The sequence below is a fragment of the Talpa europaea genome, assembly GCF_964194135.1.
Source record: "Talpa europaea genome assembly, chromosome: 2".
Classification (NCBI taxonomy): Eukaryota; Metazoa; Chordata; class Mammalia; order Eulipotyphla; family Talpidae; genus Talpa; species Talpa europaea.
In genome coordinates, this window is record NC_140068.1 from 23857123 (window position 1) to 23929211 (window position 72089).

A 72089-nucleotide genomic window follows, 5' to 3' on the forward strand; every position below is an offset into this window, starting at 1 on the left:
ATTTTGCTTAAAACCACTTCAGGACACACAGGAAGGGCTCCATAGCCTTGTACTGAGTTATGGCCCCACGGTGCTTCTCGCCTCCCTTCTGTACTCCATTCCAGTCGGGTAAAGACTACAGAGAAAAGATTTATGACTTGAAGTAAGATTCAATTCTGGATTACCTACCATGAAGAGAGATTCCTAAAAACCCAAATAAGTTTTCCAAAAAATCTTGAGGCTTTGGTGAAAAGTGAAAGGAATGATTTAGGCTGAGAAATACCCGGATATCCACTCTTCTAGTTGGTGCAACTAATTTAGACCATATGTTCTGTGTGCACAGAAACTCCGTTCTATTCATTGCTGTTTCCTGGAAACTAACCCAGGTATGGCCCACAGAAAGGGCTCAAGTAAGTATTTATTAGATTAATAAAAAAAGTGTTTCTGGAACTCTCTCTCTGCTTCTGTGATAAAAGGAAAGTTCTTTCTTTAGTCTGGGTATAAGATATCTGATCTCTGGTATGAATCTGAGTTATCTAGGGAATGAGAGATAAATACAATTTGTGTGAAACCTATACACATTTGACTTAAATTTTTTTTGAGGAAAGTTGCTCAGTTGAGGATGTATGGCCATTTCCAATATTTGGTGATAAAGAAGGTTCATGTTTTAAATTTCCTAGAAGACCATTAAAAAGTTACGGTGCTAGACAAAATATTCAATTCTAATTTTTTATCCAATTTTCCCCTTAAAAAGAGTTTGATGTTTGCCATACCACAATATAGAATTCTGACCTTGGTTTAGTGATTGAATATATTTAAATTTGATTCTTTACAAAAAAAAAAAGAATTGAGGCAATTCTTTCATAATTCTCCTTAGAGAAATAAGTGGAAATCTGAACTGGAATTTGGGATTGTTTGTGCTTACTTAGTTAACATTAGAGTTTATTGGAATATTTTAGGGGATTATCTCAGGCTTAAGAATCAAATGATATTAAATCCCTCAAATGGAAGTGGAAGTCCAAAGTTAATAATAATAAGAAGATAAAAGATTTTTATAGAAAAATCACGCCATAGGTACAAGTAAAGAAATTCTTATAAACTGTAAACAGACTGAGATTCTTTTTTTTTTAATTTCTTTATTTATGCATACAAGAACTGGGGTACAGGCCAGAGATGCAAGGGATGAGAGGACCCACTAGAGACAGAGTGGGGAATAGAACAGGCAGACTGACTGAAATCCACTGCTGAGGGGAGCAGCAGGCGAGACAGGAGAGGTCTGCTTCGCCATATGGGTTTCTCTCTGGCCGGCTGGGGATCGAACGCGTGCTGCAGAGGCTGCAGACTGCTTCACGGCGCGGTGCTTAACTCCTTGCGCCACCAGGAAGGCCCCAGACTGAGATTCTTAACCCATTTGCAAGCTGACCTGTCAGTTTCACAAAAAGCAAAAAAAAAACTCCTTGGGCCGAGACATAGGGCAATTTCTCATAGTGATGACAACAGCTGGAATATCAATCTGGGTACCACGTCACAAATCCCAATGTTATGCACACAACAGGTTCTTTTAGAGGAGAGGGATCCCAAGTTTAGGGAACTCAAATACTTTATAATAGACAATAAACCAGTCTGCTGTATCTTCTGAAAAGAGAGGTTATCTTCAATTTACAGAAGAGTAAACGAACTTCATCTTTGAGAGGAAATACTGTCTCTGTCATCCAAGGTTATTTTTTGTACAAACATATTTAGAAAGACAGCCTGGGGGGCCTCCCTGGTGGCGCAGGGGGTTAAAATGCAACCTATGAAGCTCACCACAGCCACTACAGCACGATTTCTGTCCCCAGCCAGGGAGGTGACCCACATGGCGCAGCAGACCTCTCCTGACTCGCCTACTGCTCCCCTCAGCAGTGTACTTCTGTCAGTCTGCCTGTGCTGTTCCCCACTCTGTCTCTGGTGAATCCTTTCACCCCCCCAAAACTCTGGCCTGTACCCCAGTTCTTGCATGTATAAATAAATAAATCTTTAGAAAGAAAAAAAAGGAAAAAAAAAAGAAAGACAGCCTGGACAAGTGCAGGCAGCACCTTTGCTCAGGAGACCGGTGGAGAGTTATCTCTTAATTTACACATCCAAAGAAAGGTCTCATTTCTGTTTTAAACAAGAAATTAGACTTTTTAAAGTTCAAAGACTGTGCAGCCTGACTTTTTGTTTCGTTTGGCCTTACCCATTTAGCCTTTTGGAGGATCAGTAGGAAGTATAAGAATCATCTGCCACACATTTTAATTTAGATTTTATACCCAAATCACTCTAACTTCTAAAAATGTGGCTCAGCTCAAGACTGTGAAGATTCCAGTGATGTGGAACAGCAGGTTCTAATTTGGAAGTTTGCTTAACTGCTTCACTCCAAGTGTTACTGGGCTTAGAACAGAGAGGGTTATAGACCAGATGTACATCAAATGTTTCAAAAAAGATTTTCTTTGTTTCCTCCTGAGATGCCAGGACCCTAATACTCAGAACCATCACCATCAAAGGTTTTTTAAGTGCTAATCTTTTCTTCACCATTCTTATGGAATAATTGCATACCTTTAGAGAAGAGGAATATTGCATGAATTATTATTATATATAAGCATATCTAAACAGTGGCTTTAAGTGTGTATATGGTTAAGATTTTTTTCACATATTTTGTTCTTTTAAATATTGGGTTTCAATTATCAAATATTTACACAAGTACCTTTTTCTGATAATTTATTTTTGATTGTTGAAGTGGTGACTTATGTAGTACTTGGGTCTTAGCCCTTAAAATAAGACAAAGTGAACAAAAAAATAACATCTGAAAGGTTCTACACTAAATTCGCTTATAAGCAAGTTTATATTTAAGAAAGATAAGCCATAGCTAATTAAACCTCATTTTCCTTTTTAGAGGTAGACCATACAGCATGAGTACCAGCCAGAAGAAAAAATCTGACACTACAATTTGGAGCATCAGCACGACTTACCTAAGTAGCAGCAACTGGTCACTTAATAACCAGTGTCAAATTTTCCTTTCAGTCTAGTACTACACTTACAGTTGCCCTTGGGCATATGTAATGCCCTTGAATACTATGAATATTGGAGAGTAAAGACAAAGGAAACAGCCTAAGGTTTTAGCACTCCCTTAATAAACATAATTAGGGACTCCCTGGTGGCTCAGGGGTTAAGATCTCAGCACTATCAAGCTATTGCCAGCTACTGTGGTCTGAGTTCAATCCCAGGCCAAGGAGCTGACCCACATGGCCCTGCAGACCTCTCCTGTCTGGGCCACTGCTCAGCCTCAGCAGTGTATGCACCTCTGGCCTACATTCCAGTTCTTGTATGCTTGGATAAATAAAGATAAATCTTAAAAAAACTTAAATAAATAAACATAATCATTTATTTATTACTTTATTGTTTTCCAGATTACAATGTTAATAATTTTTCCAAGGAACATTTACAAAATTAAAAATTCTGATACTTTTCTATTAAAGTCTAAAACAAAAATCAAGAAAAAAGTACAACATAAAATATTGTATCTGAAGCATGGCATCATATTCAAGTTACAGTTTAAACCAGAAAATACTATTTTCTTGTAGTGCTTTCTTGTTTGTTTTGGATTTTGAACTCTGTTCAGGAGTCTGAAAATTGAGATATGCGCTCTCCAGAGTTTCACTTTCCAGGGTGCCCCTTCAATGAGACACCTGACGAAATCCAATTCTTGATTTTTAGAAAAAGTCCATTTTTCAAAATTCTCCTTCTCCACCTCCTTAGCAATAACTGTGGCCCCACTAAAATGAATGCATGCCGTTATCAGTGAGAAATCTTACGATGATACATACTCTAAAATAGAAAAACCTTAGGAATACCAGTCAAAAAGACAATTAGAAATATTGGTGTAGGTGTGGTATGGAAAAATGATTGTAGTGGTTGCATAATAATCCTTTCAAAAGACAAGATATTGCCAACAATTCCCTTTCAGCAAAAGTGGAGGATAATATAAGGAGTTACCAGCTGATAACAGCATTTCAAATAGCTTTTGTTAATTTAAAGGATTGAGTGACACTGCTATTATAAAATTTCTTCAATTCTCTCTCTACTTTCATTATCCTTAAAAACTATAAATTTCAGTCATTGAAAAAGTAGAATTGCCTGATGTAATCCTAGAAATAAGTACCATTCACCCACTGATAATAAAGAAAAAATTTCCCAGTCATTTCATTAAGCAAGGTATTACCAATCAATTTCACTTTTAACATTTATTTCTACAAACTTGATATGAGTCTATAGTTTTGATCATTTTCATACAAACTATCGTGTTAATAACAGAAAAAATATTTAGAGGCTATAAGAAGAAAGCTTAAATTTTAATTTGTCATTTTTTTCCCCAGAGAAGTGTGGTGGGGAATCAATAAATGTCTTTCAAGTTTAAAAATGCATTCCAGTAAGTTAAAATACTAAGTTTAAAGGAAAGAATGAATGAAAAAGAACACAATATTTATGTTAAAAACCTTATTCCTATATTTTTTAATGAATGATGGGTATCATATTCATATGTTGCTTAAATTCCATTGGGAAGACTTAAAAGAGTGATGTATTTAAATGTTAATAGTTTATAATACAATAGAAATTGCATTTATGCTATCATTTAAATTCATGGTGAAGAAATGTTAGATGTTGACTTACAGAGGAAAGAAAGGGTTTTTTTTCCTAATTATTTTAAAGACTGCACAGATAGAAAGTTTGAATATCAGTCACACTTCTATTCCCAAATGATACCTGCTCTTCACAAAAGGATTCTGGCATTTAACCAATTCTGGCATTTTTTTATTGAGGGGCATTCCATGTAGTCCCCTAAAATATATATATATATATATATATATATATTTTTAATCATTTCAGGTAGTTTTGCCTAGAAATAATTAAGGCACAAATATTGGGGAATATTGAGGTTTTTATTTTATTGCTTTTTAAGAAATCCAAGATTATATTTTTGAATAAAGTGTTTATTTTAGAAGAGACCAAGATGAGCAGAACTCCTAGAAACTAGAAGAAGTGAGTTGCCATAGATAAAAATAAAAACAAATTACAGCTACTACTTCAATCCTGATGTTTGAGATAGTAGCCTGTGGATCAGTAACTTTTTTGAAAAGAAGAATATTTTCACTTGGAGAACTTATGAGTCCAGAATTTAAACATCTGGTTGGAAGGCAATGCACATATTCTCTATCAAATCCACATTTTAGTATCTCTGAGTCCGAGAGCTAGGTATGCTGCATGTTGCTTGCCAAGGCAATAAAACCATAGGATTTGGCTTCATTCCTACAAAGCATAGGACACTGGTTCCTTGGCTAAACAAGTGCAGAGCTTCCTCCAAAGTTGCTAAGCTTTCTCTGTAAAAAGTTTCAAGACCTCCATGTGTCTTTCAAACATTGGGTTAACACGCCAAACAGATTTGGGAAGAGCGCAAGCCAAACAGAATGGGTGCTTGGAGAGCCACAGGGTTTAAATCTGAAATCACTGGGAAATTTAAAATGACAGCTTCAGTGGAAAAAGCTGCAGCAGTGGTAGAAATATTAAGGAGGGAGGAGATATAAGTGTGGCAGCTTATTTGTGCAGGGTTAAGTCATCTCCATCAATTGTCCCTATTAGCCCAAGTCCATGTCTTCCACTGCACAGAGACACTCCAACATATTTGCCCTGTGTGGCCTTTTTATGACACTGTGTGCTGCATAAACTGTTTGGCTATTTCACTTGGATCACACAGGTACAAAGGGGGAATCATGATTAATACCATTCAAAACAGGAATTCCAATATCTAGATATGATCTCTCAGCAAGTGCAAAATGTCTATAATCCTTGTAAAGAAGATGTAAAGACCTCTGCAGACTCTAATATTTATAGGGGTACAACTTGCTGCGGTAGTCCTGGAATGATGGGGTTAATGGTGGAATAACAGGGGTCAAGGTAGAATGTTTCAGAGCCTGCTAAGCCACAGCAGTCACACTTACTGTAGAAGAGCTCACTGTGACTCCGAATACTCTGTGGATGCCTCATGAGCAAATCGCACAAAAGCTCCCCTATGAGCCCATCATGGTAGGAGATGACAAGGATGCCCAGAAAAGTCTACCACTCCTTCACTGCAGCATGTGGCAGTAATTTTATTTTTGTTGGGGAGAAATTAAGTCATTTCATTGGAAAAAAATAGTGATTTTAAGAATACTTCGACCTGTTATTATCAACATTAACATATTAAATCCTCATGTGATGATCTATACCTCTGTGCTCTTGTGAACTGAAATAGACATTTTTCCATTCCTTCTGCTTTGTGCTTTTATAGCTCATTCCCATGGAATATGGTTGTCTATAAGATTCTGGTACCATTTTGCTCCTAAGTCTGTTATGGGGGGATACTTACCTTTTTATAAATTCCATCTTGCTGCAAGCACCACTATCAGACTTTTATTTATTTTTAAAGATTTATTTATTCATGCATACAAGAACCAGGGTACAGGCCAGAGGTGTGGGGGGTGAGAGGATTCACCAGAGACAGAGTGGGGAGCAGAACAGGCAGATCTACTGAACTACACTGCTGAGGGGAGCAGCGGGCGAGACAGGAGAGGTCTGCTGCTCCATGTGGGTAGCTCCACAGCTGGCTGGCATCGAACACACGCTGCAGACAGCTTCACAGCACTGCGCTTAACCGCCTGTACCACCAGGGAGGCCCCTCTCAAACTTTTATATCATTCTCTGAAAATCTGTGATTTTTATGGTTTTGAAATCATGGGTAATATAATATTCTCCTTATTTTTGATTTGAGGTTCCATTTGGGAAGTTGAACCACCTTTGTCAAAACACTTGGCAATCACTGCAACATTTAATTTGTCATAAGTAGCCAAACCAAGGCATCAATTCTTGCAGTCTTTCCATTAGATCAAAAAAGATGTGGAACCTTTCAGCAATGTTACATTGGTTTTTGAAATGTCAAGTGCAGGGATCGTCTGACAACAAGTTCCCAGCAGGAATTGGGAAAGTAAAGTCTCTTTTTCAGTATTCGGTTTATTGCTCACTAACTGGTTAAACTGCCCCCAAAGACTTGACTCCTCTGCTGTACTGAATGCACACCTAGGACAGGCTGCAGTATAGATCTTGGGTTCTTTTAGGCAAACTTGGCAATTCAGACTGAGCATTTATAACTAGAGCTTTGAGCAACTTTCCTGTCTTTTTGTTGGCGAGATCCGTGACTTTTTTTTTTTTCATGTTTTATTTATTTATTTGTTTGTTTGTTTTGTTTATACAAGCACTGGATACAGTCAGAAACGCGGGAGGGTGAGAGAATTCACCGGAGCCAGGGCGGGGAGCAGAGCAGGCAGAAGGACCGAAGTACACTGCTGAGGGGAGCACCGGGCGGCAGGAGAGGTCTGCGCGCCATGCGGGACCCTCCTCCGGTGGCCGGGGAGCAGCCAGGGATCAAACCGGCACTGCAGAGGCTGCGGGCAGCTTCGCAACCCAGAGCTCAACCGCTGCGCCACTGGGGAGGTCCGAGATCCGTAACTTTTTATAGCAGTAGGATCAGCTCATTCTCATCTGAGGCCAACATGATAATCCAACCCTCACCAAATAATTCAAGAGGCCATTATGATGAAAGGTGGAAAGGGGAGGAAGAAGGTTTCAGAGGTGATGAGGTAGGGATGCAAGTAGATAGAGAAAACCTGTGCTAACTCCTCTATTAAAAGTAAATGATAGAGTGTTCCTTCCCCAACCTACTCCTCAGGAGGGGGCACAGGAAGATAGGTATGTGGCATGGATTGTTTAGTTTCCAAAAATTGTATTTTTATTATTTTATCTTGTATTTGTCCAAAGATAGGTTTTTACAAAGGCTCCTTCAGGCAGGATTATGTAGTGGTCTTTCTACTTGTAGCCAGATCTCCAGATTGCAAAGCTCAAAACAAGGTTCCCTGAGCATTGTACTTATAACATTAAGTGAAAAATAATTTCACCTATGATATAATCTGCAAGAACCTAGTGAAAGTCTTTTGGAGCAGGAAGTGGAGAGGGCAATGGAATTTTGTTTTTAAATTCCCTGTTAGGTTGAACAATAAGAAGCACATTCCTTTTGTTACAATTGTCTTCCATGATCTAATGGTAACCCTTTATATAGATTCACTTGGAGAAGATAATCAAGAAAAAGTTTTTCCATCTCCCTGGATACTATAACTCAATTTATTTTATTTTAAAAAAAACAGCAAATTTACTCTGTGCCCTCTGTAGAGCATGATCTTATTCTGAGTGGCGAATTGTAAAATTAGAGCAGAGTGGATAATCCCATTCTGTCCAAGTGGGGTGTCTCCTAGTTTCTTCCTTCTTTTCGCACCATCTCCTCTGGGCTAGGATGGTGCAGCTGATCTGGGTATAAAAGCTCACTTTCCAACACAGGAATCCTTAGCCAGCAGTGAGCCAAGACTGAAGCAACTTAAGTTTTTGCATGGAATCAAAGGTGCTTATATTCCACATTTATTTATTGATTAACAAACATTTATTGAACCATTGTAAAGAGAGCACCATGTTTAAAAACCACGAGTTACAAAGTCTCAGTGCCACATTGGCCGTGAGCTCTGTGACCTCATAAATTATTAAGTCCTTTAAGCCTCAGTTCCTTGTGTGAGAAATTAGGCAAATTCTCTTCTGAGAATTCTAACAAATATGCTGTTTCTAAGCTCTTCTCTTTTGGAGAAGATAATTCTTATCTTGTAGGGATTTTGCAAGGATCCAATGAGATCATGTTTGTGAAGTGCTCGTCCCAGTGATGAACTCATAGCTACTTCATTAGACAAACTGGGCTTGATAGGCTGTGAGCAGAAGACAAGTTAATTTGTTCCTCTATTGCCCTTGCTAATCCCATCAGACAGGTTCCATAATGGTCCCTGTCACTCTCAGATAATAAAAAGTGCTCTGATCAGTTTTAGTGCCAAGAAGTCTCCACTCAGAAATTCAGATGTTTAGTCTGGTATAATCATCAAATCTTGGAACTCTGTTTCATTTAGAACTTCTCTCCACTCAGCTTGCCCAAGGCCAAAAAGGCTGAGTGGAAGAGGTGAGAGTAGCTGGCTTCCTTCCACCCACCCTTCTCGCTCCATTGCCTACTCCCTCATCAGCTGTGATGTTGGACTTCTACAAGGTCAGGGCCAATGCTGATTAGAGGAAAAGGCCCAGTTCTCTGGCAGGTAGAACTGGGCACTGGGGTGCCCATGCTTGGTGGATATCCAAAGCCTGCTCTCTCATTGCTGCCTGGTGTCACATACCAGGGTTTTATGTCCTTCCTCTAGTCCCCTCGGCCATGGTCAAACTCTCAGTGTTTCTCCTGATCAGGTGAGGGGAAAGCACATCCCTTTCCCCTCCTGCTGAGGAAGGACAACCGAGCCTGCCAACCACAAATCGTGCAGGATGAGGGGGGATGAGGTGAACGACGAGTGGGCTGGCCCTCAGTTTCAAGGATTTTTTTGTTTGTTTTATAATTTTGCTGTTTTCCACCACTGTTCCCTTTCTGCTAGTGCCCTGGTTGGTGCTCAGTGAGATTTTTCCGGGTGGAATCCGAGGGCGAGCCATGGCGTTGACTTCCAGCATGAACTGGGGCATCAACCTGCTCATCTCTCTGACGTTTTTGACTGTGACCGGTAAGCAATCTTTGCTGTCCTCTTATGCCTTTGGTGCTCTTAGGGCAGACGTTAGGGAAGTACTGGCGCCTAAAAAAACACTTTATTGTGGACATTTCAAACATTCTCAAAAAGTAAAGCGAACGTGTATGAACTCACTACCCAACTTAAATAGTTACTGTAGGGTAGGTAAAGTATCAGGCTTTTCTGCCCTCCCACCATTGGGCTTAATGGTGGATGCTTGCAGCCCTGAATGTGTGCCTGATGGCAGACACCTGTAGCAAGGTGTGGGCATGCGTAGGTGGGTACACCTGGGCTGAGAGACTGGGTTTATAAGGGTGGCGCAGCAGAGTGCAGTGTGGTGGTGCGGTGCCGAGGATGGAGGAGTGCAGTGGAGCGTGCGCAGGAGAGTGACAGAGCGCAACTGAGTACGGCGGCTACAGAAGGCCGAGAGCATGAAGACAACAGGCCTGCTAGTACTGTTAATGAACCTACCTGGTATGGGTTGGTTGCGTTACAGTTACTAATCTGAATTCATTTGTAATCGGACCTGCTCTCCCCACCCCTCCCTTATTTTGAATGATAACTCAGATAGAATGCCATGTAGTCTGTAAAATTTCAGCAAGATCCCCTGAAAACGAAAAACATTTTTAAAATAGGACCAAAACATCACTATCAGATTAGAGATACTGATAACAATCACCTGGTGTTAAATAGCCAGTGTTCTTCAAATTGTTTTATAATTATTTTTATACTTTGCTTGAATCACCATCTCAATGTATCTTTTACAATAGAGTGATATTTCTCATAATTTTTAGGTTTTGGCTCCATTTTTCCTCCCTCACCTCTAGATCTTATATTTTTAACAAAGAAAACCACATCATTTGTTTCACAGAATTTTCCCTAGGTTGGTTTTGCTAATTTGGTAATGCTGCATGACCTTTGGTCTTTTGTGTTTTCTGTAAATTGCTATTTAGATGTGGAGGCTGGAGAAGTAGATGGGTTTCCTGGATCCAGTTGCAACATGGGCGTGTATGGAAACTTCCGCACACCAACAAGCACTTCTCAGACACTAGGGGGATGTCGGAGAAGGCCACTCAGTTTTGATTCTGTCTACCTGGAGAGAGTCAGGTCCCACAGTTGAAGGGCTCAGTTGCCCCAGGCCATCTTCCACCTCAGACACCAGTGACAAGCCCAGTCTGCTACCTGAGTATCTGGTCAATTGGCTACAGTCCGGAGGTTTTCATGACCCTCCCACCTCCTCAGACATCAGGTGCCAGCTTCAAGTTGGATTATTACCTGTACTTCTCACCTACTGGATATAAATCAGAGGCTCCCACAGGCTCCTACTGAGGTTTGACTAATTTGCTAGTGTGGCTCATAGAACTCAGGAAACACATTTACTCACTCGATCACCAACTTATTACAAAGGACACAAATCGGTAGCCAGATGAAGAGACACAGTGCCAGGTCCCAAACAAAGGCACTTCTGTCCTGTGGAGCTTGGGGTCCAGCACAGGGATACAAAGTGTTCTGGTTCCTGGATCTGGAAACTCTCTGAACCACTCTCCTTACATGGGCATGGTTGATGAATTCATTGGCCTTTGGCAGTTGAACTCTAGCTCCAGCCACTCTTGCTTCCCAGCGGTTTTCCAGTATGACTGGAATTTCCAACCTTTTGTCACAAGGGTGTTTCTCCTAGAAAAGTTTCCATCCTTACCTGCTTCTCCAAAACTCACATCTTTAACAAGGGAAGTCTTTATTATTCTCAACACTTAGGAAATTCCCAGGCTTTTAAGAGCTGTGAGCCAGGAACTATGATGAAGACCAAATATGTATGATAAATACCCTTTGGTCATTTGAATAACCAACTACTTATATTTTATAAATGATAGTATCATAGTAAGTAACCCCTTTATAGCGCAGCCGGCTGGCTCAAGTGCAACAAGTCTTTGTAAAGTGGTGAGCTCCTCATTACTGAAAGTAATCAAACAGCACAGGTTATGGGTTTGATGAGATGAACTTTGTATTTTTTTTTCACATTCTAAATTTGTATTTTATGCCCCAGAGAGAAAGAAGGACCAATTCTACAAGCACTTTATTAAACACTTTAACAAAACCCTGTGCAAGCAAAGCACAGAGAGATCAGACTTTAATTAAAATTGCCAAAACTGCAGAGCTGTTCCTGCCTCCTACTTCTCCCCTCCTCAGCACAATTGATGGACAAATCCTTAATTTGCTTAACTCTTTCCACATTGCGTTGACAAAACTGCCTCAGTATATGACTGCTTGGTCAGTTTCATGATTTGTGTCTAGCTAATGGTGATTTGTGACTTGGGCTGTTACGGGTTATCTGTACTGTTTCAGTCTGTGGCTGGTCTGAGCCTATTTTCTGAGTCAGCTTCCTTCTTGCTACTCCCCACCACAATGAACTTTCTTCTGCTGAGCCAGGAGCAGCAGCACCAGATAAGTGGTTGTTGGCTCCATTGCATTGGGGGACCTTTTGTTGTTCTGTTTATGCATGGGTTAATGGACCTTGAACTTGGTGAGGAACTACAGAGGGACTGTTCCTTTGACAGGAAGTGGTCAGTGGAAAAGCTAGGTTGGCAGGTGAACTCCATAAAAACCCTGAGGATCCTTGTAGATGCATCTTAGCAAGTTCATGCCTTTCATTAGAATCATTACTCCCCCCCTTTTTTTTTCTGAACCCAGAAAGAGGCATTACAAATACACTGCCAGCTACTGGAATGAAAAAATATTGCCAACATGAAACATTTCATTCATGCCGAGTAAAGAAGGGGAACTCATTCCAAATTAAGTCCATCTGTATAAATTGTCTTTAAAAATGTCCACCACCTAAAAATCAAACTGCTATAGTGATTCCCAAGAGAGAAATTGTGGAGAGGAGTCTTTACATTCTGCTTTTATGCTCTGATGTGATTTGAGGTTTTCTTTTTGCAGTGAGTTCATCCATTGCCACTTTGAAATAGAAAGACTTGCTCACCAAGAAGATGGTGTCAAGTTTATAATGTGATCGCTACAAGACTGTGGTCTGCTTCACCAAAAACAGTTGAGGCTGTTTGCAAAAGGGAGTTTTCAGAGACTGGTTAAATTTCTAATTTGTGCTTACTATTTTTCTGGACACTGCCAGTATTTTTGAAAAAATATTTTTTTATATGTTCCGAGCAGCAACTATCCACATGTAGGATCAAAGCAACACAAAATACAATTCTAACCAATGTCTTTTGTCCTTCATAGATCTCATTGGCCTGCCGTGGGTGTGTTTCATCTACACAATCATGAGTCTGGCATCTCTGGCTTTTGTTGTTCTGTTTATACCTGAGACAAAGGGATGCTCCTTAGAACAAATATCCATGGAACTTGCAAATCAGTGAGTATCCCATGCTTTGCTCTCGAAACAGCACTCTGGCCACATATGCTGCTTGTATCAATATATAGAACTAAAGAATAATAATATATAAAATGATTTCAGGACATTCCCTTTGGTGTGAAACCATATCTCAAAGCATAAACCAGTTTCTTTGCATGTGTTTTACTGGGGTGACTCAGTCAAGGAGTAGAATAACCAGTGCTTTATAACAAGTGAGGCTTTTGAAGGTCTTTTCAATAATTATTGAAGACTCTTCCATTTCTCTTGCTCCCCCACACAGAAGGTTGTCTTATGGTGGCTGTTTGGGGTATATCCTGGAATATCACACCCTGTGGACTTCAGCCCTTCCATCTCCATCTTACTTGTAGGTCTCTTTCGACCCTAACCACCTGGGGAGGCTAAAATCCTCAGGGAAACTCTTGGACCTCAATATCTGCTATTATTCTAAATATGGCACAAAGTCATTTTAAGAAAGATCATTCCTTATATCAATAAGCATTTAGAAAACTGGTTAAATAAATTTCCCTTGGAGAGGTAGTCAAAACAATTTAACTTAGAAGTAGACTGTAGAAAATGCCTCCCTTTTAATTTTTTAAAAGGATTTATTTATTTATGCATACAAGAACTGGAGCACAGGCCAGAGGTGCGGGGGGTGAGAGGAGTCACCAGAGACAGAGTGGGGAGCAGAACAGGCAGATCTACTGAACTACGCTGCTGAGGGGAGCAGCGGGCAAGACAGGAGAGATCTGCTGCGCCAAGTGGGTTGCTTCCTGGCCAGCCCGGGATTGAACTCGTGCTGCAGAGGCTGCAGAGAGCTTCAAAGTGCTGCACCTTAACCCCTTGTGCCACCAGGGAGGCCCCTATTTTATACACATTTAAATGGCTTACATCTTTAAAGCATTTCACTTTAGTAAACAGAAAAATGTTCTTTTAATTCAAGTTATAAATACTAAATTGCAGCACCAATTTTTGATGGAGATGGGACCCTGTTTTAAAAAATAAAGTAAACATTCATTTACAAAGAGAAATATGTCAGGAAGGCTGGTTGTACCCATAGTTGCACTAGCACATTGCCTGGCTTGAGTCTTGCGAGGGGAAGCCAAGCGATTGGGTTTCTTGGCAAGCACAGACTCAGAACAAGACTATTAATTACAAATACACAATTCAGATAATTCATAGCCCTAGACCTTGATAAATGAGTGTACCCATCTGTACACTGGAAACATTTCTGACAGATTCCACTTCCAATCTACTGGTGTTCCTTCACTGCTCATGCGTCCCTGGAGCTTGTATCACAACAGTGGAACAAGTCATCCTCAAACACAGTGGTTTAAAATAGCAATTTGCTATCTTCTGTGATTCTTTGATTGGCTTGTTGGGGTGGGGGGCTCTGCTGGCATCACCTGGATCACTCATGTGGCTACATCAGCAGGCATATCACTTAGGCAGGAAGGCCTAAAAGCGTCCTTATGAGGTTTACATTCTAGAAGTCACACTATACCACATGTGCCATTTTCTATCTCCAGTACAAATATATCCCAGGTTTCAAGAGGTAGAGAAATTGACTTACTCTCTTGACAGTATGTAGGACAAAGAATTTTAAAAGGATGTTTAATCTACCCCATTTAATCTTTCTAAAATTATTTTAACCATTTTATTGATTTTTTATTGAAATGACATTAGTTTACAACACACTGTATGTTGTAGGAGTACAGGTTCACATCCTCAAATGCTTGCTACCGCATCATGTGCTAATATAATTCCATCACCAATGTGCTAATAACCCCCGCTCCCCACAGTCCATCAGATCCCCTCCATCCTTTGTTTTTGCCCTTACTCCCACTCTGGTAACCTCAGCTCTGTAGTCAGAACCAAAGAGTTTGTTTTTGGTTTTATTTTGTCTGTTTCTTTATATTTCATAGGAGTGAAATCATCCAGTATTTTTCTTCTTCTGACTTATTTCACTAAGCATAGTCCCCTCAGGTTCCATCTGTGTTGTCACAAATGGCAAGATTTCATCTTTCATTATAGCTTTAAAGTATTCCATTGTGTTTATATACCACATCTTTTTTTTTTATCAAGTCATCCATCCATGGGCACTTAAAATTCATTTTCGCTCCTATGAAACAATCTTCTTCTGTGGATTCCCTCCTACCTCACTGACCCCTGCCTCCTTATTTCTCCTTCTAGTTCTACTTTATAGTTATCTATAGACTTATATCCCATGCCTTAGGGTCAATCAAACCCTCTTCCTTGAAGTCCTGAGTAATTCTAGCCCTAGAGAGCATTCTTTTCTCATTTTTCTCAGTATTTTCTAACTCCATTTTCTTCAATATTGCCTTAGCTAATATACTTGTGGTTTTACTGCCTTAACTAGGTTATAAAGACTTGGTTTCCAGCAATGGTCTTCGCCCACTATCTTTTCTTATGTAGCCTCTGAAGTGCCTAAATTAATACTGATTCCTATTAGATGATTTTAAAAATCTACAGTTCAATTTGATAATAATGCTGATTTATTGTACATAGGGATTACACACAAAGATGGAAAATCCACACCCCACATCAGGGATCACAGAATAAACTGTACAGATTTGGATCTGTGAGTCATGGGATATGATTTAATCTATAGTCTAACACAATCTAAGCAACGGAGGAGGAAGGGGTAAGTGAGACATTCAAGCAATATGAGACCACTCCCTTCACCACCACTTCAGGCATTATCTGTCCAACTCTTGGTCAGCCATTCACTATGGACCAAGTACTGTCCTAGGAAAGTACTGAAGATCCAGGGGACAAAGAATTCATAGCTTCTTTGTTGTAGGAGGCAGACAAGAAAACACACTACAGCAATACACTTTGTTACACAGCACAAAGAAAAATCATGTTGATGGGAAGATTTCATTTATAAGCTCCCTGAAAGAGAGAAAAACCAGACTGAATCTTGAAGGAGTGATCTGGGCAAACAGGACTGTGTGGGAGTCAGCAAAGGCAGACCAAGCAGACTCCAGAATACTCACTGGTGTGCTATGAGGAGGACAGGTTTTGAGTTGGGGATAGAGAGATGAGCCCAGAACAAAGGGCAGAGGGCAGTGAAGAAGGATCTTTTCTGCCTCATAAAGAATTCACATTTTACCCTGAAGGTAGTGGGGTGTGTTAGAAAAACAACAGGGCAAGAAGGAAAGTAACCCAATTTTTATTTATTTTTTTAAGATTTTTTTATTTATACAAGCACTGGGTACAGTCAGAAGCAAGGGAGGGTGAGAGAATTCACCAGAGCCAGAGAGGAGAGCAGAACAGGCAGACTGACGAAACACACTGAGGAGAGCAGAGGGCAGCAGGAGAGGTCTGCGCGCCATGTGGGACCCTCGCCCGTGGCCGGGGATCGAACCCGTGCTGCAGAGGCTGCGGGCAGCTTCACAACCCAGTGCTCAACCGCTGTGCCACTGGGGAAGCCCTAACCCAATTTTTAAAGAAACACTCACACAAGATATGGACGATGGAATGGGGAGATGTTGAATGAGGGAGATCTAGGAGGAGTCTATTTCAGGAATCAGGAAACCGAGGCCAGATGGGGTGCAGGGATAGAACCTGTACAACTTGGGAAAAGAGGGAATTGGAATCTCTCTCCAACTTAAGAGGATAACTCAGTATATACTGGGGACATTCATTGATGTAAGCCTGGAGGAGGAGAAAGAGTAGGTGTGTTACCTTACATTAGTATGTAAGTAGGTGTAGAGCCACATTTTGTGAAGTCTAAGCTTTTGAGGACCTGGTTTAAGAAAAAATAATACAAGTTATGAATGGAAAATCAGACATGACTACATAGGTCTTGGAGGGGGCTATGCAAGTGAGGGGCCCTGGTGTTTGAGTCATTGGCTTTCCATAGGGACTGGAATTTCTACCAACAGTATATGAGTGTTCCATTTTTTCCATATCCTTGCCAACAGATTGTTTTGTATTTTTTTTTTGTATACACACACATACTTTGTGTGTGTGTGCATATATATGTGTGTATATATATATACACACACATACTCACATACATATATATATATGCCATTCTTGCAGGAGTGAGGTGTTATCTCTAGAAATCTGACTACAGAATTGAGGCTACTAGAGGGGGAAGTTGGAGGTGGGATAAAAGGAAGAGGGGCCCAATCATTTTTGGTAAAGGACTCTGGATGCTTTGGTGGTAGGTGGAGTATGGATACACACATCATAGGAGGTATGAACCTACTCCCCAAAACCATATACAATATTATAAACAAGTGTTACCTCAATAAAATAACAATGTTAATAATCACTGGCTTTATCAAAATCTACCTTATTTAGATGTACTTTTGAACTACCCATCTACTAGCTTGGGAACAAAATTCCTGAAAAGTAAGTTTGTTAAATTTCTTGTGAGCAATACTAACTAAAAAATTGAGGTAGGGCCTCCCGGATTGCGCAGCGGATTGAGTGCTGCGCTGTGAAGCTGCCCGCAGCCTTTGCAGTGCGGGTTCAGTTCCGGCTGGCCAGGGAGGAACCCACATGGCGTGGCAGACCTCTCCTGCCTGGCCCACTGCTCCCCTCAGCAGTAACTTTGTCAGCCTGCCTGTTCTGCTCCCCGCTCTTTTTGGTAAATTCTCTCACCCTCCGGCAACTCTGACCTGTACCCCTGTTCTTGTATAAATAAATAAATAAATAAAAATTGAGGTAGAGAGAAAGTAATTAATTGAAGAAAACTAAGGGCCTACTCTATTATCACTCCTTTTTGTACCTTTTTTATTTTCATGTCTAACTTGAAACTGGAATGTTCTGTATGAGTTAAGGTAATAAGTCTTTTTCATAGGAGGCTGTCAAATAGAATCAAACTGCAAACCAAATGAAAATTTGAATTGAAGAAACAAGATTTAAAAAAAATTGGACTTTCTTTCCATCAAGCAGACCTCCAGAATAAGACATTTCCTAAGAATATAAAAATATGAGTAACTAAAATTCAACTGAATCTATTTATTCAGGATATGGGGTGGGGAAGGAATCTGTCTAAATTAGTAAAACTCTAAATCATGAAATGTGTTTGAAAGAATCACGTTTCTGTTACTTTTGAATCATACAATTACTCAAACTTTAACCTAAACCCCTCCACGATAGTTAAAAATTACAGTAAGAGAGAAGCAAAGTTCTGTTCACCCCTGAACAGACTACATGAGTTCTAAGTGGTGTGCAAGAACAAAAATTGATAAAGCCACTGGGGAAGAGAATTATGAACGATGATATGGCTAAGTAATTGTGCATTTTAATCTCATTTATGGAGTTGCAACAATATGGAGGAGGGATGTGTCCCTGTGGGAAGCCCACTTCTGAGGGTGGAAAGGAAACAAAGTTGCTTTCAGAAAACTTGGCTAACTCCTATTTGTGTAGTACCAGAGAGCCAGGGTCTGTCTTAGTTTGGAGCTGCAGGTTGGCAAAGGCTTTTAAATGAAAAGGTAAGCAGAATTGTGTGAGTTGATCCAAGTATGTATGAAATATATATGTGTTAAACAAGCTTCCCTGGAAGAAAAATATCTGAGACAAAAATATAAGTAAAATAATAGTATTGGAAACTCTGCAAGCTAGCTAAGCCAATGTGGGAGGCAGCTGAAAGGTCAGTGAAGTTGCTAGTACAAGAAGCTGTGAACTCTGAACTTTTAGACGTGAACTTGAAGGCTGAAAAGGACACTACTTGTGAGTCTGGTGGAATTAAAGAGCAGCTTAAGACTGGGCTGAGAGTCTTTTCAAATTTAGGAGTTAATGAAACAATGAATCCATTTTTGTCACCAGGGAAATAGTTCTAATGTGTAGTTCCCTAGGAGTTTTTCTAAGACCTGAAAAAGAAACTGTAACATCAAATTAACTTCAAATCCTATACAACACATTGCTCAGCGTAGTCCTCTCTCATATTTGGAGTTGCTTCATTTACAGTGGACCCCCTTAAGTGTCAACACCCTCAGTGGACAGCCTGTTGCGGAGGGTGGTGGCAAACTGTATATATGACACTATGATTTTTTCCTATCCATACACATCCATGATATAGTTTAATTATTATTTTGAATGGGATTTATTTTTCCCCCAGATTTTATTAACTTGTAAAAAATATCATTTGCCTAACTATATATAATTTGGGGAATGATGTCACACCTCCATATGTACGTATGCTTCGTTCATCCTCCACCAGACTCCCATGCTGATAACCAATTTTAATTTTTGTATGAGGCACATAGACATTCGCAATAACATAATAAAATAGAACAATTATAACAATACACTGTAATAACAGTTATGTGACTGTTATTGTACCAGTATCTTTGGACTGCAGTGGATGCAGTTAACTGAAAGCAAAAGTGTGGCTGAGTAATGGGGGACTTATATGGCTCAGAAAACACTATTCTTCTGAGGTTAAATTCTTCAGTGTTGCAGCTGAGAGGTCAAAAGATTTTCGCAATAAGTACTTTGCAAGAATTTTATTTTGAACTTCCGCTCTGACAGCCACAAACTCAAAACGGGATGCTTGGCATATTTGCTATTTCAGCTGTGACTGTGACTTATTCTTTCCCCCAGCTTAAGTGGAAACAGAGAAATCCAACAAGGTTTGTAAATATATTACTTCTGAGGCTTATTTTTCATTTTTGCAATTAATTGTATGTGGTATTCCCTTCATTCATTCACCCAGATTCATTTATTCAACAAATATCTATTAAGTGCCACCCCTTGTTCTGGGAGCTACATTAATCAGCGAGAAGAATTCCACAAGAAGGAAATCACACTCATAGGATAATTTTTTTGTGGGCTACTTTTGCCCACTGGTGACCTGAAAAGGTTATTCAGAGAGATGACAACCTCTAAGACAAGACCTAGGCAGTAATAAAGAGCCAAACCTGCAAAGCCAAGGGGGATACAGAATTCAGGCAGAGAGAAGAGCTAGTGCAAAGGTAAACCAGGAGCATGCTGGACCTGCTTCAGGAACCAAAAAAAGGCCAGGAAGTTGCAATCTTCAAGATTAAGTTAGAAAGTCAGTAAAGACTGGTATGTAGGACTTTGCAGAGTGAGTTTGGATTTTATTCTAAGTACAAGGGGAAGCACTGAAGTATTTTAAGCAGGGGAGTGACATAATCTGATATACATTTAAAGGCACGCCAAGTGAGTGTCTGCAGTCACAAAGCTGGACGCGGCAGTGAAAGCACACAAACCCCGCTCTGGGTCACGTTTTAAATCATGACCACTGACCTCAAGTGGCAATCACACGAGTCCCTGATCCATTACCTGCCTCTGTTCTAGACAACTGCTTATATCACCTTTTTTGCTTGAAAACCTTCCCACCTCCTCGCTCCTGCTGACGGTCTGGATTCTGACTTCTGTGAGAAGGGGCACTTCTGCAACCTTCCCCATAACCCAACACATCAGTATTTGTATTCAAATACACAGTCACCCTTCTGGGTCCTGTTAACTCCATCATTCCTTTGTGAGACCGACCACTTTGCATTCTCCTCTTCAGGACATTCTCCAGCTCTCCCCACTCACTCCTATATCATCCATATTTTACCTCTACTGGTTTTCTTTTTTTTTTTTTTTAAGGTAATTTCTAGGGTTTTTTTTTTAAAGATTTATTTATTTATACATATAAGAACTGGGATACAGGTCAGAGGGGCTGTGAGAGGATTCACCAGAGACAGAGTGGGGAACAGAGCAGGCAGACTGACTGAAATACACTGCTGAGGGGAGCAGCGGGTGAGACAGGAGAGGTCTGCTTCGCCATGTGGGTAGCTCCCTGGCTGGGGATTGAACTTGTGCTGCAGTGGCTGCGGATAGCTTCATAGGTTGCGTCTTAACCCCTTGTGCCACCAGGGAAGCCCTGTACTTGTTTTCTACTTCTCATCAGCATAGAAACCTTCTGTGTGATTTTTCCTCCCATCTTAACAAAAACCAAAGAGGTCTTTGAGCCCATTTTTCTTCTCTAGTTTTTGCTGTTACCAGGTACGGCAAAGTTCTCCTTAATAGTGGGCAGTATTCACTGTCCTCACTGCCTCTTCTCGTCCTCTCGTGGGCCTGTTCCAATGAGACTTTTGTGGCCACTACTCTGAAATTGTTCTCCTTAACATCCTTCCATGTTGCAAAACCCACTGTTCAGTTCCCATCTCTCATCTTAGTGGCTATTTTGGTGACTATCCCCGCACATAGCTGAGGTGAGCATGCGCCCTTCTTCCAGAAATAGTCACTCCACTGTCCTCCTGTACCCACCTCCTGGTTGTCTCTTACCCTACTGGCCACCCCTCCTCAGCCTGCCCCAGGGCATTCTCCGACCACTCCTCTATCACACGCGCTGGCTCCTTGAGTTCAAAGCTCTGGCGTTTATGACGTGTATGTTGCCAGTGAGTCTCCAATTTACATCTCCAGCTTTAATGTCTCCTAAGTATAAAGCTTGTCTACTTAAGCTTGCTTTACATCGTATTTCAAATGTCTAACAAGTGTCTCCGACTCACCGTGTTCTAAGTTGAACCCCAGTGACTGCCAAGCCTACTCCAGTCAGTCTTGGCCACCTCAGTTGATAGCACTTTATGCTCTTTGCTCTGGCCACAGCCTTTTCTGACTCTTTCTCACACCCCACATTCAGTCTATCAGGAAATTGTGTTGGTTCCTACTTTAAAATATATCTAGAGCCTGACCACGCCCCCACAGCCCCCGATCCGAGGTGCCATCATCTCCTGTATGACTGTGATAGTTTGCTCCGTTTCCACTCTCATTCCTCTCATCTGTTCCCAACACAGCAACCAGGATCCCTTCTGAGTAAAAGCCTTCCAGAGGTCTGCAAGGTCCTACATGCCTTACTCTTCTCCATCTTTTAGCAGTCACATTTGGCTTCTGTGTTGTATCTCAGACATACCAGAAACACTCAAGAAATCAGGGCCTTGGCACTTGTTTCCCTGCTCTAGAATTCTCTTTCTCTAGATATCCATCTGTCTCACCGCTTTACCTTTTTTGAATTTTTCCTGTCACCTATTTAGATTACAATTATGACAAACTTTTCATCCATCCTCCTACCTTAGTTTTCACTAAAGCTGACATTTGCTATATTTTGCCTGATTCTCGCTTCACCTACATTTAATAAGCTCATGGAGGGTAGGGAATTTTGTGTTTTGCTCACTGCTGTTTCTCAGCACCTGAAACAATGGCTTGGCACCTAACTGAAATTCATTGCGGAAAGAATGGACAGGAAAGTAAGACAACGAAGTCAGTCAGGATGACACGAACATTCAGTTCCAGAACTTAGATGGTGAGTAAAGGGCGCCTGAGACTAGGTCTCCTGGTGGGGAGGTAACAGTTTTAGGTTTATGAATTTTGAGATGCCCATTAGACATTAGGTAGATGGCTAAGTCTAAAATTTTGGAGACATGCAGGGTTAGGGTCAGATTTGGGGGGTTATCCACTTCCAAGTGGTATAAGTCCATGGAACCAGATAAAATCATCTGATCAGAATAGAGAGAAAGGAATGAGGCCCAAAACAAAGCACTTGCTTCAGGGTTAAGCAGAGGAGAGTATCAATAAGGGCTGAAAGAAGCCAACATGAGGAAAGCCAGGGGGATAAGGTATTGCTGAAGCCCATAGAATGCTCTAGGGAGGGAAGACTAGCTGGTGTTGAATGCTGCTGCAAGCCGGAGCATGAAGGAGAGGTGACCACTGGTTCACTGGAGTGAGAGGGCAAAGCTGACGCAAGAGTGGAAGGTCATGAGGACACGGGCTAGTCTACTCTTTTCAGGGGAGGAAACAGGATGCTCATATCTAGACTCTATTACCTACCAATTGCTGCTCCACTCACAGTTGCCTACTCACCCTTTGATCACTCTGAAACTACAGACCACTTCTTCATGTACCTGCATGTCAACAAATCTTAGGCCATTCCAGGACCTGGAATCTCATGAGTATCCATCAGCATGTCTTTTCTTATGTTGTTGAAATCACACTTTTACTGCTTAAAACTTATGCTTATCCTTGTTTCCTCTATTAAAATATAAGCTTCTGAAAGCAGGTGATTTTAATCTGCTCTCTCCTCAGCTCCTACCATAGAACCAGGCCTATTATGGCTACTGGAGTAACTGACTAAATTATAGGAAGATATATTTGAAAGAGGATGGAGGTTTAAAGGTGGTCTTTTTTTAAAAATGTAAAATACTTGAACATTATCCTTATGTTGATGGAAACGATCCTGTAGCAAATAATTTGTTAATGCAGAAGTGAGGGGATAATGCAAGACAGAATATATGCATAAAAATATAGGCATGTTGGTAGTTTGAGAACTGGAAAAAATATGAGAGGATCTGGGATGATACCTTCATTAGTCTATATAATAAATATCCTTGGAATCTTTCCCTGAAGTCAGAAGACAGCCACCTTACTCTTTGCATGAAACTGACAAAAGTTATGTGGTATTCTGAATTTCATCACACACTAAAGCTCTGCAATAAAAATTTCTTAGGTGCATAGCTAAAAACTTAGAGCCCCGGGGTGATTTTTAAAACATTAGCCTGCATATTTTAAGTACTGTAAACTAAGAATGACATTTTCATTAGTGCCTCCTTCTCTTTCAGGAACTATGTGAAAAACAACATTTGCTTTATGAGTCATCACCAAGAGGAATTAGTGCCAAAACAACTTCAAAAAAGAAATCCCCAAGAGCAGCTCTTGGAGTGTAAAAAGCTATGTGGTAGGGGACAGCCGAGGCCGCTTTCTCCAGAGACTTAATGGCATTGAAATCTTACAAATTTTGATTCATAAGAACCCTCAAAGTAGGGTGTCTTTGTACCAATACACACGTGCCACTCGCTTCCATGCCTTCTCTTCAGTGTCAGGGGCTAGTGTTGAAAGGACACCCTGAAATGGTAGACACCCTTTCATCTCCAACTATCCAAAAGGAACTTCAAAAAGTAAATGAGGTATAGGTTCCCAAGTGATCTTTTTCTGAGCACAGTATCAGGTTAAAAAAATACTGGCTGGTTCAGTACTTCCCACCCATGGCACAGAGCAGCAGCCTTTGAAAAACTCGGAGCTAGTGATACAATCAATTTCTGCCTTAATGTACATGTGACAGCCCACTGGGGTACTAGGTGCTTCGAGTCTTGTGTAACAAGGAAACAGGGCACAATGTGGACAACTGCACACATGTTCTAGGTTAGGATAGGGTCCTCGCTAGGATTCCAGTGATGATTCTGAATTACAATTCAACATGTACAAAGACAATACAGCTTATTTTATGGATGAGCTACAATACAAAATTTCCTACTTTTATGAATTTCATGTAGAAATATAGTATTAAAAGTTTTGTAATAGTTGAGAAAAGTAAGCATTTTCTATCCATTAAAAAGTGTGAATAGAAAGGCCAACTAAAAAATGCTGGGGCTGTATTTATTTAGCAGTCATTATAAAACACTTGGAAAGGAGTGAGGCCAGTAGATTATCCAAATTTCTAAGCAATCAAGTTGGACTTATTAAATCAAGCTTATGAAAATCCTCTCCTTACAAGGCAAGGCTTTCATAACTTAACAGCAATCCATAGTTTTCTGTAATTTTTCATACTCCTCAGGAATATCACTACCTCAGACTATGACACACAGGCTGTAACATGTTAACTGTCAGAAGACTATGTACAGGCTAACGACATCCAGCCATCAGAATTCCCTCACTGTGCTTTCCTCTATGATGAAAGAGATGGCCAACTGTACCAGAAACTTGGGTTTTCATCCACAACAACGGATTTCTCTTTTCTGTATTTCTCCAGGTAAATTTTAGGACTTGGTGAGGCATTTTACTAACAGAATTTGGATATACATAAAACTAAGAAAGCTTGAACAACCTACTTGAAAAAAGAACTTTAAAAGTATGATTTACCCTGAAGAAAAGAAAATTCTAAGTGGCCAAAACCTTTCTATTTGGCTTGGAATTTTCCTACTGGCCCCTAACAGACTGTTCCAATTTGATATGTAGGCATATGACTTACCACATTTCTCTTGTAACAAAGTGGATAGATTATAAATTTATGTAAGCACCAGAACAAGTGTATTATCAGAGACTCAGGAGAAATTACTGGTCCTGAAATTACTGTCCAAATTAAAATTGTTGAGGGTTGTTAGGAGATCTTAATTGTATAACAGTACATTTAATATGCAAGTTAGAGCATGCACTGTTTTTCAATCGCTTTTTGTTTTAGAAGAATGTGTTTTGTAGAGGATCAATTTATGAAATTTATTATGAATCTTCAGTGGAATAACATGCTAAGATTAAAAAAGAAAAATCAAGACATGTAATTGAAATTTTTTTCTTTGCCACAGATTAGCTTTATGTATCTTTTGAAATCCAAACACTATATTCTTTAAGCTTTATCATCCTCATTTAGCCAGTTACTGTTAAAGGGCAGGAAACCATTTATAAACCTAGTAGGTTTATCACTAGCAATTTCAACTTTAGTATCTCAAATACACTTTTATTTTTATTATTCAGAGTCTGTAAACAATTCTGTCTTTAATTTTTACCCAATATGCCCCCAGAGCTTTTTGCTTTTCAAAAATAAAAAAGGGGGAAACTTGTCACTTGTATGTATATGTTCACAATTTTTATTTATAAAAAAATTTACAGCACTTGTGAAAAGCCAGTAGAAGACACCAGACACACTCATATCTTACCAGTTTTGTTAAAAGTTTAGTGGGCGAGCCATGACACTATCCAGGTGATGCTCATGAAGCAGCCCTGAAACCAGACCTGGTCAGATTGTCTTATTCTTTCTCTTTTCTGAGAAAGCATTTGATAAGCTACTGTTCTAACCAGTTTCAAGTCACTCCAATACTGAAAATATTACAATATCTAGTTTTGCACATGCCATATAACCATGTTTTTCCCTTTTTTTGGGTGAACACTGCAAAACAGGAGGTCACTAATTAATTAATTAAAACTTAAGTGGAAAATCTCAAATGGCCCAGAGTCACTGAATTTTATTCTCTATATTTTATGAGGTTACCAATTCTACTGGGTTTTAAAATGAAGCAAATAAAATACAAATGTTAAAAAAAAAAGTCTGACTATCACAATTAAGTCTTTCACAAGAAAGAAAATATAAAAGTTAGTCTTTGCCCCCATTTGAGGGGATGAGAGGCAGGATAGGGGAAGGCATTACGATAAAAATAAACAAAATCATATGTATTGTTAAGTGCAGTGCTTAAACTAGGTTTTCAAGATTTTTATAATATGGGAAGGAAAATACTAGAATATGGAGGTTAAGATGTTGCAATTTTTCTCAAAGGCTTCAACACATTTTGAAAATTCAGGTTTTAGTGGAAGATCATGTTGGAACACTGTCTCTATTACGTTTCTGTCGAGGGGCTAATCCAACTCACCACATAACCATTATTTCGCAGCAAAAATCGTGGGTTATACCAAACCCTTAAATACAAGTGGCAGAGCACAGCTGCAGCTTAACCCTGCATCACCACTCTAGGGCTGGTAGGTGAGCTGGTCATTGTTCCACAAATGCGTATTTATTATAAATTTCAGAGTAGCACTCCCAGATACTGAATGGTCACTCTTCAGCTACATTAAGACACAGCAAGGGGAAAAAATATCTTGCAAAATGGCTTTCAAGTTCAAGTTGAACTATATAATAATTATAACTGTGGCACAGAGGCAGCTTGTGGGCACTTCTTGTTAAAACAGCACAATGTATCAACTCTGACAAGACTCTTAGCTTAGCCTTGAGCACCAACCTAAGGTTATTACTCTCCTATGTCTAGAGTAGTCTTTCCAAGAATATCAGAGGTACATATGAGGTACAACTCATCACAGATTCTTTCTCATATCCACTTGTCCATAAGAGGTTTCTCTTTTTAAAACTACAGTTTTGTAACTTTTAAAAGATACTCAGCATGTTCTATCACATTAAATTAGCAACATAAAACATTATGCTTAATCTATAAAGTTCTACTCCGGTTTCCTATAATTTATATACATGTTTTTGTTTCTAATCTGCAAGGAAAAATCCTATTTAATATTTGGTAACACAGCGTTAAAAGATAGTATACACATGTGACATAATATATTTACAAAATACACTTCAAAAAAAGAACCCCACAAGATTCAGCAAAAGTCTAAGCTTGCATAGATTAAAAAAAAAAAAAAGAATGAATACAATTCTTGTTAATAGAAAATGAGGAAAATGGGGAATAAAAGTTATAGAATGGATATGAAGAGAGATCTTTTCCAAACTTTTATTTGTGCACATTCAATTGAAAAAGATAACTTTTACAGGTTCTTTGGTGCCCATATTTAGCATACAAAAATGTAAAAGACTATTCACAAATAAAACACATTAGCTCAAACTGGAAAAAAATAACAACAAAACAATTCAAGGTAGTGCACACTGACAGCTCTGCTTATCGGGACATGAGAATTACTGCGTAAATAAATAGAATGTCCTTTTGTAAAAGCAGCAATGTCATGTCTTGTAAACTTCCTTTTTATATTACAGCAAGGTTTGAAATAAAATCCAAAGGGACTGGAGCTTACACTGTAGCCGTGAATGAATAAAAGAGTCTATTTCCTCAATTACTGTTGGTCCAGTTTTCCTTTTGAGTCCAATGTGCAGCAGGTTTTAAAAGGTGCTCAGTTAAGATTTCTGACCAAATAAGATATGAATTATAAAATTTCCTTCCTGCTTTCAAACACAAATGGGTAAATCTGTTCCACAGCAGTAGCAACAGCCTTTACATTGGGACCTGCGACAAACACAACAGAGGATGAGGTGAGAAGAGGTAAAGAGAACACCAGGAAAAGGCAATTTCCCAGGATTAAACGTATTCAAGTCATTTAGAATATCAGGTATTTTTTTTTTAAACTTATTTGAGTATTTTGCTCATGTAAAACTCTTATGAGAGTAATAAAAAAAAAGTTTCCCTCAAGTATTTTAAATTCAAGATACCGTGAATAAAAAAATGATACTATGACAATATATAGGACACTCTTACAGCTCCAAACTGGAAACTATCCAAAGGCCTATGGACAGTGTGTTCACATGCTGGATACTAAACCACAAGAATGAATAGCCTACAACTACATGGAACAGCAGGAATGAATGTCACTAAGATAATGATGAGTAAAAGAAGACAGATACAAAATAGTACATATAAGATGTAAAAACAATATAAAATCAGGTAAACTAATCTACAGTGTTAACTCAGGAGAATGGCTCCCCTGGAAGGGGAGAAGTGACTGAAAGGGGTAAATCAAACATTATTTCTATTTGGAATGGTGACCTCTCATCTCATTATATCAATAAATGAGTTGTTTTCAATATCACAAAATACCTGTTACTGTGATACTTCCTGTTGAAAAAATCTGTAACGTGGCTCTTAGAGATTTTATTCGATAGCACACAGCAGGATGAAGTTCAGGTTCATAACTACATACAAAAAATTCACAATTAATATAAATACATTGTCAGACAAATAACGTGAAATTTGATGTTCTCTTGATTCCTCAAAGACCCACCTGGCATGAGGTCTATTATTCTTTGTGAATTCTGGCAAACGGATTTCAAATGGCATGTTACACACTGCCAAAACATTAACCACCTTAAAATCTGTAAATATTACCTTCGGGAGAGAAGTAAAACTCAATGAATTATTTTGAAACAAAAAAGTCTGCTCATTAGACAACATGTAATAATTTTTAATCTTTAAACAGAAACATCTTAAGCATGGATGACTTTATATTTTAAGTTATGAGTCACTCTTTAATCCTATAAATAAAGGGGAGAAAAGCTCAAGACAGGATTTTAAAAAAACTTGAGGTATGTACATAATTAAAATAATACATATGAAGTCTTTTGAATCCCATGTTTAGTTTTTCAATACTTTAAATGGAATAATTAATCTACTGGGATAGATGAGAGAGCACAGGGGAAGAAAATTAAAGCATAGTCCTCTTTCACAAAAGTCAAAATGGAAAAGTTGTTACTTAAAAGTTAATAAATTGGGCCTTCTCTGGTGGCGTGGCAGTTCAGGTCTGGTGGCCCGCAGACCTCTCCTGCCGCCCGCTGCTCCCCTCAGCAGTGTACTTCGTCACTCTGTTCTGCTCTCCTCTCTGGCTCTGGTGAATCCTCTCACCCTCCCGCACTTCTGACTGTACCCAGTGCGTGTATAAATAAATAAATAAATCTTAAAAAAAAAAAAGAAAAGCTAATGTTTTTTAAAAAAAAAAAAGTTCATAAATTAGTGAGCATGTACTGCGCTCCAAAAGTCAGGCTGGTTTTTTTTTTTTTTTTTTTTTTGTCGTTGTTGTTGTTGTTTTTAAATTAAAGATTTATTTTTTTAATTTATACAAGAGCTGGAGTACAGGCCAGAGTCGTGGGAGGGTGAGAGGATTCACCAGAGACAGAGTGGGGAGCACGATAGGCAGACGGACTGAAGGCCCTGCTGAGGGGAGCAGCGGGGAAGACAGGAGAGGTCGGCCTCACTATGTGGGATTCTCCCTGGCCAGCCAGGAATCAAAATGGTGCTGCGGAGGCTGTGGACAGCTTCACAGCATGGAGCTCAACCCGCTGCACCACTGGGGAGGCCCAGTAAGGCTGTTTTTTATATGCAACAGGGTAAATGACAGTTCTGTGAGTTAAGTTAAATGCTTTCTTTTGGGAATAGAGTGATAAAGTTGTGCTTTGACTACCTGGGATTTTCCTCAACATTTCTAATGTTATGGTAAGAAAAAGAGGCTCCAAGGCTACAAATAATGTTCTTTCACTAATGTCAACTTCTGCTGTCAATATCTTGAATGATTTTAGTTCAAATAAAGACATCTTTAAGTCTTTTGAAAAGCCCTTAGTAAAGCCACAATTCTGGATGAATGAACTATTCTCCAACTCAGTATTTGCTTAAGGCAGCAGTTGCAGAAAGTCTAAAATTGGGTAAAGTGGCAGCACCATCCATTATGGCTCCCAATACAGTCACTCTGCCCAAGCAGGAACACCCCAGTCTCCCCTGTAGTACTTCAGTGCCTTCCTATCACTTACACCACAGAGGAGACTGAATCTTCAGATAGAAACTCAATTTCTCACCACTTCTCACCCAAATCCCAAATAAGATAGGTCTGTCTCTTCAGGGACCATAGTTCATCTTTATTTTTCTTTCATTTACTCATTATTTACAAGTGACTGTAAGTCCAGACTACCTATTAATTTTATTCAACTCCACAAAATTAGGTTTACCTGCCAGCAATGGTCACCTTACAAGAGCCAGAAAGTAAGTTAAGAGGGTACTGCAGCTCTCTACATACCACCCTGAAGGTTACTCTTGAAGTGAGAAAAACACAATCTGTGCGTGAGAAGTAATGAAATTAAAGGAATTGGAAAGGAAGTTTTAATTTGTAAGGGAACAAGTCTATCTCTCTATGGGAAGGAATTTGGAGAAAAAAAAAATAAAGCCCAGACACTTGACAAAGACCCTGTGGGCAAGTTTTACCACCAAATTAGGTACTGAAGGACAATACAAAAAAAAAACAAGAAAAAGTCAATCATGCGGAGTTTCTGTGATGATTTCATTAGTTTGCTAGAGTAAAAACTTTAACTTTACAAAATAAATCCTTGAATATTTGCACATTGGATTTTTTTTTTTTTTTTTTTTTGAAAACATTACCTGAAAACCTAGTTTCTGTAGACTTCGGGCTAAACGTCTGGCACCAAATTTAGCTTCTTCTTCACTATGATTTTCGGGAAAGAAAAAAATTGTCAGGAAATAGATTTTTGTACTGAGGAACAAGACAAACTGTATATTTGGTTTTGTTTTTAAGTCTAGGAAAATGTTTCCACTAGAGGAAAATTAAATAAAAATTAAAAACCCAAGTAACATTTACCTTGTTGCTCCAGTGCAAATAATTTTTCCTGAGGACCAAATTGTAGCTGTAATTCTAGGTTTTCTAAGCTTCATTAATACTTTCTACAAAACAAAAACCAGAAAAAGGCTGATTATATAAGTGTTTCCAGATATGGTTCTGCTCTACATAAGTCATTTTATACTTAAATACTATTCCATGCTTACTCAAAATTGAAATAAACTGTTCTCCAAATCACACATTCTGAAATCAAGGACCATACTTACCACAAAGAACATATTAATACAAAAAGATTTTTAATTGAAACTAGAAGGTCTATATAAATCTGTCACTATTTTTGTGAATTCAATGTACTACAAGTATGTAAACTTTTAAAACTCTTACTCTGCTGTGGTCCCCCAACTGGACTTTGTCATTTGCAAAGATCCTCAAATAGCCTCAACTGTTCACACCTCAAGAGCTTCACAGTGGCTGTTACTTTCATCTGAAATATCTTTCCCACAGTTTTTTTATTCATTCCAGCCTCTCACCACATGTCACCTCCACACAGGTCTTTTCTGATCATTCCACCAAAACCCTCTTCCCTCTTCTCTCAGCTCTCCTTTATTGTGCTTTACAATTTCATCACTACTTTATACTGCAACCTATAGTTGAGATGCCTATTACATATTCAAGTTCAATATGCAAATCTTGAATGCAAAGTTAATGGAGCTGGAGGTACAATTGCTTAGACATGAAAATGAATTTAAAGCTAAGGGTTTTTGCATGAAATTACTTACAGGGTAAGTATAAACAGGTCAAGGGCCAAGATTTAAGTTACTGTGAATTTAAATTTTCATCGCAACTTTTTTTTTCAAAAAAGATTTATTTATTTATTTATTGAATAGCTGGGGTACAGGTCCAGGCGCGGGAGGGTGAGACAATTCACCAGAGACAGAGTGGGGTGCAGAACGGGCAGAGAGACCAAAAGCACTGCTGAGGGGTGCAGTGGGAGCAGCAGGAGAGGTCTGCTGCGCCATGTGGGACTCTCCCTGGCTGGCTGGGAATTGAACATGCGCTGCAGAGGCTGCGGACAGCTTCACAGCGCTGTGCTCAACGTGCTGCGCCACCAGGGAGGCCCTGCAACTTTTCATTTATGGAAATTTTCATTAGATACCTATTTATATATAAGAAAGATAAATGTTTGCTGAGTAATATAAAACAAATGAATCATACATTTCTCCTTAAAACTTTTGTTACATTTTTTAACTACTCCCTTTCTATCATTTGCCATATTATCAAAGTAGAGAAAGCTAGTTTGGGAAGACAAAATTTACCAAAGATCCAAAACAAAATTTCAGTTAAAATAAATACATGATAAAATGTGATGTACACATGGCTGAGAAACTACTGAACTGAGTTTATTCTATACTTGTTTTTTTATCAACAGCTTGACTATCCATTCAGCTTTTTCAGTTTTTCAACACAAACAAACTTCTCTGTCATATGGCAATGTTAAAGTTCCAAAGCAACATTAGGCATTTTCCCCTCTTAAAACTTTTTAGCAAACATATTTAAAGTAGTTGATCATTACTGATCATTATTGATAATTACTGATCAATTAAAAAATCCTTAATTTCAGGTCAATGAAATCTTTCATTGAATTTAATTCACCTTTACTTAGTTTTAGTAGTAAAACTTAATAATTTACTTAGGAATACTGGCATCTGATTTTTAGAGCTTAAAAGAGACTTCCTATGTTCTTAATTTTCATGATAAATGTATATACCTAATCATTCTTTGGTTTACAAAAACCAAATGAACACCTATTGTCATTTATAATGTTAATCTCAAATACTAAGCAAGTTATCAGCTTTTATTGTATTACAGGTTTAACAAAAACTAAAATTTAAAATGTCCAGGTTAGCGGATGGTCTCACTCATAGCAGGAATTTAGAAAACCCAAATAAGAGACCAGGAAAAAGACTAATTGCAATAAAGTAAAAATCAAAATCAATAAGCAACTATAGCAGAGACACACTACAGTGGGAGTTGGGGGGAGGAGAAGAGGGATTAGAGTCAGAAAAAGGGGTGGGAATTTTATCGGGAATATAACCAAAATGAAAATGCATACATTATGCAAAATGAAAATGATGTAAGAATTATATAAAATAATTTATTAAAAAAGAAATAAAAAAATGTCCAGGTTAGGATATGAGTCATGTTATTTTCAGCAATTTGTTAGTGAAGAAAACCAACTATCTCAGCTAATTCAAGAGAAGCATGGCAAGACACTACAAAATTTCCTATGTAACTATAACTACATTGAAATATACTGAATAACTAAACATGGAAGTATAAAAGTCCCCCTCACCAGTTCAAAGAAATTGAGAGAACAATGAAGTGTCTAGCAGTCAGTGAATTCTTTGGTAAGACTTGGAGATAGGTATCTCCAAAAGCTGCTGCTTCATAGGAGGGGTCACTACTTCTAAAGACTCACTGTTGAGTTCAGTACAACTAGCATATGGTAAGGTATGCATAATCTGCAGAATGAATACATTTTAGTATAACACTCACAGGACTACAAAATTAGGCTATGTAAGCACACATATTAAAATTCAGATACTCACTCCAACATCACGCTTATAAATTACATTTGCTCCCTCCAAAGCAATCTTCCTTAAGTTCAAATGGCATCTTGTTCTAAAAACACAGACTACATTTGTAATTAGAATGTCCAATGCAACATCACTGTCTGCATCCATTGGGGTAGTTTAAAAACTTAGCTTCCCACCACGAAGATCACATCCTGAGAAATAAAACAGAACAGAGTAATTAAACTTAAATGTTTTGTTACTTTATTTTCACAAATAAGCTTGAAAGGTAATATGTAAGAAATGAATCTACATTGTTTTCAAACATTACTCAAATCAAATCATGTCTCTCTGTTCCCCACTAAAAATGTCATTTTAAAAAGAATACTGTCTTACAAAATCTTTCCAAATCTGGACCTAACTTTCATTCCTTAAAATTAGTAAGTAGGGCCCTCCTGATGGTGCAAGGGGTTAAGTCGCAGCACCATGAAGCTATCAGCAGCCACTGAAGCATGGCATGATTTCGATCTCCAGCTGGCCACATTGCTAACCCAGAGGGCGCAGCAGACCTCTCCTGTTTTGGCCACTGCTCCCCTCAGCAGTGTATTTCCGTCACTCTGCCTGTGCTGCTCCTCACTCTATCTCTGGTGAATCCTCTCACCCCCCCAACACTTCTGGCCTGTACCCCAGTTCTTGTATGCATAAATAAATCTTTAAAAAAAATAAAATTAAATTAATAAGTAATGTTTACACACATCAGGAGCTTGCCAGACTTAATCTCTTGCTACTTGCCTTCACAACCACTATGTTTCAGGTTCATCAAAATTAGGGAAATTCTCCAAACACCCTATGTTCAATGGCTGGACTTTGTGGTCCCAATGTCCATCCACTAATGGTATTATATCCACTTTAGACAACTTGTTAGAGCTATGAAAAAAACTATGATAAGAGCACTTCTACAAACAAGCAAAAAAGAAGCCCAAGTTTTTAGTAAGCATGTGCCCCATATCCAGCTAAAATATCTCTTTGGATTTCCACATCTTGAAAAATAATGGTAATTCAGCTTATCTAACACAAAAAGAAAAAAAATCAGAAAACGGTAAACTACTGTACTGATAAGAGTCTTTAAAATCCAAAATAAAATTTCAGCTGAAATAAATACATTATAAAATTTCATGTACATGTGGCTGCTAAACACTGAACTTAGTTTATTCAACACGTAATTGTAGACTTAATCTTAAAACAGTGTAGACACTTAGTCTTTTTTTTAAAGATTTATTTATTTATGCATACAAGAACTGGGGTACAAGCCAGAGGTGCAGGGGGTGAGAAGATTCACCAGAGACAGAGTGGGGAGCAGAACAGGCAGACTGACTGAAATATACTGCAGAGTGGAGCAGCAGGCGAGACAGGAGAGGTCTGCTGTGCCCTCTGGATTAGCTCCCTGGCTGCAGAGGCTACAGATAGCTTCATAGTGCTTAACCCCTTGCACCACCAGGAGGCCCTAGACACTTAATCTTTAAGACTACTTGTAGCCATAATCTGAAAAATATTCTTTTTAAGGGTTCAAATTATTATATAATTAAAACAACAAAGATGCTGAGTCCAAACAAAATATGATAGAACACAATGACAAGTCAGGCCAAGACTTCTAGCCTCTTTACAGATCATACAACATTCAATTCTGTGCCTCAACTGTACTTCAACTTCATTAATTTTCTCCTCTTATATTTCCATAAACATGCTTATCTTTTTGTTTTTCTGGGTTTGTTTTTTTGTATATGTTTGAGCAGCCTCAAAGAATTTTAGTGTATAATGGATTGGGCAGGAGTGGCAGTGAGGACAACGGACATATATGTACAGAGATTAGTAAGGACTGGCAGTGATATTTAAGCAGCAAGCTCAATGTCTGATTAACCATGTAACTGTTAGGAGAACTCTGGCAAAGTTATGCAGTCTATCTACCCTTGGATATTTCATCTATACATGGGATAGATTGTATCTACCAGCATCGTAGATTTATATAAAATGTATAAAAAGTACTTAGTACATATATGTGGGAAATACCACAAAAATGACAGTGGTTATAGATACAGTAGGTTCAAATCAACAGGCAGAGCAGAGATTTCTTAGCATTACTTTCCATGATTATATTATAACCTAGATATTCAGCCATCTGGACACCAGGAGATTCGGCTATATTCTTATAAAAATTATGTGATAACTGTTGTAGACAGAGAATCCTAGTTTCTAAACCCACCTTTTCCTCACAATGAACAGAAACCAGATGTATAGTTGGGCACATTGTAGCAGAAATAACATACTCCCTCCTTATCTGAGGATGCCAGAAACCACTAGAGTACTGAACCCTGTATATGCATACTTGTAACAAAATCCAATTTATAAATTAGGCATAGTAAGAGATTAACAATAATAAAAATAGAACAATTATAATACACTGTAATAAAAGTTAAGTTAATGTGGTCTCTCAAAATATCTTGTTGTAAATAATATTCTCAGACCTTGGTAGACTTTGGGTAACTGAAACCACGGGAAGAGACTGTGGGGGGAGGGGTCCTACTGTACTGTATTTTTCATGCTTTTTGGCAACAGATAGTGAAGAAGCCACACGATTCTGTACTAGTCAATGAGATGTAAAATGAAATGGTTTTATGTCTTTTGGGAAGTCTGCTCTGAGGGACTAAAATAAGGCAGTAAAGACCCCTTGTACCTTCCTGCCCTTCTACATTCTTCTACCTGGAGATGGACTTGAGAGCTGGAGCTCAAGTAGCCATCTGGGATCATGCACGTATGAGGTAAAGATGGTAGAAGAAGAAGAAGACTGAAGAAGCCAGAGTCCCAGATAGTGAGAACTTCCTCACTGTCCTTATACGTCTTAGTTCCCGATTTTATGAATGTGAGAGAAAAATCAACTTCTATCTTAAGCCCATCATATACTGGAATTTTGTTTTAATTAATCAAACCTAGTGCTAACTAACACACATTCTCTGAGAATGTTCAATTTTAATGCCAGAATATCCAACGTTTCAATCCCAGTCTATATTAAATTTCTCATCTACTTAGAATTCCAAACAATTTCTTTTAGTACCAATCATGGAAAAAACTAAATTTATCAAGCCTGCAACTTTACTCCCAAAGCCACCAATTTTCTTTTCTTTTTTTTTTTTTTTAAAGATTTACCTGCAACTTTACTCCCAAAGCCACCTATTTTCTTTCTTTCTTTTTTTAAAGATTTATTTATTTATACAAGTACTGGGAACAGTCAGAAATGCGGGAGGGTGAGATAATTCGCCAGAGACAGAGTGGGGAGCAGAACAGGTAGACTTGATGAAATACACTTCTGAGGGGAGCAGCGGGTACAGCAGGAGAGGTCTGTTGCGCCATGTGGGACCCTCCCGGCAGCTGGGGATTGAACTGGCGCTACAGAGGCTGTGGCAGCTTCACACTGTGCTCAACCACTGCGCCACCAGGGGAGGCCCCAAAGCCACCTCTTTTCATTTGAATGCAAAAGTATTATTAACAAGAGCCTTTTTTCCCTCCCTACAAGCCCCTTACCATAATATTCATGAAGATGCATACACAGTATACTTTATTATGTTTTTTGTTAATATGGAATTATTTTACTGGTTGGCACAGTTGCTAAGGGGATGTATTTAAGCAACTTCACAAGAACACAAAAAACTTGAAAGTAACATTTAAACACAAATCTACTAACATTATAGTATAAAATATTTATGATATATGAAGGGGCTAGAAGAACCCCACCTAAGCACCACCCGCTTCAACTATAAACATCACAGTACAGTAGATACTGCTCCAGGTACTTCTCAAAAACCCTGTTCTCTCATCTTTCCCCTCCAAAGCCAGGGAAATCTCTCTGAATTGGTGTTTTATCAATCTCATAATTTCTGTGAAACTAATTACATATATATCATATTCCTAAACCCAACTACATCATGATTTTCAAAAAAAGGGGACAATATGGATTTGGTTTGTTAATATTTCATTTAGGATTAATTCATTTATGTTCATAGATAATCTATAATATTCCTTTCTTGGATGTCTTTATCTGACTTGAATGCCAAGATTCGTTAGACAAGTTAGTGCAGTTTCTGTCTTTTTTCTTTTAATTCTCTGGAAGACAGTTTATAGCAGACCTCATTTGAAAATTATCTGGACTTGTTTCTTGTTTGGTTGGAGAATTTTAAGACTAATTCAATTGAAGATTTTTGAGGCAACTGATGTCTTCTGTTTATTCCTGAATCAGTTTTCTTAAATTAAAATTCCTGGGGGAATTCTCCATTTTTCCCCTAAATTTTGAAATTTACTGGTATACAATTTATCATAGTTTTCTGATACACAAAAAATCTTTGCTACAGTACACTTATTTTTTTCATCACATTATCACTTATCCCTGTTTTTTCTCCTATACTTCATCAATCTTACTAGGAGGCTTATCTATTTTGTTAAGGTTCTTAAAAGAACAAACTCTTGGCAATTATTTGATCCTCTTTATTGTTTTTGGCCTAAATTCATCATTTTCCCTTCTATCGATCATTTTCTTATATTAGAAAGTTAGATGCTTAATACTTCAGGTTTGAACTTTTTTCACTTCTTACGTGAATATTCAAGATGACTATAACAGCATATTAAAGGTGTCTGAACCTGAATTATAAAATATTTTGATTACCCCTTGATTTTACAATATTTAAATTTTCATCATTTTTCTTATATTATTTATTTAAAAATTCTTTCAATACATGGTTTTTAAGTTCACTTAGTTAACTTGAAAGAATGATATACTATGTATACATATTATACTATGTTAAATACCAAACAATGCTGGTGCAGGTGTGAGTAAACTAGCATTCTCTTAAAATTTGGTACAAAAATTTTCTATAGGAGATAATTTGGCATTGTGTATTCAAATAATTAAAATAATCAACTATATACTGAATTGTAGTCAACTGCTAAGAAAGTATTTCAAGCAATAATTAAAACGAGCAAAGTATAGTTAGGATTATATATCACAACTCTGTACTAACAGAAGCTTAGATGTCTATCTAGAAGGTAATGTTAAGTAGAGTATAGCACAATATAACACCGTTATAACTGAATATTTTATAAATTACAAAATGACATGGATATAGACAGAGGTCCATAATGTGAAAAAAAAAGCTTGATAAGGGTTCATTTTGGTTTATATATCTACATATGTACTTATATATTTACAGTTGCCAAATAATAACATTCTATTTAGAGTTAACACCAGAGTGACTTTAATTTAAAAAATAGACATTTCTTCTATGGCTTTGTAGAGACTGGATTTTTCCTTTTCTAAAATGAATATATTAAATATAAGAAAAATAAAGCTAGTTATTGATTTACATATAATTTATCAACAATTTTCCCACTGCCAAAGGCTTAATATTAAGATAGGTATTTTGTCCTGTCTCTCAGGTGTTTTGTCCTGCTTCTCAAGTATATATTTAGTATGGGCTTGTCAACTATTTCCTCTAATAAAATGAAAAGTTTAAAATTGCCAGTGTCCTAACCTCAGGAAATGTCATGTTTCTATATTTCCACTAAAATGCATTATAGAAGTTGAAGCAGCTTCTCCCTCATTCAATGATTTTAACTTTTTTGACTTTCTAGTGGTATTCAAAAACATTACTTCAGCAGTCCTCACAAACCACAATTTTAAAGCAGTACCTGGAAAACACTGCCACCTCCTGGCTTTTGAGACAAATTGCATCCAATTTTAAATTTTCCGTTAAGTATAGGAAAGACATTTAAAGTGAAACGCCACAATAAAGTGTCATCAAAAAAAAAAAAGCAAAAATAACTCTAAAATCTAACTAAAAGCCAAAAGAACAAAATCAAAAAAACCAAGAACTACAGAAAAGTATATCCTTGCCATTAACATTGCATCTGAGGACACTGAGGGGGATGCTTCAAGGGGTTTAACCATAAAATTACCATCTGTGATTTGAGAAATGGCAGAAGGGAAATCTGGATATAGACCAATTTCCAAACACAACACGAGCCCACGTGGTCTCCTAGAGATAGCTGATTTCTAAAAGCAAGAGGAGCCATCAAAACTAATCTCATGTTCTTTATAAAGTTCCTTAAATAGCAGATTAGGAAATAAGACATTTTGTCTATGCCCACAGGTCACATGCCTGTGACCAATGAGAAAAGATAACATTTTGCCTTTTAGAAAGATGATGCTCATTTATATTTGTTTAATAGTATAGCATCCACATTAAGGAGACCCAGTGTGTTTACATTTTATTTAATATGTGATAACTGGGTAAGTTAGCTTTCTCTTTAAGTCTTAACTCTCTCTTTTGGAAAATGTGTGTTAAAAATCACTGCACTGCCCAGGGTAATTTAAAGATTAAATATGATTATCTATGCCAAGTACATAGTATATAGCAAATGGTTATTAAATGATGGATATTATTGTTTGATGGATTCACAGGTAGTTGGATATTGTAACCAAATAACACTATTTCATAAATTGTTGCAAAACTCGAGAAAAGTCACATTAACAGGTGGAGAAAAACAGTATCATAATAGGTTAGATAAGAATTAGTGGAGGGCCTCCACTGGAGGCGCAGTGGTTGAGCACTGGGCTGCGAAGCTGCCCACAGCCTCTGCAGTGCAGGCTCGATCCCTGGCCGCCAGCGAGGGTCCACATTGCGTGCAGACCTCTCCTGCTGTGCCCGCTGCTCCCCTCAGCAGTGTACTTCGTCAGTCTGCCTGTTCTGTTCCCCGCTCTGGTGAATTCTCTCACCCTCCCGCGCTTCTGACTGTACCCAGTGCTTGAATGAATAAATAAATAAATAAATAAATAAATAAATAAATATTAAAAAAAAAAACCAATTAGTGGAATAACACCAGTGGGTCACATTGTCTGTTCCATAAGCGTTTTATCAGACGATCACCATGTTTATGTGTTTACATAATGACTAGGTGGCACAACTCAGTAGCTGTGACAAAAACCAAGTTACATACAAGGCTAAATAGTTACTATCTGGTCTTTTAAGAAGGTTGCAGATTTCCAGGCTAGCCCAATGAGGCGCTATCAATAAAATAAAATTTAACGTTGGTAAATGTAAAGCTCACATTTTTATCAAAATGAACAAAATTTTTGTTCATTTTGTGTATCATGACCCTTAACTGCATCCTAGTTTGAATAAAATAAGAGAGATCTTAAGGAAAGCTGAGTGTGGAACTAAGTAATCTGTCATATTAGGGAATTAATATAAATTTTGTTAGTTAAAATAATAGGATGTTATGAAGACACATATGCTTATTTTTTTTGAGCAACAGAGTAGATATATTGAGAGGGGAATGTCATGTCTGTATTTTCTGATAAAATTCAGGTATCTTTCACTGTCTAAGCTCAGTGACAAATAGATTTAGATAAAGTTTCAGAAAATTCCCTCAGAATCTGGAATCTTGTCACAGGAATCAAACAAATCTGATGATCTCTTCAAGGTACAGAGTAAATGTGGGCAGTGAGTGTAATTGTATTTTTAGACCCCCCCCCAAAATGCCATATTTCTGCTTCAATTCTTAATAATTGTTAAATCTAAGCATCAAGATTCATAGGTATTCATTACAATACTCTCTTTACCTACATTATCTGTCTGAAATTTTTCACAAAATTTCTGAGAAATGTTTAAGACATTGTTTCACAATAGGTCACATTAAGACAACATGAGTTTTATATTACTTAAGAAAAAAAAAAACAGGGCCTCCCCAGTGGCGCAGCGGTTGAGCGCTGGGTTGCGAGGCTGCCCGTGGCCTCTGCAGCGCTGGTTCGATCCCCAGCTGTTCCCCGGCCACCGGAGGAGGGTCCCACATGGCGCGCAGACCTCTCCTGCCGCCCGCTGCTCCCCTCAGCAGTGTACTTCGGTCCTTCTGCCTGCTCTGCTTCCTGCTCTGGCTCTGGTGAATTCTCTCACCCTCCCGCGCTTCTGACTGTACCCAGTGCTTGTATAAATAAATAAATAAATAAATAAATAAATAAATAAATCTTTAAAAAAAAGAAAAAAAACCAAACAAACCTAGATTAGAGAGGAGTGTTCGGAACAAAGGAATAAACTCTTTGCATGGAGACATCCAGAATATCCTGACCTTATCATTTAAAGAGGGCACTGATATCTAGGGGAAAGTAGGAAGGCATGGGATATAAAAATAGTTTTGTGAGTAAAGTCTCAGGACATTAAGCACAAAAAAAGGAAAGAAGCAGTTCTCAAATATCTGGATAAAAAAGGAAACTGCTAGAGAAAATTAAAGTCACACAGAAGCAGATTTCATGAAATCATACCAAAACCCAAATATATGCAAAGTAGTGGGTGCCACAGATGATAAATAACAAGAAAATGGATGGCAGGTTTAGAGGATTAACCAGTGGCTGGGAATGTTACAAAAGTCTTCTGTAAGGTGGGAGATTACAATACATGGCTTCTAAGATCCCATCTAATTCTAAAATGCCAGGATTTGAATATCTTATGTGAACACATACTACAGACAAACCATGAATTATATACTAAATTTTTATTTTAGCTCTAAAGCTATTATATTAATTTAGCGAAATTAATGTCCCAATACTGAAATTGTTACTTGCCTTCAACAAGCATTTGTGTTCAAAGGGGCAAATTCTGTCTTTAGAATGTTAGATGTAATAAGGGGTAATAACATACGTCAATGAAAACTGCAAAACTTTTAACTTATTTGGCAGGTGACATGCTATCATGAGGACATTTTTGTACATGGCCCAAGAACTTACACTTTAAAAGCCAGTCCTGAGGGCTAGCTGGCATATTTGCAAATTTAGCAATTTTGATGAAAATTTTATTAACAGTCAGCCTGGCAATACCAATCCTTGCATTTTCCAAAGGAAAGCATTATATATTACCGATATCATATACAGCATTTAACAAGTGCCTTTTAAGTAAAAGCAAACATAACCATCACATTAAGTTAAAATCTTTGTTATGGGTCTTAACTTTCTAGCTCTGACCCTACTTAAACACCAATTCTGAAGACTAGTAAGCATATAATGTTCATGTGAATAACTTGTATTAAAAATGAATTACTCTAATTTTTTTTTTTTTTTTTGGTGGGACCCTCGCCAGTGGCCGGGGATCGAACTGGCGCTGCAGAGGCTGTAGGCAGCCTCGCAACCCAGCACTCAACTGCTGCACCATCAGGGGAGGCCCAAATTTTTAAAATTTAATTTTTAAGAATCTGTACCAAGATAACTACAAAGATAACTGGTTTTTTTATGGAAATTAACAACTCTGAGAGTTTCCAACAATTATCTACAGTAAAAAAATGGTAAGGAAAAATGCATTTTATGTTTCAATCAATAAAAAAAATTGGTATTAGCACCTAAAGGTAGTGGAAGATTTAATTTTTGATTTTCTCTAAAAGCACTTAAAGCAAGTCAATGGTTTACTCTCATGAGAAAGTTCCAGTTGAAAAATGAAGCATTTTGAATATTATATAATCTAATGCCCATCCCATAAGTAGGGTTTAAAATAGTAACCTATTTAAACATTTCATTATTTCCACATGCACTAACATATATCTATATAAAACTGAGAAAACAGTAAGACCTGGATCCTTTGTGACAATGGGCTAACTGAACTGTTCCTATCCTTATTTGTTAAATGCAAGTACCACATTTACTTTACCTGATAGTTTTGAAATATCAAAATAATATGCTATTGTATCTAGTCAACAAAGGATTTCTCAAAAAATCCTGACAATCTGATACATATGAAAAAATAGGAATATTGAACAGACTGATTTTCCCTATACTAAAGAGGGTAAACTTCAAATATTACTACTTGCATTTCTTCTCTGGTAACTTTTCATATCGATTGTTCACTTCCCATCTGAGATCTCTTAATTTCTTGTGGCTATGCAGTTTCTTGTTTAAAAAAAAAAATCTATCCCCACTTCTACACCTGGTTCACTCTCACTTCTTATTCTATAGCTCAGCATCACCTTCATTCAATCAATCCCATAACAATGAATTAGAGATTGAAATGTTAGGCCTCAGGCTGGGGGTGGAGATTCAACAGTGAACAAGACCTGGCAGGGGAATAGCAGGTCTCTCAGATAAGAGGCAAGAATATGAATTGCTTAGGACCCTCCTAAAGGAGGATCAGCATGGCTACAGTGGGAAGATTGAATGGGAAAGTGACTCAAGGCCAGGCTGAAGATGCAAGGAGAGGTCAAATCATCTTCTAAGCTGTATTTATGCCAAGAGTTAAAAGAGCAGCAAGAAATGACACACATTCACTTTTTTAAAAAAAAACTTACCACTGCTTTAACAAGAGAATAGAATGGAAGATAAGAATGGGTAGGAACTAGGGCTTAGGGCAGCAGGCCTGGAAAGAGTGACAGCAGTGGTGACCAGGGAAAATGAAGATAGAAAGAAGTAGACGGAAGAGACATTTTTAGGAGAGAGGGTGAAAAGAGCTTTGTGACTATATAGGGATTAGGGAAAGGGCAATGGAGGATGACGCCAAGTCTGTGGCCCAAGATACTATTTACTGAAACAGCAACACTGGAAGGAGCACAGGTTTGCAGGGAAGATGGGAAAAGAAAATTCTCCAGGTTAACAAGCTGTTTTGGGTATGTTGAAATGAAAGAACTTCTGTACCACTAAGGAGGAAATAATCAGAGCAGATAATCAGATAAGAGGCCATTTGCTCAGAAAAGGTCTAGGTCTAGACTGGAGGTGAATTTTGGAAACCCTAATACAGGAGACAATTGTAACCATGATGGGAAAAATAAGAAATCAAAGGGCGAAGACATCTGATTCCTCAAGATTGAACCAAAGTATCCTCACGCTGATTTCTATTACCGGGTTAGTCATGCCTCTATCACACTATTTCCCCACACTACACTGAAATTTCCTATTTATAGATATCCCCAGGGTAGACAATAAGCTCCTCAGACACATGATCAAATCTTATTATTGTACCTGAGTCTTGACACAGTTCCTGAGGCACCAGATACATTCAATAAAATGTCTGTTAAGAGTTCGTTAGCTTGAGATTATTAAAAAGCAGTATCTACAAATAAACACAAACACTGTCTCTAAAGAGCGCAGATTCTGGAAGAGATTACTTGGGTTAATCCAGACTCTACCACTTAAGTCGTGTTTATTAAATTAATGCCTTGATGCTTCACTGTCTTCATCTGGAAAAAAAGGGCAGATAACAGAACCTATCACAGAGTGTAACCAAAATTGAAATTTCATGCAAAGCACTCAGAATGGTAAGCATTCAAATTTAGCTATTCTCATGGTTACTATTATTATCTCCTCTCTTCATTTTCCATGGTTAGAGAAATGCTCAAAAATGGAAAGGATTTCCAGTTATTTTTTGTGGTCCTCAAGCTTTGGACACAAAAACAGATCATGTTCCTTCAAGTGTAAAAGGAAGGGGTAAAAATAAAGAGTGTAATTTTGATGTATTTGGTAAATTAAATTAGTATTCTTAAAAAACATTTTTTTTTAAAAAACAAAGTATGGGGGGCAAGGAGAAGAGAAACAGGAAGAAACAGGGAAAAAGATTCTAATCAAGTCTACTATATATTACTAAAAAAAATTCTGTTAACAGTGCTCTATAGGTACCATGAAAATTAGAAGTGAAATGCGTTTGGATATTAAATTGCAAAAACAAAAACAAAACCTGTTTTCCTGCTCATTTAACTTAAAAGAGTAAGACATCATTTTTCTTCAGCAGCTCTTACATGGGTCCTGATTATCCCATTTTAGGGGTTATCACTTAAAAAACTAGGACATTTAAAAATTTGTAGAAAATCTTGGTATTTGTCCTAAGTTACCCTGAATAAGTAACTATAATTTGTAAGGCTAGCCTTAGTCATTAAACTGATGCTAATAAAACAGCATAATTTTTACAATATTGTTTTCATTTGCAAGTATAAATGTTAATTCAGCAGGTAGCTAAGAAATGGAATGAACCCTCTTTCGATTTCTGGTTGGTGTCAAGGTTGGCATGCATAAAGTTCAAGCTTCTCTGCATTTTGATGTTTATTTCAAGGGTATGAATGTAAGGTTCAAATATTGTTGGTAAAGAATTTAATTGAAAGAAGACACTGCAAGGCAAAAACACAGGTGAAACGACCTGTTTTGATAGTTTCCTCAAGTAAATGTAGGCAAATTGTTTAAGATCTATGTCCTTTTAAGAAAAGGAAGGTAAGAGTATGACATTAACTTCAGGAAAACAGTGGATAGAGTTCAGACTTTTGTCATTAAAAAAGAGTAAAAATATAACAAACTTAGAAGCAAAAAACAGGATTACCAAATGAATACTCTTACCACATATAAGCATCATAAAGAACTTCTTATTTTACCGAGAACTGGTCAGGCCTGTAACTGAGGGTAGTATCACTCAAAAGAAGATAAGTATGAAGAATGTGGCTAGAGATAAGAAAGCCATAAGTTTTTTAAATTTGTAAACTAAGGTCTGTGAGACGGACTAACAGATTTCACCTAGCAAAATAATAAACTGAATAATTTGATAATAACATACAAGTAACAGAAAGGGTTCTTAGGTATAACACAAGACTGATTAGGACATTTTCTGATTGGAACACTGGTTCTTAACTATCACAGAACAGACTAAAACTACCAAGAGGTTCAGGGCCTCCCCTGGTGGCACAGGCGGTTGAGCGCTGCGAAGCTGTCCGCAGCCTCTGCAGCGCCGTTTAGATCCCGGCTGACTGGTTCTATCCCGGCTGACCAGTGAGGGTCCCACATGGTGCGGCAGACCTCTCCTGTCTCAACCACTGCTCCCCTCAGCAGTGTATTTTGTCAGTCTGCCTGGTCTGTTCCCCACTCTGTCTTTGGTGAATCTTCTTACCCTCCCGTGCATATGGCCTGTACCCTGGTTCTTGTATAAATAAATAAATCTTTTAAAAAAAAACTACCAACAGGTTTAACCCCGAGAGATATTGATTAACTAACCTTTTAAGGGCCCTAATTTTAAAACATTTCCAAGCTGTTTGTAATGGTCAGAGAGCTGAGAACCACTGGGCTGAAATGCTATAATAGGTCATCAAAATAATGGAATTTCCCTTTCAGCAGGTCCTTACAATGGGCTATATATTACATCAGGACTGTTTATCACAGAGAACATCAAGATTTCTGTACTCTGTTTACCATGCATTGTTTCCCTGACTTGGAGTCATGCACTAAATTGTCACTATCTGCCTTCTGCCTCTACACACTATGAAATGCTTCAAATAAATGGCTCACTGCTCACTGCTGAATCCACTATCACAGATGAACCTCTCTGGAGCATAAATACTAGGAACCTCTCCCTCACTCCTTTCTATCCTTAGAGCTCCTGAGACCCCTTTCAGTGGTTTTCCTCCCATGTCAACTACTGCTGCCTCCTCTAATGGAAGTCCATAACAATCCTTGACAAGCTCAATAGCAGGTTCCAGGAGCAAGGAATCCCCTGAATAGTCGACAGATAAATGTGAATCAATACTTGCAGCCAACTGTTTTCTTTCTTCATATTCTCAAATTCAAGATTCTTGAATGTTACAAAAACAATGCCTTAAATCCTTTTAAGCTTTCCAGGATTTAATTCATGACTTACGGCTCTTTAGTCAATCATGACCAATCAGAGATTCGAATCCATAATCCTATTAGGTGTATTTATTAAATTAAGCCAATACACTGAAAACTAGTAATCCCTTCAGAAATAAGACTTTAGCCTCTTTCAACCTCAGTTTCATCAGCTGTAAAATGGGAACATCAAAATAATAAAGTTGTTGTAAAATGTAAGTATGAAAGGTTAAAAGAAATAACTTGCTCTCTTTTGATTCTTTAGTCAATAGAAACACCATCTAACACTCTCTCACCTGAATCAGAAATTTCAGAATCATTCATTTCTTCTTTTTCTCCTATACCCAGTTAACTTTGCTTAGCTGCATCCAAAGCACCAGCATTTTAGGCTTGCAAATGTCATACAATACAGCCTTTACATGGAATTTTCTGCCTGCCATCTCTACAATCTATTCTATCTGAAAAATAAGCTACCATTATTATTTTCCTGTGCCATACCCCTGCTTAAAGAAACATCTCTTGGCTCTCTTACATGGAACAAAACAGAATCTTACTTGCTTGGCTTGGAAGACAGTGAACATCAATTCTTCGTATCTGCTCTTTGTAACCAAATCTTCCATCTCCAACACAACTTAAGTCTCTACATTTTACCATTCCTCTTGCAATAGCAGATCCTTTCCTGATTTTCTTTATTTGTCCAGAATGCCCTTTCATTCATCTAACAAATGATTACTCATAGTTGCATTCATTTAGTAAGCAACTGAAATGAATCAAGTGGCTACACACTGGGAATGTAGCTCAGATAAGGTCAGATAAGGGACCATCATGGTAGTTATGTTCCAGTAGAACAATAAACTGACAAGCAATTAAAATAATTAGAGAATGTGACCTTTGTTATATAAGGATGACACTAGAGAAATTTTAGGGGGAATGATCAGGAAGGCCTTCTAACTTGCTCAGAAATGAGAAAATATTCTTAAAATGAGATCCAGAAGGACACTAAGCAGTCACTAATGAAAGAGACCCCAAGCAGAGGTCACAGCAAATACAAAGTATATCTGAATTATAACTGTTCGCTAGACTGTAGGCACCAAGTTCCTTGAAGAAAACTGCTTACTTAAGATGCTTATTTAAAATTTGGCTCAATAGCTGGTACTTGGTAAACTCAATACATAGTTGCTAAATTAAATGAATACTTTAAGAACAACAGAAAGACTTGTGAGGGCTGAAGAATAAAAGGGAAGAGTAAACTTATTTCACAGTAACAATAAGAATCTTAGTAGCTTCAAACCACTCAACTGTTGACTCCCTACAATATCCTATTATTTCCTTACTTCATTTTCTGGTATGTTCTATACAGTGTGCTTTCAACTAACAAGTTGCTAACAGTTTTACTTCAAATCCCCAAATTCTGAAGGGTAATTGTGTTCCACGAGTTCTTAAAAAATAGAAAAATACAATTCCTTAGAATTCTGATGTAAGGAATTATTTTAATTAAAATACATACATAGATTAGAGAGTCACTTTTACATATTAACCATCCAATTTAACAGGGTTTAATGTTAAGGCCATTATTCCTCTTCTAACAAAAGTAAGAGTGAGGGTACAATATGAGGTAAAAATGAAGAATTTAATTTCAGACATTTGAAACTCTTCCAATTTAACAGGCCTTAAACAAAAAGTCAAGAAAGAGTAAATCAAAAGGTACAGGCTCTTAATGTACACATGAACAATTAACCAAGCAGTTTTATACTACGAGTTGAGATAGAATTTTCAAGATTACTGGTCAAAGATTTTCTCTGCTATACTAACCAAAAGATTTACACTAGCAATATGCTGCTGAGGTGATGATTAAAGTATTATTTATAAGGCATTTTGTCAGTTGTGAGATAATGAGCCATGTCACATTCCTTATCTCAGGTCCCTCCCACTACCACCGCCACCACCATCATCAAAAAAGACTGGAGAACTAAGTTGAGATTAGCCTATCCAGTCTGTGTTGAGGAAGGTCTAATGAGTAGTTGATTGTGTCTTAAACAGGGCTGGGTCTCTTGCAAATACCCTATTCTGAGACAGAGATTTTAGCATGTGGTCAATCTATCAGCAATTAAAGGATGCTCATTAAAACTTCACTAGGTTGTCCATGTGTACAAGTAACTACAGATACTCAAGAAGCTCACTTTAGCATAAGCAGGAGAGAGAAAAAGGCTTTGGGGCTCAACAAATGTGTATGGCAAGTTATAAACCCTGGGGTGGTTTCTTATTCCACAAAAGTTTCAGGTTCACCAGGAATCTTATCTGAGGTTCACATAATAGACTTCATACATGTTGATCGCAATCATGAGACAAATACGCATCCTTATATTTGCACTTTTGGATTAAGCATTAGATTTATTATCTTCATATCTGAAGGACAGCAACATCTGTTCCTGAAGAAGTGTGCTGGAAAGAACATTAGGGAAACATTAACAATGTGTCAGAGAGACCTTTATTTCACAATAGACCTGTTTTATTATGGACGATAGTATTGACACCTTGGAGATCTATTTTCCTAAAACTCTCCCACATAATCTCCAGAATAGCAAAAAGGATATGTGTACATAGCCCTACACACACACTCACACACACCCCCCTAAGCTCATATATATAAAATGCCATGATCATATTCTCTTATCTCAAAATTTATCTCAGTATTTTTTAGATCCAGAATGCATGATAACTATGGAACAATGTTAACAGTAGTCTATCAATATTAAATCTGCTATGCCCAAAGTAGTTATTACTCAACTAAATAAACAGTATCAATTAGACTTCACTCTCTTCAAACGGGAAAACAAAAGCCACTCCTCTAAATAAAAGTGTATTTGCCAATTTCCTGTGTGTGTGTGTGTGTGTGTTTTAAAAACCAATTAAAACAAAAAAACAAAAACAGCACAATATGGAAAGAGGAATCATAAAATTTTACCCTGTATATCCAAAGCAAATCTTATTTTTCTTCCTTACAAAGTATATTAAAACATTTGGACTTGGCCATTTCAATGGCCATCTAAACAAAGCTCTAATTATCAAATTAGTTCCCTGATTAGGTAGGTACACTTAGCATTTGGTGTTAGCCTTGTACATAATCTTGCAATATTAGGCAGTCATTCTTGAGCCATTTGAGATATTGGAGCAAAGCAGCAGTTTTAGCTACTTCCTAAGTTACAGGTAAACTACTATATAGAACACAATAACAGTGACAAAGAAAACAAGTTAAATGTCTTCACAATGACCTCAACAAGCTTTAAGTTTACTGTCATTTAAGGCTATCAAAGTAAAAAAATAGTGTCTTATGAGCAAGACTAAGTCTGCTAAATTAAACTGTTGAAGTCTATTCCTTTTATTAAGAATTCCATACAGCTCAACAAGCAATTAAGTCCACAGGGAAACAGCATTTCAATAGCTGCAGCGCTGTGCCAGATCACGTTTGCGTGGCCTTCATTTTCCAAGAAACAGAGATGTCTCTTTTTACTTAGTCCATCTGCTATAAATGATAACTAGATACCAATGTGACAATCCAAAATTGAAACAAGAGTGCTTTCCCCTCCCACAACCTAACAGGAGATGAGTCCCACAGTCAGTGATCACAAAGAATTTCAAAGTTTGCATAGAAAGTCACCAAAGTAAAGAACGCATTCAAGTGGCCTAATGATTCACATTTAATGAACCACCCAGAACCAACAACACTGTTAAGAGCACCAGCCAGGTAGCATTATTCTAGGTACTTTACACACTTCTCACAGCAACCATGTGAGGTAGTACGAATACTAACCCCATATGGTAGGTGAAGAACTGGGATCAGGACAGTGAAGTAACTAGTGCAAGGCCTCCAATAAGCAGCACAGACACCCTGCCATACAGAGGTAGGCTGTAAACAAAGGCCACATACTCTTTAGCTGTCCCTGTCCCTAATCCCAAGAAAGTGTAACTGATTTTGATCAAAAGCATGTCTCACAATGAAAACACTTGTAATTTATCAGGAAGAGGAAGGTTAACACCTGAGTCTTTGGAACCATATAACTAGTGAAAACAGTTTTGCTTCTGTTAAGGTGTGGTAAGTTTTCATGAAGGGAGTTAAACAGAAACATATCATGAACCAAGGCCAATAGAAAGACGTCTATGGTGCTAACACAACCAAAGTACTAATGTCATCCACACATTAGTTCAGAGAAAACACATAACACAATCTGATTTTCAGCCGCAGAGTCAAAAATCATTAGTCAAACTTTTGTGCTGCATTTCCTGGTCAAATCTGAAAAGTTTCATTATTGACTTCCACATGAAGCTCAGGCAGATTTGACCTGCCTCAGAATTCACCTTGGTGTACATTTCAATATTTATTTATGAATGGGACACCTAACACCATGCTTCTCAGCACAAAACCAGAGGTTGAAACCAAAATATGAAATTTACCACCCTTTTAGTCACAAGATCAGATGATAATATCTTATGTGGCCTGATTCCTTTCCATTGATATCCTTCTATAATTTTGCATTTTCACATCTATACAAACACACTATCACTCTTCTAAATGAAAGGCTGATTTGTGCCACAATGCAAAAATCAAATGGCAGACCTCAGATATGCTGATATTCCTTCACCCTTTTAAAATTTCCAAAAGTGGCAATCATATGACAAGAGCAAATACTGTATCTATTCAAGCCAGTAAGCCATTATTTTTAGTGTTTGAATTGGTTAATGCAAAGCTCTAATCATGTATGACAAATTTTTGCTACTTATAACTTGCATCCCTCAGCCAGTATAAAAAGTTGAAATTTTAGACACCTTGAATTAGATCCCTAATTTGATTAGATGCCAAAAAGTTTCCCTCATCCAGCAGGTTAAGTCCCTGGAGTGGAATGGTAAAAATATATCATCCTATTAAGATGTGACTCTTTAAAGTACACACAATAAGTAAAGATACAAGATGATGGCAACTCAAAGTCCTGCGCCTCAAGACAATTCTAATTTAGTGGGCATGATGAAATCCACACAACAATAACTACATAGCACCAGGCAGTATGTAATGAAGGATTTAAAGTTCAAATTTAGGTCTGCCATATTTTGGTATCCATGCATGTGATTTCTGTGCTACCTATAAATGCACAAAAAGCACCTGAAAACATAAATCTTTCATCCAGCTGTGCACACTGTATGTGGCATGAGGCATAAAAAAGGTGCAAAAAATGGGTATAAATTTCAGAAAATGTTTATTTAAATGTCACAATACAGCTGAATTTTCAAGGTACTACAAGTTCTGATTCAGATGTGATAGAAATAAATTCTAAAATCAATTTAAACTAATTTTCACATCAATAATAATTTCATCACATGGTCTATGATGCAACAGAAAGAAATCAATCACCGGGTTATTACGGGGCCTGCTTCATCTAAAAGCTGCACCGACACCCACTCAACTAGATTACATAGTATTTGCAAAATGTTAATATGGTACATTCACAATGAGAAATACACTCTCCAAAAATTTCAGCTTCATCTTTCATGTATTTGTTCTATTTTATAGCAAATTCTGCACATTATACACACATACACAGACATATATGTACACACACATCTATACAAAAATTCATGTGACAATTTTCCAGAAGAAAGTATGTAGAAATCACTTAGTTACCTCATATGCATTCAGGTGCAAAATGATCAAAAGAGAATGATATTAAAATTTTAAGAATTATAATTATGAAAATTAAAATTTCAATTTAAAACGCACAACAGATTTACAATACTCTTTTTACCTTTAAAAAAGCGACTATTACTGAAAAAAACTACAATTACAGTATCTATTCCTTGGGCTTCTAAAATGTTTGCACTCTATTCTAAAAGGTTCAAATATTTTTAAGTGTCCTATTTCAATAGTCTTGTCTCTCAGCACAAGTCTCTTACCTGTTGTACCACACAACCAACAGTTACTCAGAATGAATACAGAATATGTAACATCACAATCCCATTCTCCAGAAATAAAGTGGAGGAATACAGAAGGAAAATGCAACAAAGTAACATTAATGAAAAGGATATACAGGTCAAGGACATAGGTTGAAAACTCTATAAGAAAGAGCAGTAATACAAATAGCTTAGAAAATTATTTTCAGCTGGGACACCACACTAAGGCGAGGAACTAGGCAATACCAAACATTGCAGTGTTGGGGCAGAAAGCAGATAAAGTAGGAACTTAATTGTTAGCAAAAGTGGAAGCTAGGGTTTCACATCCCAGCCCCTCCACCTACCCCCCCCCGCACCTCCCCCCACTTAAATAAAAAAGGGACAGAGAGGACAGCAAATAAGGTCTAGGTGTGATGGCAACCCTGAGACTGAGGGAATATATAAAATCTCACACGCACTATGAAAATCCTGGGTCTCAATACACCTCAAGTGTGGCCCTCCCCTGTATATCCTTTTCTTTCTCACAAAAGAAAAAAAGCTATGAGAAAAGACTAATAAGCACGTTCTCAATCCATTAACCTAAAGATGACAGTAACGGGTTTTTCCTCAGCCTTAAAACGCAATTTTTAGTTTCTCAATGTTTACACTTCCCATCTCTGTTAAAGGAACCTATCCAGCTCTTTGCACACACCTGAACTTCCTTTAACAAGAGACAATGAATCTCAATTCCAATATATTATGCTTGCGTTAAAAACTCTGGTATCAGTCAATCAAGAGCACACAGAAGCAGATCATTACAAGCTTTTGAAAATGATTTTCAGGGCGGAGAGTACAAAGAGAAGGTGCTGGGGATGAGGATGACATCTTTTTGCTTAAACAGAGAAGCCAGACTTAGCATAAAAAGATGGGAACAAACAGAAGCTATAGTTGACATAATTGGTTCTGTGATTTATCAGTTTTACTTTCATCTTTAAACTTCCACTAAACATAAACAGCGTTGTTCTCGCTGTACATAAAAACTGTATTACTCTAGTATGTATACTGTGGCCTTTTCAGTATACCTCAAGAAAACCTCATTTACTGACCTAGAATGGTTGTGGAAAGTCTGAAACCATTAAATTGCGATGTGAGGCTTAAAGAGATAGCACAAACCGATAGGCCTTTAACCGGCCCTATCAAATTGAACTATGTTTTAAAAAAGATGAATAGTCCCTTCTCAATCTGAATAAAATACCATTTTCTCAAACTTTCAACGAGCTATCTGATTATTATTAGCACAGTTGAATCTTCAGTTTACATCTCTCTTTTCCAATTTCCCTGAGAATCTATCACTGCTTTTTCACACAAAAACCACACCAAGCTTGTTGCCTTTTCTTTCTTTACTCGAGCCAATTTTTAGGCACCGTTCTTACCCCTACAAAACACAAGCCCACTGCCAGTGTCTCTTTGGAACTGCAGGTGACAGATGCAGTCAGCGAGCACACAGCTGTGGATTGGCTGAAGTCTGAGTCTCCTTGCAACCAGCACACTGACAGAGCCCGCAGATGCACATTTCGGCAGAGAAGAGACTTTCACAAACCGTCATTCCCTGGTACATTTACTTTTAGGGTTCTTCCTAGCGATCACTGACCGCTGACCCCCAGCCTTAGCCCTGCCCTGCCCCCTCCCACAATTCATCCTCCTCAGTTCTTCATCAAATTTAATTATGGTTAATAATAACAACAACAGTACCAATAATGCGGGCTGTTGGCATTGCCAGAACCAGGAACGGGCGAAGCTGCTATTCGGGAGCCTTTCCGGCCGCGGCAGAGAGGCCGCCGAAGTTTTCTGGGGCGCAACGGACCCCGAGCATCTCTGCCCCGTCCCTATTCCCTAGGGTGAGGGCTCCGAAGAGACAGAGGGGGACTCTCCCTTCGCCTGTCTTTCCCCGTAGCGGATAACACGAAAAATAAAATACCTCCCTCCTTCCCCCACACCCCGCTCGATAAAGCGCCCAGGCAGCAAAGCCCCACCCCCACCCCGTTATCCCTAATGAGATCCCCAAATATCACCCCGTCCCCCTGGAACTGGATCCTCCTTCGGCCCCCGGGCTAATTCCCCCCACCCGGGCGTCTCCACTCCAGTCATCCGCCCCCGCGCACCCCACCCGATCCCGGCCCCGCACCCGCCTGCCCAGCCGAGGCGCCCCGCACGCCCCGCACCCGGGCCGCCCCGCCGCCCGCGCGGCCCCCGCCCCGGGCCGACTTCGGGGTTACCGTGGGAAGAGGGGGCGGCGGCAGAGGACGCGGCGGCAGCGCTGCTGCCGGTTGCGTCGGACGCGGAGAATAAGCTGGAGCACAAGGATGATGATGAGGCGGGCGCGCTCCCCAGTCTCCATGGAACTCCCGCCCCGGCCCGTTGCTAGGAGCCCCCGAGGCTCGGGCTCCGTCTTTCGTGCTTTGTTGTTCCGGGTACAAGGCGGCCGCCGCTTCCCCGCGACAATAAATAGAAGAGACGCGGGGGAGCATAGAGACTGAGCGTGGAGGCTAGAGCGCCGCCGGACAGGGCGCCCCTAGGCTCCTCGCTAGCCACTCATTTCCGGCTCTCACTGCTCCCGTCACTTTGCCCCGCCCCTTTCCCCACTTTCCCTTCCTCCTTCCTGGTCCTGCGGTCAGGCCGCCCCTGCCCGCGAGGTGGGCGAGGTGGGCCTGCCGGGGAGGTGGGTGCGTTTGGGCCCGGGTTTTTTTGTTTTGTTTTGTTTTGTTTTCCGCTTGAGAACCACTTTAGACGATTTCGACAAAACCGTGAATGCCTTTTACATGTTTCGGTGGTGTTCCAAACAGGAATACTATTTTCTGGAGTGCATTATAATATAAATGGACTTTTTTTTTTTTCTCTAACCTTGGCACTTTGTTAGCTCATTCAAGTTATAGAAAAGTCCCACCATTAACATCATTCACAAAGCTAGCCCTTAACTAAATTTGCAAAGGCATTTTCTGATAAAGTCTTCGTTTTTTCAGTTAGAAGAAATGTGTTAATTTACGTTGTCGTGATAAAGCGCTCATTAAAAATTTTAATCCTAGTCCGAAAATAGATGGATGCTGCATGGATGATGAAGGGACAACGCGTGGATGGAGAAGATAGAAGCTAGGCGGACAGAGAGACAGCTGGGTGGAGGAATGGGTGGATGGACAGACAGCAGAGGGCTCGAGCCACACCGCTGTCTTCTGTCCCTCCAATGTTTCTTACTCAACTTGGGTTTGCAGTCGGGACTCTGCCAGGAGGCACTTCAAAGCTTCTGCGCCGGGAAGCCTGATTCTGGAAGAAGTGGGGGTGCCAGGAGAAAAGGCCGAGGGGCGTTTGGGGGAGCTCACCCCAACAGCTGGGGACTGAGACCTTCCACGGCTTTGCGCCCAAATAACTCTGCAATGACCCGGGCCGAGGGCGCGCACTCGCGGGTTTGAACCGCCGCGCCGTGGCCGAGTAAGCTTCAGGGGGGGCCCGCGGGGGTGGCGGGAGACCCCCCCGCTGCGTGCGGGAGCCAGACTCGAGGTAACGGCTCTGGGGTCACAAGGCAGCGTGGAAGCCGCGCGGCGCCAGGACACACACCCCCAACCCCCTAGCCAGACCTGGTCTGGCATCTCCTGAGCTCGCTCTGGCCCTAGATGAGGCCAGTGGGCAGCTTTGAGTTAATAGAGCTACCGAGGTGGGCTCCATGGTACCTGGTCTGTGGTATGAATTGTTGATAAAACTATTGCTACCACTTCGCCTTTTTTTTTTTTGAAGATTTATTTATGCATGCAAGAAATGGGGTACAGGCCAGAGATCCAGGGAGTGAGAGGATTCATGAGAGACAGAGTGGGGAACAGAACAGGCAGATGAACCGAGGGGCGCTGCTGAGGGGAGCAGCGGGCAAGCCAGGAGAGGTCTGCTGTGCCATGTGGGTATCTCCCCGAACTCATGCTGCAGAGGCTGCGGATTGCTTCACAGTGCGGTGCCCAACCCCTTACACCACCAGGGAGGCCACCTAGTGCCACTTCCTTTTGAAAGAGAAGATACAGTTTGAATTGGGGGTTTATGGAGTGGGTCACCATCTGGGTATTTATTTACAGGGTCTCCAAGCATGTATCCTGATTTTTTGCTTCCCATTCTTCTTGTTTAGTAAAATATCTGAACATCAAAAAGCTGTAGAACTGTGGAATTTGCATAGTTTTCACTTTCTGTACTAATTTCTCAAGTAAGTGTCATAGTTTGTGTTGAGTGTAATGAAAATGAACAAGAGGCTATGTTGGAAAGGAATATCTGTGTGGTAGTAGGCACAGATTTTTAGGGGTTAACATGTCAGCTGGTATTTAAAAAAGATAGGCCTAGAAGGTATTTGCCCGTGTTCCAGGCAGAGGGAACAAGATATGCTAAGAGTATTCTGGCCAGAATATTAGTATAATGGGGCATCCAGATCAGAGCAAGGGAAAGAGGGACATGAGATGAAATTGGAAAAAAGTTAAAACCTTTAGCCTTCAGTGTCTTGTAGACCATAGAAGAGCTTTAGATTTTCTTCCAAATATAGGGGACTGAATATTTGTAGGGTAGAGTAACATGGTCTGATTTACCAAGGGAATGGCCCAGGAAATGCTCTGCTCCTGAGATACTACAACTGATAAAAAGTCAATTTTGTGGCAATAGTGACCAAATTCTAAGGCATTTATGAGGCACCTTCCTTTCAGGGACCTAACAAGATACCAGTTATTAAGCTTGTCAATTACTTTGGGTTCTATTTTGTCATAGATGGTGAACAATTTGACTCATTACAATAGCTCCCCATTCTGAAAATGGATTTGATTGTGCTGCAAGCACCTTTCTTTATAGACTCATTGAAGCTTTATACACTATCTCTTCAACCCATGTGCCATTCCAAAGAATTCATTTGAGTACAAAAAAGAATGATATCAACCCTGTGGGTTTCACTGGTCTTATAATATATTCCATTAATTCAGGTGCCAGGTAAGTTTGAATATAAGGTATCTATTCTAAGCCAAGACTCTGGATTAATACAGAAATTAATACCTGCAACTAGGGAATTGAATTGTCTGGCCATAAAGAGTAGAACTGGTTTAGTCAAGGTGGGATGAGGACAAGAAGGAGGGAGTTGGTCAGGGAGTTGGTGAACTTAATCAGTTAGAGCAGTGCTCTTGAAATGTGATGTACAGACCAAAGCCAGACTGGAAAATGTACTGATCAGAAATAAAATAGGAGTAGGAATTGAGAGGAGGATTTTGAAGCTTTTCACAATTTGACAATACTGTGACATATAAGTGAGTGTCCAATTTTGTATTTATGAAAACATTTGTGATGAGGTGGTAAATAAAAACAAACAAAAATGGATTCTACACCATAGATGGCTTGAGACACTGGTATAATGTTTGTTACACCCATGAAGACTCTAGCTTTATGAACCTGGTTTAAAAATATCAGGCCACTGGAATATGTTGGCTAGAAGTAGATCTTATATCCCTTAGTGATCTGAAAGAGACAGGCTGTGTTCAGCATAGACTTTCTCTAAGAGACAAGTCATGGGTGGGTGATAATTATATAACATTGTTAAGAGGAATCATTTCTGCCAGTGGTTTAGTTAAACTATACTGATAAGGATCAGATAATACCTATTCTGCCAGTTGAAACAACTAAATCTTCAGCCTCATAGGTAAGACGCTATTTAGAACTGAAGAGACCTAGGGGAATCAGGGGTAGCTCATTCTTCTCAACTTTTCCTATATATCTTCTGCTGTGCCCCTTTGAAAAAGGTAATTGAAAAATTGAAAAAGTTAATTTCATTATGCTAGTTGAGTGGTGAACAGTTTAGGAGAATCTGGTGCTGTAACCTGGTTTTATGACCCCAGCAAGTTCCCTCCCCCAACCTTCAGATAGTCTATGGCAAAGGTATTGAACTAAGAATTAGGGAGATGACAGTTACTAGGCCGTTTCCAAGAGCTAGAAACAGGAAGGGCAGAGTCCATGTTCAAACCTTGTGTCTCAATGATATTATAACAAGCTAATGGATTTCCCCCAAATGACATTGACTGACAGTCAAGTAAATTTTAAAGTTTTGTGAGAAAGTCCTCAACCTGGAAAAAAGCATCTACTACTGTGCTGTCTCACAGACAATCACCTGGTTCCCATCCTATAGAAAGATGAATCTGGGTGTCAAGTCAATCCCACAAGGTGTCTTCTCTCTATCCCTCTAAAGACAGGGATTTTGGGGATAATGGACAAAGGAAAACTTGACAATTTGTTGGCTGATCAATGATTTCAATTTCTGTACTGAAGAAAAAAGGTCCTTATGCTTATTACTGTTGCCTAACAGGAAATGGTATACACACCTACATCCATACTTTACATCTCTGATTTGCCCTTTCTTGTTAGTTTTTGTTGTTTTGTTATACCCCCTCATCCTTTATTGTATATCTGTGGATTGGGAATAAATTAATACGTTATTCATCTTTTAGCCACATCTGAACCTGATTAAAATTGACTACACTCAAAGATCATGAATTTGAAGCTGATTTCAGTGGCTGGATATGACTTTGAGTTTTCTTCTTTCGCTTGGTAGAAATTAAGTATATATTCTATTGCATATAGGATAATTACTGGAAGGACAACTATAGCTATGGTGAAGTCTCTCTCTCTCTCTCTCTGTGTGTGTGTGTATGTGTGAGGGTGAGGGTGGGGAGCATGTGGGTGTGTGCATGCACTGAGCAACCAAATGATGTAAGGAACATTTACTGTTTTGTTAGACTAGAACTTCTCTCTTCTTTTGGGAAGTGTACTGTACTCTTCTTTCTACTCCTTGTCTCTGTCTAATCAAATGGGAGCTATAATAGCCACAGAGGTTGAAGAAAGGTGGGCTTCTGAGCTAAACTGGCTAATTTCCTCTACTGAAATTAATTTATTGTTCCCTGTTCCAAATTCACTCTTTGTGCCTGCTCTATGAAGATGGATCTGGGCCCTTTAAATGTTTTTCTTTTGCTATTGCTAAAGTATGTCAGTAGAAAGTGCTAGAGAAACATTGTAGTAGGAAAGATTTTTACTTCCCAGTTTCAGTCTGCACCCCTAGCTGTCTCCTGAAGCATGGACAGCTTTCTAGAATCTACCTTCTACAGCACAGGTGGCTTCCCCAGCCCCACTCAGGGGTCTGAAGGACAAGCAGTGGTAAATCTTCTAAGGGGACAGAGCAAAATGGGAAGTTGCCAATGGTTTTGATAAGTGGACAGGGCCTTACATCAGAAGACTGGTGGTGGGCCTCCCCTGGTGGTGCAGCGGGTTGATCGCAGTGCTGTGAAGCTGTCAGCAGCTTCTGCAGCGAGGGTTCGATTCCTGGCCAGCCAGGGAGATTCCCACATGGTGTGGCAGACCTCTCCTGTTGTGTCTGCTGCTCCTCTCAGCGGTGCTTTCAGTCTGTCTGTCTGTTCTGCTCCCTACTGTCTCTGGTAAATCCTCTCACTCTTGCACGCCTCTGGCCTGTGCCCAGCTCTTGTATAAAAATAAATAAATCTTAAAAAAGAAAAGAAGAAGAAGACTGGTGGTGAAGTGTGGGGAAGAGGTGTGTGAATTGCCTCCTGTGAATGGGCACAAACTGTGATGATATTTGTGTCCTATTGAATGCACACTGAAAGTATCCACTGAAGTGAAGAATTTGCAGGTGAAATGGCATAGACCCATAGACTCTGGGTATCAGCCAACCACTGTTCCCAACCAGTACTTTCTCAATGAGCCTATTAGTTTGGTGGGCCTATAAGTGGTTGTAGTGATGCAGGCAAAGCGTGCACTTAACCTGGATTTCCCCTCACCATGGCACACATCTGCTGACATTACTACCAAATGCCTAATTTGTCAACAGTAGAGAACAATATTGAACCCCTGATGTGGCCCCACTCCCCAGGGTAAGATTTATTTATTTATTTATTTATACAAGCACTGGGTACAGCCAGAAGTGCGGGAGAGTGAGAGAATTCACCAGAGCAAGAGTGGGGAACACAACAGACAGAATGACGAAGTACACTGCTGAGGGGAGCAGCGGGCGGCAGGAGAAGTCTGCACGCCATGCAGGACCCTCCTCCAGTGGCCGGGGAGCAGCCGGGGATCGAACCGGTGCTGCAGAGGCTGCGGGCAGCTTCGCAGACCAGCGCTCAACCACTGTGTCACCAGGGGAGGCCCTACTCATAATATTTCTGAGGGGACAGTCTGTGAACTCAAAGAAATGCTTTATCTACCATCAGTGCATCCTGCACAACACTGTCTCTGGTCAGGGAACTCATTTCACAGTTATAGCAAATATAGTGATTATCCATGGCTATGGAATTAACTGATATACCACATACACCACACTTGGAAGCAGATGACTTAACTGAACAGTGAAATGACCTAGTGAAGACTCAATTATGACCTAGTTGGGAAGCAATACCAGGGAAAAATGGGGTTCTGTCTTATGGGATATGTTTTGAAACATAGGCTATTATACATTACTCTATCTTCTGTGACCAGAATATATCTGAATCAAAGTATGAGAGTGTGAGTGGCTCTTCTCACTTTTTCACCCTAGTAACTGCTGTCAGAATTTTCCTCTCTTACCTGAAAACTTTGCTGCTGGTTTGAAGACCTTAGTTCCCAAGGAGAATGCTTTCTTTAGGAGATGCAACAATGGTTCCATTATATTGGAAAGTGAGACAGCCAACTGATCATTTTGGATTCCTTATCTCCCTGAAACAAAAAGCAAAATTAGGCGGGGGCGGTAATCTACTTGCTGAAGTGATTGATCCTCATTACCAAGGGGAAATTGACTTGCTTCTGCATGATGGAACCAGGAGTAATAGTATGGAACAAAGAGGTTCTCTTAGTCCTTTCATGTCATTATAGCAACAGAAATAAAATGTAGAGTGCTTGAGGTCTCAGATCCTTTGGAAAATGAAGATTTGGGTCACTCCAACAAGTGAAGAATCCCAACCAGCTGAGGTTCTGACTTAAGGCAGGAGAAATACAGAGTGGGTAGAGGAAAACAGAAGCCATAGATATAAAATACAGCCTTGTGAACAGTTACACAAATAAGGACTGTAGTATCTTTGCATATTTTCTATTGTTTATCATCTGTATATGTTTATTTGTATCCACTAACATTTTCTTCTTTTCTCTCCTTTCCATATTTATCTTATATTCAGGTAGTCAGAGTTGTATCCTAGAACTTCTGTAACAAAGTACACAACTTGTTTCACAGCAATGGCAATTTATTCTTTCATGGTTCTGGAGGCCAGAATTTAGAAAACAATGTTGGCAGATTTGGTTTCTCAGAAAGGCTTTATGGAGAGAATGTGTTCCATATCTTCTCCCTGTTTCTACTGGCTGCCTCGAATCCTTGGCACTAAATCTCTGCCTCCATCTTGATGTCATCTGCTCCTCTGTGGGTCCTGTTTCAAATGTCCCTCTTCTTCCTCTTTAGGATACCAGTCATTGGACTTAGGGCCCACTCTAAATCCAGGATGATCTCATCTCAAGATTCTTAATTTCATTACATCAGCAAAGACTATTTCCAGATTTCTGGGGGGTTAGGACTTGAACATATAGTTTTGTGACCACAGTGTAACTCAATCACTACAGAAGTTAGCTTTACAATTAGAATTTAGAAAACAGGAACACTGACTGAAACAGTGGAACACTGACTGAATTTGAGGATTAGCATAGCCAGTAATAGACACAAGGACTCCTAGGACTCTGTATCTCCTTATTTTGGGGAAAGGTGAGATGTCACTTGTAGAAGGATACAGTATCATGTTTCATGAAATACGGAGTTGTTTTGTTGTAGGAAGGCGCATATAGGCATTGAGTAGTAAGGTAGCTTTCTGTAGTGCCCAGGGCTCCTACAAGGTGAGCAGATTCTCTATTGTCTGCTTCTTGCAACTCCTGCAGGCCCCCTCCTACCTCCTCCCTGTCACATGGTTTTGTAAGAAAGCCTCCCCATTGAGACACCCCACCTGTGAATTGCTTTCTCCAACATGTGGAGAATGGATTTTCAGTGAATTCTGTCTGAAGCATCATAGCAACTTCTCTGTCACACAGTGAGTCAGAGCTGTGTCCCCTGCAACAAGGCCTGCTGCTCAGCCATGGTGGGGGCTCTTTCTTGGGTGTCCCGTTTCAGCCCTACAGCATCGTGCCTACTCCTTATTTGTATGTTTCCTATGTTTATTAGGGTTTTCTTTATTTCTTACTAGCCAGTCCCCCAATTTTCCAATTCCCTATAATAATTAAAAATTCTTCACATTATGCCATCTCTGTTCAAACTGCCATATAGTTTATGGCTCCCTGTTGGACTCACTATCCCATTTCTTTGGATACTGTGATTGGCTGGAGACAGGTTGTGACCATGCCAAGCCAGAGGGTGTCCCACTCCAGGATTCATTGAGGTGCAGTTGAGGAAAATTCCTTTTCTTATGGTATAACCAGGAGAATGTGGATTGAGGGCAACAAGTTCACATATCCTCATGAGGAAGAAGATAAAACAAAGCTGACAGGGAAAGAGAAGTAGAGCAGAGGGAGTTAAAAAGAGAAGCAAGTAAATAAGTGGAAGGTGGAAATTTACCTCTTAGGAAAGGATAAACAATAACTGATATTGAGGCAGTTGGTTAACCTTAACCTTAAGGTTAACTAACCTTAACTCCCTTCTGGAGGAGTTCTTTATGACATCTGTTAAATAAATCATTTTCAAAGATCCTCAGGTCCATTAGGTTTTATCATAAAATCTCTATCCATATTCAATATGTGACCTCTTTTCTAATACACTAATATGTTTTTTTGAAAAGTGAACAGTAGTGTCTTGAAAAGTTTGTATTTAAAGAAAAAATTAAATCTAAAAACTGAAAATGATTACAGAAAAATGTTAACCATTAAAAACTAATGGCTATAATCATATCAGCAAAATGAAGTAAAAATTAATAGATATATGATGAGAAACTCAGAGTATGTACACCAATAAATCTCTCTGAATTATTGATGGAACAGATAAAAATTAGTAGAGCTATAGAAGCTATAACTAACAAAACATCTTGTTATATGCTTTAAGGAAGAAAGTCTGAAAATTCATGAACTAAAGTATTCATGAGTATTCATTAAATTAGAGAAAGAGGGCTTCCCTGGTGGCCTAGGGGCTAAGTCTCAGCACTATGACCTCTGAGGCCTAAGTCTGATCCCAGCCCAGGGGGCTAATCCACAGATGGCACACAGACCTCTCCTGTCTCACCCGCTGCTCCCCTCAGCAATGTTTTCGGTCCTTCTGCCTGTTCTGCTCCCTATTCTGTCTCTGGGGAATCCTCTCACCCCCCACACCTCTGACATGTACCCTAGTTCTTGTATGCATAAATAAAAGAATCTTTAAAAAAAAAAAACCACCAAAACCCCTTTCCATGGCAAGTGTTATTGAATTAAGATGTGGTATCTGTCTTATATAAAAGTATGACCCCCCTCAGATGGGTCAAATCTGTGAGCCAACATGATAGAATTTCTATCCTGAGCAATGCTGCAGAAGACACTTCAAATTCTTCCTTATCTCCCCATGCAGACTGTCATTTTACTGTGAACTCTTTTTTTCTTTGAGGAGTTAAAGTTATTGGTCAGGTGTTGGTGCCCCCACCTTGAAACCATACCTTGATTGGATTTGTGATGATTTTGTGTTTCTCCTCTGCTGTTAGTTTCTTGGGACTCAATTCATTCTAGTTTTCCTCTGAGATACAGTTTCATATGTAAGGATTGATTTTAGCACATTTTCTAGGTCTGCAAACTAAACATATGTAACCCGTATTTTCTAGCTCATTCTTTCATCACAATCTTCCTTAATTTCCTTTGCCCCAAGAACCTCAAACTTTCAAAGAGGTTTGCAGAGTTTCTTGCCTTTGTATCTTCCATTTGGAAAATTAGCATCTTTACCCCCCTTCCTACTCTTTGTCTTGTGCTTGTTCTGCTTGCTCCTGAAGGCTTTCTCCCAGCATTCTCTTCTCACCATTTTAGTAGACAGGTTCTGTGTTAATTTAGCTGTGGAGTGGGAAGGGACTTTGGAGATCCATTCAGTTTTATAAATAAGAAAAGAAAGCTCACACTATTTTTCCTACTAGTTTCCTCCGGGGCATGGTTCTGCATCAGTTGTTTCCTTTCTGAACTCCACTACCCATTCGGTAAATAGGTTCGCTGCCTGTGACAACACATTAAAAGGAAACGAGAAACAAGACTGCCACCGTGTGGTGTGAAGCTTGGATAGACAGGAAGGCTTTATACCCAGCAGTGGGAAAATTGTGCAAGGTCGGTTTCCCTTAATAATAACAGTAACTGCAACTTTCACCATTGTTGCTACGATCAATTTAGTACAGTGTTGTGGAATCCTCTTGAACCTATATCAGGAACTCCCAGCACAGCCATTAGATCTAGCTGTGGAACTGCCTGAAGTCCCAGGAATATATCGTTGATAGATGTCCACGGATTGAGAGAGATAGATAAGGCTCTTAGGGATGTGTGCATGTTCTTAAAATAGGCTTATATATGCATGCCTTTATTTTATAAAACCAAACTAAGTAAAATAATGTATTATAGTGTATTATAGTCTTAAAATTCTCTTTTCCTGTCCTTTTTCACAGGCAGATACTTTTAGCATGAAAAGCATATTGTGTCAATGAGATAATTTAAATAAGATTTAGTAAATGCTAAATGAAGCAAATATTTAAATGTTAAATTTTAATGTAAAGTTGTTTAAGTAGTTACGTAAGTTTTGCTCTAGTTACAGAGCCACAGAAATGTGTGTTGGAGTCTATTTTTAGTTAAACATGAAGTGGAGGCGCAAGGGATTTCCTGCTCGAATTATATAGAGGTCAACTCTGGATGTGATGCTTCTAGCAAACAGGTGTAGGGCAAGAAGCAAGGCAATAAAAATAAATTCGCCAAAAATTACTGTATAGTTGATATTCTTATTCTACATAACTGCAAATTTCTCATCCAAGTACTCATGGGTCTGCCCTACTTCACCTGGAATTGTTGAGAATGGCCAATGGATCCCAAATTAGCAACTCTGCCCCTAGTGGCCTTAAAGGGTAAGACAAGGGCTGCTCCCCGTAAAACTGCTTGACGTTCTTACCGCCATAAAGGAGCAATCTCCTTTATTCATTGGAAGCAGCTGAAAAATATATTATCAGCATTTTATATTTTTAAAACTTAATAATCTAGACTATTTGAGATAAACTGAAAATATGAACAGAGGGCTGACTGGATGGGCACTGGCCTCATGGTGTAGTCAAGAACTTGAGCTCTGGAGTTAGACATATTTGGATTCAAATCCCAGGTGGTGACTTTTGTTAAGAGATTTGAGCCCTCCAGTCTTCAGTTTCCTCATCTGAAAAATGGGCTAGTACTGCCCATCCACTGGATTACACGGAAAAGTTCCGCTCGCTGCATAGCAGTGCTTAGCGATCACTCGGTGCTGGGACGCAGACCGGTGGAATCACCCGGCAGCAGAGATTTGTGCATGCGCTGAGTGTGCTTACAATGACGCTATGAAATGTCATAAAGAAAAGCCTACTTTCTATTGTATTTTTATGCACCCATGGAAATAGTATGTCATTTAAAAGTAACGGATGCTGCTAGTGGGTTTCTGAAAAGCATCTCAATGATGTCTCCATTGAAGCCCCAGGTGTTTGCCTGGAGCTTGGAATTTCTTAGTTCAGCACCCAAAAAGAATTGGTTGCCTGGTGATAAATTCAGGCTGAACTGGTGAACAAAGTACCAATTTTCTAGTTAGATGATCCCAGGTGATATTTTCAGGACTTTCTCTTATTAGCTGTATGTCCTTGAGCTTCAGTTTCCTCATATGTTAACATAAAAACAGGAGCATGCACTTACATACTGTTTAGTGTATAGTAGAGTGATTACATTATCCTAATTATGGACATAATGCCAATAAGCACCTATTCTGGAGCAAATCTCAACACATCTATTTTGCTCTGTTGAGAATATTTGATGATAATGATGGTGGTCTCAGAAACCCCAGGATTAGGTACCTGGGAAGTTGATTTACAGATCCATTGTGTCTGAAGAATAGAAAAATAAAAATACAGGGAGAGGGTGGTTTTGACAGCATTCCGGTCATCAATTTATTGCTTCTCTGCTCCAAATCCAACCTATTGCCTGCTCAACTCTAAATCCACTGTTCTTTCTGGAGCTGTATTTTATAAGCCATCTTTTGCAGATGGCAGATGCTCAACTTTGTCAGTAGAGGGCACAGGAGGGACACTGCAAGAGGAAGGGGCTCCCTCCTGATTCACCTATAGTAGTGCTACCAGCAGCCCAGGCTATTGCTGCTGGAGAGACAGCCAGCAGTGTTTGATGGTCAACAGAACACACCACCTCCCCAGCACCTCTTCTGGAGATTATTCCAGGGTGAGGCACCTCCTTTGGAGGCTTTCCTGTGTAGGATTCCCAGAGAATAAATTCCTAGTATGTCTCAGCCATGGTTCCCAGTTTACCAGGCTCTGCTCACTGTACTCCAAAACAGGTGTTCTCTGCATGCTGGTCCCAGTTGAAATTGCTCGCTTGCCAGGCCTCTGCTCAGACCAGCTGTGAGCCAGCCCTGTTATAGAACAATCAGGGATTGTTTCTGTCCAGTGTCCTTTCTGAAAAAGCCTAAGTCCTAGCCTTGGAAAGAGGAACTTTTCCAAATTTTTTCCCCCCCAGGAAGAGACTCCTTCAGCCCCAGGCATTTCCCTTTCTAGCTATTCTGCTGTAGTTAATAACATTTTAAATTAAACTTTCCTTATTCAAATTATTATATGAATTCTATCCTCTGATTGGATACTGACTACACAGTTGGATCCTTCATTTTTCCTCTGTGAAAACCTAATCAACTATATTCTAGCATGAATTTTGTGACCAAATTTCCTTTAGCTCACATCTTCCTGGGACAATCATGTCCCTTTTGTCAGACCATCTGTGGCTCACATATATAAATTCCACTAACTATCAAATCAATATTAATGGCAGTCTGACATGTTAGTAGTTAGTCCGATATGTAATGGTTATTAGCCTGTTTGACTAGACTGATTTGCACCATCCTCTTTACAACTCTGGCTAACACCACCCAGCTGAGATGAAGAGAAAAGCACCATGGAAGATGTGGCACTGAATTGGACTTTGAAGGATAGAATTTTACCAAATGAAAATGCAGCCAATATGGTGGAAATATGTCAGGCATAATGAAAATGTGCACAGGGAAGCAAGACTGTTTCCCTGGAATGAACATGTTGGCTAAGGAAGAAGTGGAAATAGAATTGGAAGGAAGGTAGAAGTCAGATCATGAAAGATCTTGAATGCTAGAGAAAGGAACATGAAGAGATGCCATGTATTGACTACGTAGAATTTGGCAAGGTAGAATAAATTAAATTGGAATGGGATCTAAAACCTAATCAAAGATACTGAGAAAACTATTATAGTAACCAAAATATGGGGCAATCTGGGCCTATAACATACAATGGCCAAGTATGGGATATAAAGGAGGGAATATATGTGTAAAAACTATGTAAAGGAAGACTAGTAGATACTGAATGGTGGATATAAGAGAAGAAATCCTCATAATGTAGGAGACCAGTTTGTGTGTGTGGCATAGAAACAGGGATCAAGGGGGATATTTGATGCTGGATTGTCCAACCCAGCTGGGATATGCTGTGAGGAATGAAAAATCCTGATAATAAATGTAACTGGTGTGCTCATGTCATCAAGTCACTATTTACCTGTTATTATCCATTCTTTTATTGCCTCTTTAAAAAGTGTTCATTGGGGGAAGTTCTTATTCCCTAGAATGAAAACTTGGCAAGACCTAAAGCTTTTGTGTTAATTCTCAGTAGTTAGTTCACAAGGTCACAGAGTCTCAACTAAGTAATTAGAATGGCCAACCCAAGATATTAACAGAAGAGCTGGACTATATTCTGTGTTCAACCTCAACTAGCCATCACAGGCCTACCTGGGGCTAGAAGTGGAAATGGGGCACATGCTTTACCTTATCTGTTTCATTTCCCTTTTTTCTTTCCTTGATTCTTATCCCTGCCAATATCTGACCCCCAAACATTGAAACCGGAAGGAGTCCAGAGACTCATAAAGGGAAAGGAAAGAACTTTCATTTACAGAGTATCATTATAGTCCAAGCTCAGTGCTCGGGGACTGGCAGGTTCTACAGCCAACCTTTCTTTATTTCTTTTTTTAAAGATTTATTTATTCATGCATAAAGAACTGGTGTACAGGCCAGAATTGCGGGGGGTGAGAGGGTTCACCAGAGACAGAGTGTGGAACAGAACAAGCAGACTGACTGAAATACACTGCTGAGGGGAGTAGCAGGCGAGACAGAAGAGGTCTGCCGCGCCATGTGGGATTCTCACCGGCAGGCCAGGATCGAAGCTGCACGCTGCAGAGGCTGCAGACAGCTTCATAGTGCTGTGCTCAACCGCCTGTACCGCCAGGGAGGCCCTACAGCCAATCTTTCTCCTGTAGGCACTGTCCCTTGTCCCAGGGAGATGAGTTTCCATTTCAGGTGGCTGCTTGATGCTTTATCCATGGACTTGAGCTTAATGCTCACATCCCTTTACCTCTCCAGTGACTTCATGCTTGTGCAAGACAAGCTACTGTGCTGAACCCCAGTTCCCAGTGCTGGCTCTGCCACAGAGGAAGTTAACCTCTATGGCTTCAGAGGAGGCAACCCTCCCCCAACCTACCACTGCAGAAAGAACACCTGAAGCACTGAGCAAATTTAGTGAAACTCCAACCAGTAGGATAGCAAGTTCCTCCTTCCCTCCTTGGGATTGGGGTAGGATATACCTCACAGCTCAGTCCCTTATCACCCACAATACTTCCTTCTGTAGATGTTCCTTCCACAAAACTCTCCATCCTCTACCCATTTCCTGTCTCTGATATTCTTGGTTTGGTTAAAGGATTCAAGAGTCAGGAAACCAATTTTTCTGGATCATTTTCTTTTGTAAGTTCTTCATAAGGAGTTCTGTCATGAATCTTAACATCTGCTATGTCTCACGGGCCACTTCAATTTGAATAGTCTCTTACACAAGATGAATCCTACTGGTATTTGTTTTTTTCTGAAATTTTTTTATAAAGAATCAAGTCAATGATCATTTGTATCAATTTATTTTAATAGATGCTAACTATATTTATATACTAAAATTGCATATATATTTTTCACTCTCATTTTAAAGGACATTTTGAGACAGCTTTCATAGATTTGTTTCCAATCACTGCTGGAACAAATTGCCACAAAATCAGTGGCTTAAAAACAGCATGCATTTATTATTTGATGGTTTGAGGGGGTCCAACATTTGAAATTCTTGTCACTGGGCTAAAATCAAGGTGTCAGCAGGACTGTATAACTTCTGGCAGCTCTAGGGAAGAATCTGTTTACTATTGTTGCCAACTTCTAAAGGTTTACCAGCATTTTGGCTCCCGGCTACTCTTTATCTTCAAAACCAGACATGGCATGGAGTTTTTCTCCTGTACCCTCACTCTGGGACTGACACTTCTGTCTCCCTATTCCCCATTTAAACAATTCATATGCCTGCATTGGGCTTACAGGGAAATCTCAGATCACTTCCCTCTCTTAAAGTCAGTTGCTATTGATTGGCAAGATTAATTCTACCTGCAGCCTTAATTCTCTTTTGGCATGATTATCAGTCCAGGTTGAGCCAGAGAAGCAGAACCAGTAGGAGATACATACTGAGAGATTTATTGCAAGGATTTGTTTTATGCTATTGAGGGGACTGGCTAGGCAAGTCTAAATATGTAGAGCACGTCATCAGGAAGGGCAGAGAGAGCTTTTGGGCATAGACTGAAATTGCTATCTACAGGTGGGATTACTTTTTCTTTGAGAAAGTTTCAGCTCTGTTTTTAAGATTTTTAATTGATTGAAATATTTAAATTCTCTAGGACAATCACCTTTACTTATGCACAATTTTAACCGATTATGTACTTTTAAATATCATATGATTTCACTCTTACAGGGCAGATAAAGAATCAAAGCAACCAAACAAACAAGCAAAAAAAAAAAAAAAAAACCCATTCAATTCTGACAATGTAATCATGGTTACCAGAGGGGAAAGCAGGATAGGGGAATCAGTGGAATGGGTAGAGGGTATTGATTGGATGGAGATGGGGTTATTAGACCTGTGGTGGTGGATGTAGTGTGGTATCTACAGCTGTTAAGGTGTGAAGCTGTATACCTGAAACATAGTGTTGTAAACCCATGACACCTCATAAAAACAAACAAAAAAACCAGAAAACAAAAATCTAGGGACGATAGCTTAGCTACCCTGACGTGTCAACTAGACCATTATAGTCTAACTTTTGTCAACTTTGCATCCATCCAGACCTCCATAAACCAATCTTAACCTACCAATGAAGACAATGACAAAGTCATACTTCCACTTGACACCATGCATCCTGTGTACAAACAGAAACACAATAACACTTTCTTTAGGAGAAGATGCGGAGTTCATGGGTGACATTTACTCTTCTGTTTGATATACTGTAACTTGAGTACAGGATATAAAGTTAACTGTTATCAGTATATCATATGTTAGATGATAAGGGGATAAGAGAAGAAAACAAAAATAATTGCTTAAAGCACATACAAACAGACTTGTGACAAAATGAGGAAGAAATACTCATAACTATTATTGCTCTAACTTCTGCAGCTGAGTGCAGGGCCATAGCTGGTATTCATAGATAACTTCATCTCCTACATAGTCCATATTCCCTTTGTTCTCAGCAGACACCTCAGCTGGTCATGGCTCTTTGATTGGTGGGGTGACTCAAGTCTTCATTCTGGAAGAATCGATATGATAGTAGCCCTGCATGAACTAGATTGTTCTAATTTCCATTTACTCAATTACAAAGTACAATGGCTAATTTTAACATGTCAACTTGACTGAGTCATAGGGTGCCCAGATATTTAGCTAACCATTATTTCTGAG

General features: G+C 39.1%; 2 protein-coding genes across 3 annotated transcripts in view; one reads left to right on the top strand and one right to left on the bottom strand.

Annotated features, from left to right (window-relative positions):
• SLC2A12 (solute carrier family 2 member 12) overlaps positions 1-23781 on the top strand; it is a gene marked incomplete at its 3' end in the record, with an annotated part of 60577 nt that extends 36796 nt beyond the window's left edge. Inside the window, exons 3-5 of the mRNA XM_084256234.1 lie at positions 9531-9653; positions 12891-13023; positions 23628-23781. Of these exons, the coding sequence (XP_084112360.1) occupies positions 9531-9653; positions 12891-13023; positions 23628-23781 (410 nt within the window). The remainder of the gene's footprint in view (positions 1-9530; positions 9654-12890; positions 13024-23627) is intronic.
• A 3936-nt stretch (positions 23782-27717) lies between these two features.
• On the bottom strand, positions 27718-55447 carry LOC311167780 (TATA box-binding protein-like 1; the record flags this gene model as incomplete). 2 transcript variants are annotated; one of them, XM_084228850.1, is made up of 7 exons in its annotated part: positions 27718-27797; positions 28386-28480; positions 28570-28673; positions 30708-30771; positions 30925-31007; positions 33513-33585; positions 55326-55447. In XM_084228850.1, the coding sequence occupies 7 exons, from the start codon at positions 55445-55447 to the stop codon at positions 27718-27720; spliced, it is 621 nt and encodes a 206-aa protein (XP_084084976.1). The 2 variants fall into 2 exon arrangements, with proteins under 2 accessions (XP_084084976.1, XP_084084977.1); XM_084228851.1 differs by lacking the exons at positions 30708-30771; positions 30925-31007; positions 55326-55447 and having other exon boundaries at positions 33513-33647.
• Positions 55448-72089: the final 16642 nt, after the last annotated feature.